The 72089-nt window shown below is 39.7% G+C and overlaps 2 pseudogenes; both read left to right on the plus strand.

The window, feature by feature from the left end:
• Positions 1-1091, plus strand: part of LOC138824611 (coenzyme Q-binding protein COQ10 homolog B, mitochondrial-like) — a 4643-nt pseudogene extending 3552 nt beyond the window's left edge.
• Positions 1092-11424: 10333 nt separating this feature from the next.
• LOC138824655 (S-methyl-5'-thioadenosine phosphorylase-like) lies at positions 11425-37668 on the plus strand (annotated as a pseudogene).
• Positions 37669-72089: the final 34421 nt, after the last annotated feature.

Genomic DNA, 72089 nt, shown 5'->3' on the forward strand with positions numbered 1-72089 from the left:
GGGGGTTTGGGGGGGGGGAGTTGCTGGTGGTGGCAGAGGGAGAGAGAGCAGGCTATTCCTAGAGGGGGCATCCTACTTCAGAGAGATGAACTAGTTAGAGTGTCCTGACAAGGGTAGTCTCAAAATGTTCTCCAAAGCACAGAACATCAGGTATCTCACTTCCTGTGGGTATACTGAGGAACAGAACTCTTCCAGTATGTACTTCCATTTTGCCCAAAGAACCATCTTCAAAAGCATGTGTCATTAGTAAACAAAAGAATTCTCAGGAAGTGGTGCTATGGTTCAAGTGGTAGAGCGCTAGCCTTGAGCTGAAGAGCTGAGGGACAGCGCCCAGGCCCAGAGTTCAGGCCCCACGACGGATAAAAAAAAAAAAAGAATTCTCAGAAAGAATTATAGGGTACTCACTGCAGGAAATATATGATGTAGTATCAGAAATTGAAGATTAGAATCAAAGAGATCTGGACATGGTAAAACAATTAGAAACTGGTTTCCCAACTAGGTTGGAAATACACACACACACACACACACACACACACACACACACACACACACACACACACACATACACATACACACACCCTACTAAAACCACACTTGGTAAAGTCATGCTGTTATGATGGGAAACTTTTCAATCATTTAGAGATTATTTGGTGTTTTAGCCTAGGGTTTCCTGGCTACCCAAAAACTTGTATCTTGAATTTTTCAATTTTTTTTTTGGTTGGTCATGGGGCCTGAACTGTGGGCCTGGGCACTGTCCCTCTGCTCTTCAGCTCAAGGCAAGCCCTCTACCACTTAAGCCACAGTGCCACTTCTGGCTTTTTCTGTTTATGTGGTGCTAAGGAATCGAACCCAGGGCCTCATGCATGCAAGGCAAGCGCTCTACCACTGAGCCACCTTCCCAGCCCCTTCAATTTATTTTTAATTCTACTTATTTCTACATTTTCAGCTTGCCATGTTGTTTATTGTTTTGTTTGTTTGATGAAGTTGTCAAACAGATGGAAACTGCCTTTGAAAGAAGAGCATGTAAACTGGATGGTTCAGAAACAATTGTACCTTGGGAATTAATGCTCTATAAAGCACATCATTCATAAAAGAGAACCAATATCGCCTACTTCTTACTGACTTTGTGCACTTTTAGGAAGTGTTTTCATCATTTGTTTTCAGAAGTCAGAACACATTTGTTATGCCAACTGTGATAATAAGCCTGCTCCATTGAAAATATGCACATAGAATTATTTCTTCTAAGTGTAAGTGAAATTGATGTGTACATTAGCAGGTTCTACATTTATAATAATAGGATTTCCTCATTATTGCTAGAATACTGACATCGTTCTTCAAAGCAGAAGTTGAAACTGTCAATTTAAAACTTATCTTACCTGAAAGAGATAAAAGTACATGATATATGTTGTATTAACCATATTATGTTTAAGCTATTAAGTTCAGAATCTTTGTAAGTTGCTGTTGTAGGGCTGCTATGTGGCTTAGGCTATTTCCAAAATCTCCATGTGCTTAAAATTGAAACTTTGATTTAACTCAATAAAGTTCTCTTAGTATTTTTTATTGTGAAAATACTGTACAGAGGGGTTACAATTACATGAGCAAGGAAATGAGTGCATTTCTTATCAAACATTGTTGCCTCCTCCTTTGTTTCCCCTTCCCATCCCTTCCCATCTCCATCCCCCCACCCGCTCCACACACACACACCCCTGGTATTTTGGGGGATTTTACATTGTTCTTATGGGCAGTAGTAGATACTGCAATGCTATAGTGAAGTTAGTTTCTAGACACAGAGTGAGTTTTGATGTTGGGGGTCATTTTTTTTTATTGTTTTGGTTTTTCTTTGGTTTGGGGTTGGTAAATGGTCCAGAGCTTTAAGTTGCTTTTCTAGGAGTTCACAAGATTCTCCCAGGTACATGGGCTTCTCTTCAATAATGCTAATCCTATGTCAAGTTTTGTCTAACCTAGTAGACAACAGATGAATGTCTCCAGCATTATGCCTCTGTATTTTCAACTCTCAATAATAAATTCCAAGATGATATTTTTAAACAAATCAATATAAAGCCTGAAGTACTAGCTTAATAAAATTAATTTTTTAAAAAAACACATCAATTATCTCCTATAAACTTTGACACTTAGTATACCAAACTGGGATCTTCATATTTTAAGGTATATATAATTCATTCAAATTAATATCTATACAGAATCCTTGATCTGTCCACTGAGAAGGTCAAGGAACAATGATACCACAACAGTAATAAGCACATCTAACATGAAAATCTAGATTTTTTTTAAACACCATCATCCATACCTAGGAAGCAGGTTTTCTTGTGTAAAATGGCTGATTTCAGGGCAGGGAAGGTGGCTCAGTGGTAGAGTGCTTGCCTTGCATGCATGAGGCCCTGGGTTCGATTCCTCAGTACCACATAAGCAAAAAGAAAAAAGCCGGAAGTGGTGCTGTGGCTCAAGTGGTAGAGCACTAGTCTTGAGCTGAAGAGCTGAGGGACAGCGTCCAGGCCCAGAGTTCAGGCCCCATGACTGGACCCCCCCCCCAAAAAAAAGGTATGGGACAGAGAAGTCATAAAGCAAACCATCTCCTTATGCCAGAAAAATAGAAAATGCCTCAAAAATGGCATAGGCACCTGCCCAAAGAACATAGGGACTGGTTTGAGGGCATTTGCTCTGGCCAAATCTAGAAAATTTGAACATCAAAACTATATATACAAAGTTATCTCTCATGAAGTAAAATAGAACTCTCTCAGATCATATTGATACAAATAAAAGATAAACAAGGGAAAGCATTTCCAGACAGTAGAAAAAATGTAGGTAAATGATGTGAATAGGATAATCACCACTTGGCAATCACCGGAATGGTAGTTGGTTACAGATAGGGGGTCAGACACCAATGGAGGCCCAGTCTAAGTTTTCTTAGGGACAGTATACATTTTGCAATATGGACTAACTGCACAAAATCTTTACCCAAACAGGGAAAATACTAACTTGTCCAGGTGGGCACAACAGTGTTTCTGTGGCCCTCCCATCAAGAAAGCATAATCTGAGTCTGGCTGTATGGACATGCGGAAGGAACTCAGATTGAGGTATGGGGTCATACAAGGTCTATCCTCATCAAGACAGGAACCATTCCAGATGAGACATGAACACCAAATCCAGTATGTGGTCCTGGATAAAATCTAAATAGAAAATAATAAAAAGATGAGAGAGACAGGTGGTTAGGATTGTTTGCAATTCTGCATGGTCCTTAATTTGGATGCAAATTTCGGGTTGTTGCCTCTAAAGAAGAGAACCGCTGGCATGAAGTGAGGCTGGCCTTGTGTTTTGCCTCTTATACTCTGCCCCCATGTGACCTTCCATGTTAGAATGAAGCACCAGATCCTTACCAGTTGCAGCCACTTAATCCTGACCTTCCCCGCCTCCGGAGCTAGAAGCCAAAAGGAATGTCTTTACAAGTTAGCAAGCCTCATGTGTCTTGTTACAGCAAAAGGAGACAAAGGCAGATGGGGTCTGAGGACAGGATAGCTACATTGAACCAATGTCAGCTTCCTAGTTATGAGAATTGTATGGTACTGAGAAGAAGAGGATCCATATGTCGGGCAGGCTTAAGAGTTACAGGCCACCATGTCAGAACAAAAAAATAAATAGGTTAAATCAAAAGAGAATATTCAATGACACATTAGTATTTGAGAAATCTGGGTGAAGAGGATCCAAATGTTCTTTGTATTATTCTTGCAGCTTCTCAATAGGTTTGAAATGGTTTCAAAAGTTTGAAACACGAAAACTTTTAAAATATAAGATCTGCATTGTAGTAATTTAAAACCAAAGGGTTAAAGGCATTTGCACTAAAGTTCAAAGGAGAGTCCCAAATTATCTTTGCATCAAGTAACTGCGTTTTTATTGGCAGAATTGGGTACAAGCGGCTCTATAGATGGTAATAACCAACTTATATTCAAAGGAAGATTCCAACAGAAACAGATAGAAAATGTTTTGAGAAGATACATCAAGGAATATGTTACTTTTCATACATGCTGGTCACCGGACACAATCCTGCAGAAGGACACCCGACTCTATTTCTTACAGTGTGAAACTTGTCATTCTTGATGCTCTGTTGCCAGTATCAAAACCGACTTCCAGGCTGTCACAGGCAAGTGAGCACAGCTCTGTGTCAAAACTAACTAATTTGCTAATCACCACTGATTTTGCAAAGTGTTTTGTAGAGATTTGGCTGGACAGGTTTATCATCAGAGTGGATATACCATTGTATTAAAAACAAGATAGAAAAGCTGCCAAGTTCTTCGGTAGGTGATTGATCTGAAATCCTTGCAAGATGCCGATGCTCAAGCTGGTGACATACTCATTACCTACTTAACAACGGTCAGAGAAACATGATGGGGTAAGGAAGTGCTTTTTAAAAATCATTCATAGACTTCTGTAAAAAGCAAGATAAATTAAAGTTATTATTACAGTGATTCTTTCAAAAAAAAGAAATGCAAAACTGAGATAACTTCTTCAAAGACAAGCAGGCAATTATGCTTTTTGTTTTATCCTAAGGAATAGTGTTGCAGTGAAATGAGGTCTAGCACTATACAGGGAAATTGCTGAGTTTCTAGATCTCCAAAGGAAAGGTATGTTGATAAACAGTATATTAGTTTTCTACTGCTGCATAGCACATTATTACAAGCTTCTTGACTGAAACACCCATTTATTGTCTCATTGCTTCTGTGAGTGAGGGGTCCTGGGACATAGCATTATGGGTTTTCTGCTTAGGTTTCTACAATGCTATTTTCAAAGCATAACTGGGTTTCCATTCTCTCCCAAGCCAGTCTAGGTGGTTGGCTTTGAAATTCCTGTTTCCTTGCTTGCTATTAGCCAGGGTTCTCTTAGTCTTTTAGAAGACCCTCCAAGTGGTTCTCCAAAAGCAATTCATCACATTCTCCTTCATGGGCCATCATGGAAAGTTCTCTGATGTTTTTTTGTTTAGAAAATGGTCAAACTGACACAAAACAAGAAATGGGCTTTCTCTTGCAAAGGCCTTGCCTTTTCCCTTCCTTTCTTTCTGCTGGAATTTGTCTAAAGTGACAGGTCTGCTAGGCAATAGTACCAAAGTTTAAGACAAAGTAATTTCAAGGTGAATTTCAACATTGACTATGATAATAATGATAATCATATTCATTACTATCATAATGAATTTCAACATAGAATATGATAACAATATTCAAGTATACACATCAGACAGTTTCTCTTACATTCTAAGCTACAACCTTTTGCTATGTCACTGACGAGGTAGAATTCTCCAAGGCTTCATTTGACCCTACACTCCTAAATAATGGTGTTTTGTATGTCAGCTAGTATAACAGACAAATGATGACATCTTTTGATTAGCTCAGAGTCATCTGATGAGAAACCTAAACACAAGAGTAATCTCCCAACCAGGTGCTGGTGGCTTACGCCTGTAATCCTAGCTACTCACAAGGCTGAGATCTGAGGATCATGGTTCAAAGCCAGCCCATGCAGGAAAGTCCCTGAGACTCATCTCCAAAAAACCACTCAGAAAACCAGAAGTGGTAGATTGCAAGCACCATGACTGACAAAAAAAAAAAAAAAGAGTGATATCCCATCCTAGTCACAAGCCACGTCCCTGTGCAAGGGGAGGGCATTGTGCAGGTGCACATCATTAGGGTTATCTTAGAATTTGTCTTCCCCACAAAACAAACTACCTCTACTTCTTGGCCTTCCCAAGCCAAGACATTAGTCTCCCTGTGCCTCAGTGTTACCTTCTAGAAAGGAGAAACCAAAATCACGTTACTTTCTTGTCATTGAACCATGACACACCATAACATCTCTATGCCTTCAACTTCTGGTTTGTTTTTCCAGGATCCCAGTAATAGTTTACCATCTTCCTGATCACTCCATAACGACTTTCCATAGTGTCTTTAAAAAGAGTTGGGAGTGGGGGGTGGGGCAGGTTTCTTTTTTCCCCATCGTTGTTCAGAATCCATTAATTTAAATCTGCCTTAGGATGGTGAATGAGAGAACTCAGTTTAAAATGAGTTTTCATCTACCCAAGCCCCTAAAGTTGCCGACTCTCAACTTCCAGCCCACTTAAACATTCTGGCTAAGACTGTGGTATAGAACTTGCAGCTGTCAAAATACACTTGTCTTTGGGTTGGATCAAATGATAGAGTTGACTTTTCTGACATCCACGCCTCAGTAGCCTTGAGTTGGGGCATGGCAGGCCCACTTCCGGACTGAGCAACCACGGCCGCTCTTGGGACATTCTGCCCCCCTTCTAACTAAATAAGCTTTGCCCCAGCGATGGGGGCCCAAACACGTGATTCCCATGGTATCATTTTACTATCAACTAGTTTTATAGCTTTACCATTAAGCCCAGCATCACACAAACCTAAAGAGAGAACAGAAATGTGGAGAGCATTTGGGAGAGGGGGAAGGGAAAGACCAGGAACAGGTCATAATGGGAGTCCGCCTTCCCTGGCAATCCTCCCCAACTATGCCACAGTTCCTTGGCACAGATTCAGGAATTCCCTGTCTTACCACTCACTCACCACATCCTTCCCAGCATTCTCCAAACGAAGGGGAACAACAGCACCCATTTCCACCTCCACAATGACTTCAGCTTGCTCTGAGACATAGACCAGACTCCCCAAGAAGAGAATAGGCCACTTGACTCTGATGTGGTTTGTACTCATGGCAGTTTCTTTTCTTTTTGTGTTATTTTGTTTTATTTTCTCAAAAAAAATAATAGCTGTTACCAACTAAGAGAGAAAAATTAACTCACTTTGAATGACTTGGATGCCCTAGCTACTGAGTCTTCCTTAAAAATGATCTGAACTGGCCAAGTCCTAGACATCAAACTTGTATATTCATAATTTTCAGACATCTCTGTTTTTAAGAGAACACAAATCCTTCACCAAACAGTGTACAACGGCCGGCAGCGCCTTTAAATCAACCAATAAAGAATCCAAAAATTCAAGCTTTCCTGGGTATGAGTCACCCACAAAAATTGGGCTTTCTCCCGCTGAGGCCATGACCTTCCCTTCATTCATCTCTTCTGGGATTTGTACATTCGGCTTGGCAAACATTCAGTCCAGTTTCCTACAAAGTACAAAGTTTTGTGACAAAACGCTGAATGAAATGTGTAATTTACAAGCATAAAGATCAGCCACAATTTGTCTTCTAGTCTGGGCCACCGATCCTTCTTTACCATCCCAGTGATCGACCAAACACACTTCTTTCTGGCTGATTCCTCTGGTGTTTATCTGAGCTCAGACATGACCAAGCTATGGCACTCTTGAGTGGATGATCCTAAGCCTTTGCTGTTAAGCTAACATTAGCTTTTGTCTCAGATACATTCTGAAACCTTTGGTCTACATGGTCACTCGAGAATCAAAGCCTCTGCCATCTTAACATAGGGTTGGTTACCCAGGTCATCCTGACCACTGCTCCACAGCTAGCAGATGGGCAAGAATGGAGGCTTGTGTCCCACAGACAAAGTGGTTATAGACTAGGTCTAGAAATGATGTACAAAACTTCTGGCTTCCTATTGGCCAGACTCTGTCAGATGGTCCCTTGAATGCAAAGGTGGTTAGAAATTATAATGTTCTGGCAGGAATTTCCTAGGAAATTATAATGTTCTGGCAGGAATTTCCTAGAATCAGTGCTTTCATCTGGCATAGTAATCCAGATCCAATTCAATGAAGATAGAGGTGCTGATGACTACAGAAGCTATCATTTAATATGTACCTGGCCCCTGCTGAGTACTTGACAGGTAGTTTTTCACCGAATATTCCAAATAGCCTCTGAAACCTATTCTCCTATCCTACTTTGGGAGAATTTTTTAAGTGAGTGTCAGAGATGCATAAGTTACTTGCCCCAAATCACATGATCAGCTAGTAAAATAAGAATTAAAATCCTGAACATCTGACCACCTAGTCCATGTGCTGAAGTGCTACCCGCTTTAGCTTTCCTAAAGTTTGCTAACAATTTCTTGATTCATTTTGTCCTATTTGGGTAGTCTGCCTTATTACTAGAGAAGCTCTTTCTCACCATAGGACTTGGAAGAGCATATGAGTTAGAGAATCATCTAAGATCTAAAAAATTCCCTTGTGCTCTGAGACTGATCTTCTTCATTTCATTTCATTTCTCCCACTAACCAAAATCTCTTTGTCCTAGTCTGATTCTCTTTCTCCGCCTTTACCTCTTTTCTTCTTCTCTCCCTCCCCTCTCCCTCTCCCTTTCCTGCATTCCCCCCCCCCCATACCCACAATTTCTCTCCGATTTCTGGAATGAACAACCCCAGGTCAGCTCCCTGGGGCTGTTCCTCACATTCAAGTTTTTTTTTTCTGATGAACTTGCCTCAAGTCATTGAATGTACTATTCTGTTGCGCTTGGAGCCTCTTTTATTTCTCCATCTGTCACTTTCATCTCCTCTCCCCAAATCTAAGATGTCATAAATATCTCTTTGCTTACTGTCTCCCTGGAACTCTGTTTTTAGGCTCTGTTTTGCAATCTCTTCCTTTGTTCCTCCCGTCAGAAATGACACCTTCAAAACTCTAACGCATTTAAAAATCACTCCTTCTAAATTAGATCTGCATAACCTTCATGTTGGAGAAGCTAGGGTGAAATAAGGAAAAAAAATAATAATGGAGGCGGGAAATGCCTTTTTTGATGCATTTGTTTTCATGATAGGATAGGGCACCTAACCCATGGCAACAAAAGTCAGCAAAAGGTTGAATGAATGTCGTGTGAATTCAAACAGAAGGGTCAGTCCTCACTTTGGGAAATTTTAAAAAAATTGTAATAATAAACAGCCCATTTCAGATCTGTGGTTGTTTCTTTTGATAGCAAAAGCCTGATTGGCTCCTTTCTTCTTGAATGCTAATGATGCTGTCAGGAGGTTCGTGGATCCCGTCTGAGCAGTAAGGTCATGGATGATCTCCATGCTCTCAGCTGGGGCTGTTGATGCAGAACACCCAACATCAGTTCTGGCACTCTAGTGACACAAATCCTCTCTGTCCTGGACTGATTCATTTGGACTGCCAATTTGACAGGATAGAGAGTGTCTAAGGGATTGATAAAGCACACTGTTAGAACATTTCCAGGGAAGATGGGCATCTGAGCGGGGAAAGGCCTGCCCTGAAAGTGGCCAGCATCTGCCTATAGGCGCTCTCCATTCTACCTCAGGAAAGGAGAAGCAAAGGAAGAAGCTAGCTCAGTCGCTCACACCCACCTTTCCCAACCAGACCCATCAGACTCCTGCTTTTGACAGTAATTTGTACTGCCTGCTCTCCACAGGATGTCCAGGTCTTCTGCTTTAGTCTAGGGCTGCATATGGCGCTTGCTTTCATTCTAAGACTTCTGACTTGTAGGACTGGGTAGTCTTTCTAGCTCTCAGCCTGGAGATGAGCACTACTGAACCCTCTGATTAAGTGAGCCTATAATATTATATTATATATCACATATCATATATATAAATGTATACATAGCATGATATATAATATATCACATATTTTATAATTATATATGCTATATTATATTATATAGGCACACATATATATAAAATACAATGATAGCATACAAATATATTCTACTTGTCTCAGACATATACTGGCAATTGCAAATAAGGGAAACCATGGGACCTATGTTTCTTTGGGCCTGGCTTACTTCAAGCAGAAACGATTAGATAAGTTGGTGTTAGGTGAAATGAACCCCAAGATAAGGATTCAAATGTTTTTTCTTTCTTGCAATTGTTTCAAACATATTTATAAGATGATTTCTTTGTTGCTTTGTATGTCCTTCCCCCACAGTATAACCCCTGTTTTCACTGTATTTGATGTTGGAGGGGAAGGGGTAAAACAAATTGTTTAAATAGGGATACAGGTGGACCCATTGCATCAATGAGATGTACAAGTCGTTATGTCAAAAAATGAACTTTATAACTTTGGCTGGGGGAGAGGGAGGGGGAAGAGGGAAGGGGGAGGGGAGGGGAGGGGGAGGGGAGGGAGAGATGGGAAGAGATGGGAAGGGGAAACAAAGGAGGAGGCAACAATGCTTGATAAGAAATGTACTCATTACCTTGCCCATGTAATTATAACCCCTCTGTATGGTATTTTTACAATTAAAAAACATATATATATATGTATATATATACATATATACATATATATATACTCTATTAATTCTGCTTTTTCCAGAAAAGCCTGATTATTCATCTTTCTCAGTCCCACACTCTCCTCTCTCTCTGTATCTCTGTATCTCTGTCTGTCTCGCATCTTCTCCACCACCAACCCCCCCCCCACACTCTCTCCATGGAGTCTCATTCTGCAGAGCCTCTTCTCTTGGCTCAGGGTTTCTCACACACAGTGGTTTTGGGGTGGAACTACTGCGGATTTCCAATTTCCAACAGAGGTAACTAGATTGGTTAAGAGGACTGGTACAGCATTGCTTCTACTCTCTTCTATTGGTCAAAGAATTCCCAAGGCTCACCAGAGCTAGGGGAGCAAAGATATAGATCCAAACCTGTCGATAAGAGAGCCAGGTCACATTGGAAGAAAAACACACAGAACAGGAAGTGCTGTTGTAGCCATCTTTGAGAAATGTGATGTATGTATATATGTCTGCGTGTATGTGTGTGTGTGTGTGTATGTGTATATATTCTATTTGTTGTATGCTATATTGTATTATACATATTGTATCAGTGTCTGGGGTCTCACTCAAGGAGTTAATCAAAGGTTCTGCGTTCAAACCCCACTATCATAAAAAAAGTTCATTTTCTTCAAAGTTATAACGTTTTTAAGTTTAAGAACTATACCTATGGATTGGATAACAAATTTTTCCGCAGCAAACCTTTCCAGGTCTTTTATTATCTACTTTTCATTGTAGCTACCTTGATATTCCTAACTAATCTCTGTAAGCTGATATTTCTGATAGGTCCATTTTAAGTATCCTCTATTAAGTCTTTATATAAAAATAGAGAACTCGGCTGCCTGTGTGAGGTGAGGCATTACATTGGCTTTGGAGAAGCAGTGTACTCAGATAGCTTGTAGTAAACTGTAAGAATCCAATAGTAGGCCTCGGCCATACAACTCAAAGCACAGATGCTTCTGGGGAAGTTTCACTTTGTATCCAAGAATTGATGACAAATAGATGCCTTTCAAAAGAGAAAAAGAAGAGAAAACCCAATCTGAAGGTTTAAGTTCTTAAACTCTTTGGGGGACCACGGTACCCCCTTATTGAAGCTAGATGGCAGTAAAGGCTATCAAGCTTCCTGAATAATGATTTTCAATGAGAGGAAAAGATTCAAGCAGATTCAACAAAGACAAAGGATGCTCCACCTCGCTGGAAGGGAGCACCATTTCATCCTGAGTCTGGCCTTCCTCCTTTGGCTGCTGATACATGGCTATGCTCTCTGAACTTCACATAAATTCAAGAACTGAACAACAGCCGATTATACTGGGAGCAGGTGAGAAAAGCTAGGGCAGGTTGACACTAGCCTGAGGCATGGGAAGAGAAGGAAATATAGAAGGGCAACTGCTAATGAAGAGGGATACTATCTCAGAGAAAGGATCCGACTGCTTTCCAGGGACTTTGCATTACTAGCTATGTGATTCCCAAAAAGAGTTCTTCTAGTCCTGAGCTTCAGGTCAAACAATCCTTCCAAAGACTCTGAGGGTAGAAGGCTAAGGAACTGTTGATATCTTTTGACTGTGAAACTCATGAAGGGAGTAATGTAAGAAAAAGTCCAAAATCAGCACAAAGATCCAATTCTTTGTCTCTACCCAATGGTAAGAACTGAGCAGGCCTGAGGATGCTAATAAAATAAGAATGCTCCCAACATTATAATTAGTTACAGCATATCCACATTGACTATTAAGAATGAAATGCATAATTCATTCACTCAAGGTGCTTTTTCAACAAACTGGAACTTTCCCCAGCCCCACTTAGAAGAATCTTCCCAAATGATACTAAAATGGAAGTCTGAATGGACCACGTGGTACCATTTTTCTCGTTGAAATCAGTGGACACAATCTCATAGTCCTTAAGAACACCCGTTATGCAAATATCAAAAGCATGAGTGGCTTGCAGAAGGGAGCCTAGAATATTGACAAACATACGCTGAAGATGTTTTGTTAAAAGCAATGGGAACCAACTGTGGGTAATGTAAGGCAAAAAGGAATGTGTGGGGAGGATGTGGGAGAGCTCACAGACTTTTATAAACAGATGACAGCCAGGCCTCAGGAAGAGCTTGTGAATCTCCTCACTAGGCCACTCACACAGATGGCGGCTTCATTCACAGTGGGGTGGGGGAGGGAATCACTTTGGCATTGGGAGCCATGTGGCCAGAAACAGGTGGGAGGGGGGAGGGGGAGATGGGAGCGTTATTAGTAGAAAAGGGGAGAAGAGGTATTGAATATAACCCATGGACGATCCAGCCCAAGTCTGCTCAAATATTTCCTGTCTTGATTTTCCTCCCCATCCCCCTCCCCACCAGGGAGCTTGAGCTATGGGCTGGCTATTTCTGTGATTAATTAGAGATAAGAGTCTCACAGACTTCCCTGCCTGGCCTTTAGTACTCAGATCTCAATCTCCTGAGTAGCTATGAGTACGGGCATGAGCCACCTGTGCCTGGCCCTCCCTTTACTTCTTCAGATTGTAGATCTAGTCCCCATGTACAGTGAATAACTATGAAATAAATAATATCTAGGGTTTGCCTCTGGTGTTAGCCAACCTGGATTCCAATCCTAGTCTCATCCTAACTATAGGTCTCTGCGTGTTTGCTACAGGATCAGTGTAGCTTCACATTCTCGCCCGTCTGAGCTTTGGTTTTGTCAGCAACATGGATGTAGAGTTTCTGTACGTCAGTGGGTACACCTTTGGTAATAGGTCATGAAGGCCTAAGGAAAATGCAAGTCTTATGTCATGCTAGGCTTTAGTGGCTGCGGTGGAAGACTCCCCTGGCTTTCAGTGATGGCTCCAGTGGCAACTCAGCCATCCACTACATGTAAGCTTCCTTCCATGGTCTGCTCTGCCCTGTGAACCGTCTATCCATTCTCAGGCTGCTGTAATGCAATGGCAAGATGGCTGCAAGAAGCTTGCAGGATGTCATGTGTACTCATTTATATTCAAGACACGAAGGTGTCTAAAAAAATTATCCAAATGCCCCTGGCCCCTTTTGGACCATCTTTGTTTGCAGACCTTCAGACACTTCAACATGTAGGATAGCATCTCCACATGAGAGCAGAACATGATGGGAAATGAAAGGAATGGATACTGGAAGTCAACCACAATCCCCAAGTCCCTCCCATGGAAAAGACTCCGCAGGTATCTGGCCGATGGCACAAGTACATGGGAGAAGAGGGAAGAGGGTCAGAGATCGAGAGATAGATGAGGAGCTTGAGATAGCCATAGCGTCCCCACACTAAGATTTCATAGAAGCCCTAAACATAAATAGTTTACACCTGGCATTGAAGCACACGCCCAAAATCTGAGCACCCACACACTCAAAACCAGCCTGGCTTACATGTTGAATTCCAGGGCTACGTAGTGAGACCCAGTCTCAATAAAAATGAAATGAATGAAAACCATGTGACTATTATTTCCAATATATGCTCTGAAATAAGTACAAGAGCATCTAATGATGCCAATTTTTTCCTCAGGATGATCGTTTTGATAAGGCTTTTTAAAATGTGTTCATTGCCATATCTTTCGAAAACAATTTTTGCACCACCACTCAAGCAGAGCCTAATCTGCCGATTGATAACCCAGAATTGCATGCATGAGCAGATAGATGATATTTAAATGTACAAACAAGATCAATTTTTGTTAGCATGCAGTCCACAGGTAGAAAGGAACTCTACAACTACTCTTCTTCCAAAGATAGATGAGAGAATTCTGAGACTGGAAGGGACTACAAAAATCATTATACCAGCCACTTCTCAGGTGAGGTTAAAGAGACCACATGCTAGTGAGTGAAAAATGCAGCAGATAGAAGGCACCAACAACCTTCAGGGCAGCTCAGCCAGGCCTTTCCTGATCACATTAAGTTACTTAGCAAATGGCATCGTCAGAAATGGTGCAATGATCACTTCTTCCTAATCTCTCCTAAGAACATTGGCACAATTTGGGGCTTATTAAAGCCCAGATAGCATAGACATTTTCACTTGTTTGGATCACCCACAGTGAGACAGTCAAGTTAGGAGAAAATTTTACTTAGCCCAAGTTTCCCAGAGAAAGGCAGGAAGACGGAGGAGATTTTACTGCTGATGGTGTTGCTTGTCAATAAAAGCAAGAAACAGAATGTTAACAAGCTAAGGACAACTGTGACTTGTCATTTCTTTTTCTCTTAAAAGGGCCTGGGCTGTAAATCATGCCCAGAAGAACTGATTCTTTTCACAGTCTAGCCAGAAGTGTGTTCCCCCAGGGAGGACCCAGCTTTAAAATCGCTCTGGAATGAAAAGCTACCTTAGGTATGAAATCTTCCATGAAGCAAACCCTATAACCCACTTTTCTTGAGTGCACTATTATTCTCACATCTGATATGACCACAAATAGCTTTTTAAACTGGACCAGGTACAGAAACCAGTCAAAGCAAACAAGAGGATAAAATGTGGGAAAGCCTGCCATCAATATAATTTAGCCGCCAAGCATAGCACCCAAACTTTAATATTCAACAACTTGGGCAGAATTTCTCCCTCACTCGAGTTGCCTTCAGTGAATTCTGTGTCAACTGACTTCCCACAAAAACAGTAGACCAAGAAGGGACCCCACAGAGCAATGCCTGTCCTAGATAATCATACCCAAGCAGCTTAGGTCTGATGTCAAAAAGCCCAGAGACAAGAGAAAAGAATTCACATACTTCTGGAGCCATTTTTCAGTGGAAGGTATTTTGCTCCTAGACAAGCCAAGTAGCAAAATCTGCTGATGGGTCCCTTGTCCCTTCACTGTCATCAGCCTGCCCTTCCAGGGGACATTGAATGTCGTTTTTCTGCTGTAAGGCAGACACTGAATTGCCACATTGTACTCTCTGACCTCCCAGAACCCTGGTACAATATCAGAATGCCAAACTGGATCTGAAAAGGGCTTTGTGTGGGATGAGACAAGACTCTAAAGATAGTAGAGCTGCTGAATCACGGGGGAAATGACCATGAATAGTACCACGCGAAGCATCCTGGGTAGAAGCCCCCTGTACATCTCTGGGCTAATTATGGAGGGTAGAAGGGTGACAGTTAGAAGCACACATCACACTTAACACCAAGAGCAGGAAGCTAAAGGGAAGCAAACCCAAGCAGTAAGCCCTAATAAATAAAATTAAAATATATTAATTTACTAAAAGTATATTATCATATGACAAGGTAGTTTGCCCAAGGAACAGGTGCATTGCAATTTAAAAACAAACAAACAGAATTTCACAATACATGGCAGTCTGGAAATACAATGATGTACCCTGGCAGAATGTCAGATATAATGATTTTTTCTCTCTCTCTCTCTCTGTAAACCTTCAATCAGTGGGAAGGAAAGCTCTGCCAAAGCTGAGGAACCCAAGCTGGAGGCGGCGAAGCTCCCACACAGACCACGGCCACCTGCCAAGACTTTCAAGGCCAAATCGGAAACAACCACATTGAGTTCATTAAAAGGACCGAATGATCAAAGGCATGCAAGCCGTCACAAAGGCAAAATTAATCTGTTTAATACTTGGCTAAATTTTCAACTGTTGAAGTAAATTTGAAATGAAATTCATCAAACTCTCCCGCTTCCTGTGGAAAAATCCTGTGAGTTCCTCCAAGTGACCAGCAGGTGGCGGAAGAGTTCTTTGTGTCAGACCACAGCTGCTGCTGAGTCTCCCAAATGGATAGAAAATATATACATATAATTAACAAAGTGAACAATAAAAAATGTATTTCCAGGATATAGGGAACTACATTCAAATATGTCTAGGCCTCACTGCCATAAATCTCAAAATGACTCCAGGAAATGGTGACTCAAACCTGTAATCCTAGCTACTCGGGAAGCTGAGACCTGACAATCATAGTTCAAGGCCCACCTGAGCAGGAAAGCCCATGAGATTCCATCTCCAATTAACCACCAAGAAATCCAGAGTGGAACTGTGTTCTAGTGATAAGAGTACCAGTGTTGAGTGAAAAAAAGTGAGAGACAGCATCTAAGCCCCGAGTTCAAGCCCCATGACTAGCAACAATCAATCAACACAAATCTGTAAAAGATTCATCTTAGCTATCAATGAAGACCTCTAGGAAAATGATGTCTCCAGATGCTGTTTTCATAAACCTGTCTTTACCTCAGTGACCCTCACCATATCCACGATACCTTGCCTTCATTCCCCTTCTTTCTTATTCCTTAAAGTTGTCGATACTTCCCCGAGTCATCTGAAATCTATGGCCTGACCACTAAGGTGAAGAAGCTGGTGATAGGCCAGCAAATCCTCTCTACGTCAGTGGCTCACTGAGCCTCAGTTTCTGCCCAGGTGAGCCTCAGTAAGCAGCGCAGCTACAGATTTGATTCCATGCCCTGAAAAAATTGTTTCAGATCTTAGATTCCTCTATTTCCTGGGAAGACATGTAAGATGTTTATACATTCCATCACTAGGAACGAAACTCACTAGAAACACTGAAATCGTGAAAAGTCTTCCACTGTTCCTTTCATGAGGTGAGAACGTGTATTCCCAGCACATCGAGGGAGGGGGAGAAATATATTCTATTCTATAACTCGGATTTCACACACCTTCATATGAAATGAATCAACAGTAACTAGAAGGAGCTCAAAGATTTCCTTTTCAACAGTAATCAAATTGTCAAAACCTATTGGGCATGGTGCTGGATGTAGCTTGTAAAATCTGAAGTTGGTAAATTATGTATTTCCATAGTAATCCTTTACAAAACTAATAGGAAGTACTAAATTAGGACAAATGGCTTCCAATGGAATCCAGATGCTACACCCCACCCACACTAGGTAGAAAGTGTGAGGAATTAGGAATGGTACTGACTCTCTCCCTGAGTCTCCAGAGGGAGCCCGAGCGCTTTGGGCCTGGGAGGTAAACACCTGGGAAGGTGTGTTCAGAGGAGCAGTGCCAGCCTCCTGAGTCCCAGCTGTGTTAACACCAGGATCCCAAATTCCGGAGCCTGCAAGGGAAGCTAGGCCTGTGAGGCAGGACCAGGAGCCTCGTGAGGCAGGCTGACTCCAAGGAGAACAGGGAGATGCTGGTTCCAGGCCAGTGGACCAGTTCTGGGGTGAGGTGCAGTGGATATAACAAAGCAGGGCACTGTCACTCAGATCGTCTGCTTGCTTCGTTCTCAGTCACATCTGAGTTCCAGAGGCAATGGAGAGAATCTTGAAGCAAGTCCACATGAATGACCTCCTTCCCAGTGGTGGCTGAGTCAGGAGTGGAGGCAACAATATAGATGGGTGGGGACTATCTGCAGGGACACAGTGCCTTTGGGGACATCTGTGACCCTGTTGTTTCTTTTGCCATTGCTAGGCAAGAGGCATTGGCAGCAAGTGAAGCCAGAAATGTGGTGACCCAGAGGCAGAAGAAGAAAATAACAGCTGGCCAGGTGCCCATGGCTCACGCCTGTAATCCTAGCTACTCAGGAGGCTGAGATCTGAGGATCACGGTTCAAAGCCAGATTGGGCAGGAAAGGTTGTGAGACTCTTCAATAAGCTACTCGGGGGAAAAAAAAAGCCAGAAGTAGTGCTTTGGCTCAAGTGGTAGAGCACTAGCCTTCAGCACAAAGAGGCTCAGGGACAGTGCCCAGGCTCTGAGTTCAAGCCCCAGGACCAGCAAAAAAAGGGGGGCTGGAAAGGTGGTTCAGTGGTAGAGTGCTTGCCTTGCATACATGAGGCCATGGGTTCGATTCTTCAGCACCACATAAGCATAAAAAGCCCGAAGTACAGCTGTGGCTCAAGTGGTAGAGTGCTAGCCTTGAGCTGAAGAGCTGAGGGACAGTGCACAGGCTGAGAGTTCAGGCCCCACGACCAACAAAAAAGAAGAAGAAGGAGGAGGAGGAGGAGGAGGAGGGGGAGGAGGGGGGGAGGAGGAGGAGGAGGAGGAGGAGGAGGAGGAGGAGGAGGAGGAGGAGGAGGAGGAGGAGGAGGAGGAGGAGGAGGAGGAGGAGGAGGAGGAGGGTGGTAAAGGCTCTGTTGAGGAGTTTGGCCCTGCGGCCTATTTTAACTTCTGATCTCCAGAGCTGTAAATAATAAACACGGGTGGTTTTAGGCATGTGTGGTCATTTGTTAGCGCAGCAATGGGAAATGCACTGGTGAAACACCCCTTTGAGAGCTTTCAGAAGGGATCTGGAGGAGAAGACAGTTCTGATTCTCAGAGAATGAAGGGAGACAGAGCCAGGATGTCTGGGAACCATTCTCAGTCACTGTTTCTGCAGTGCAGTTCGAGAGGAACCGATCAGACAGACCCACAGGCCTGCTTCTCACTCCATGTGTGCTAGTCAGAACACTGTGCTCGCTCCCACCTTGACACGACATTCCAATATCGGCTTCTGTTTCCTATGACACTGGCTCTCACAATTTGCCAGAATATTATGTCATCATTTGGTTTTCTCTCCTCTCTTCAGGAACATTTAAAAGGCAGACTGTGAGGGCTGGGGGGGAGGGGAGGCGCGGTTACAGCTCTATCCTTACCTTGTGGATATGGATTATTTAGCATTTCTCAGTCACGTGATCTAGATTTTCGTTCAATCTGTAAAATCATTCTGCTGGGGAGATATGCTGTAAATGTCATCAGAGGTTTGTCCTGGGACAAGGAAACAAAATTCAACCTACCCACAGGAGGCTCCACATTCCCTCCGCTGCCAGGTCATCGGTGTAGGTGGAAGGCATTTTCCAGAGTGCAGAAAAGTAGTGAAGGTAGCTGAAACTCATCCAGAACCTCTTGACGAAATGGATCAGTTGTTTCCTGTCAAAAATCATTGTGGGGGCTGGGAAGGTGGCTCAGTGGTAGAGCGCTTGCCTTGCATGCCTGAGGCCCTGGGTTTGATTCCTCAGCACCACATATGCAGAAAAAAAAAAAAAGCCAGAAGTGGAGCTATGGCTCAAGTGGTAGCGCACTAGCCTTGAGCTGAAGAGCTGAGGGACAATGCCCAGGCCCAGAGTTCAGGCCCCACGAATGGACCAAAAAAAAAAAAAAAATCATTGTGGTACATGTTTAACTTGTACTCAACTCTATTATCTCTGTGACTTGAAGGGTCAGAGAACACTCAAGAAATTGCCATTATCAACTATACAATTTCCAATTTGCCATTAGCTCTGATATCATTTATTCTAATCCTCATAAAAGAGTCCTCCATTGAAAAGGGGGAGAGCTAATAATAATAAGCTTGTTCCAATTGCTTTTAATATTTTCTCTGACTACTTTTTGGCCTAGGAGCGAACAGGCAGTCAGATGCTATAAAGGAAATAACAGTAGAGCAAAAGCAAAGCAAACACTTGACCACGGCCAGGAAGCTAGGCCACGCTCTTTCCAGTTAGACTTGTCCTGTGGACAAGTTATACAGCTCTGGACAAGCCCCTACCCTTCTGATTTCTTCAGCTCTCTTCCATGAGACCCCTCAGGCAACGTGTTGCATGCTTTCTTCTATTTTCACTGAAGAAAATGCACCTTGTTTACACTGCAAGATTTAGGGTTCCTCCAGAGAGATGATGGCTTCCTCCAAAAAACACAGGGCCTGGGTTCCTCCCTGAATCCCCATGCTTCCTGTAGCCCACAGGCTGTGCATTCACCTCTTCACTGATTCACTCCACTTCATCTTCTTGTCTCCTATTTCCTTCACCATTTGGAAGCACCCTCTTCTTCTACCAACTTTTCCATACCCTAAGTCCAACCTGTTTCTCTCCTCCCCCATAAAGCTTTCCCTGACCACCGTCATACACAGACATCCCTGCTTGCAAATTCATGGCTCTCAGCCTCTGTGGTATTCAGATAGAATGCAATTGCCCCCTCTGTACATTACCTTGACTGTTGGTTAACTATTGTGTTATTTCAAAGTTGTATGTGTGCTTCTGATTTGCCAACCACATCACCAACATCATAGAGATCAGGGGCCATGTGAGCTATTATTTAATACTGCTCACAGTACCCAGGGCTGTGCCTGACACATAGGAAACCCTTGCTCAGTTATCCATGCAACATCTTTTTATGAAACTACATGGTAATTTATGATTATCAAGTAAATGAGATATAAACCACCAAAAAGTGGAGCTATGACTCAAGTGGTAGAGCATCAAGTGGTAGATCCTGCAAGTCAGACATTTTCCTGCCATTATCTTTGAAGGGCAATTTCTCCCTTGATAGATTTAAACTGCAAACATTCTAAGCAGGTTGCAAATACAAATTGTGACACAAAATACTATGCATTAATGAAGTGCTTAGATCAGATATTGTAGACTTTGAAACTGGCATAATTACCAGGGTCCACAGCAATATCGTTACCTCCACAAGCTCACATTGTTAATACATATTAAATGAAAGCATACTTCCTTTGATGTAATCAACGTATATCTATAAATCATAGTTGCATGTGTGTTTGATTTCTTTAGGGCACAATAAAATAGGCATCCTGACTTTGCTTTGTAGCAGAAATAACATCTATATCTACCATCAATCTCAATTCTTAAATATTTAAATACTTTCAAATACTTAACTAATTAAATCAGCTTACATTCTAGGTTACCAACTAAATTATCAAACCAGTTGCTGATTAGAATATATCCAAATGGATTATATTCATTAAATTGCCTGCCTAAGGATGTAAGTCCCAAAATAATCCAAAGTTATTCCCTATTTTTTCACATATACTGTTAGAAGCCAGGTCCCTTGCAAGAGTAAATGCACTCACTTTTGGGGATGTATTGCTGCCTTTTCCTAAATCATCCGCAAGGAAACTGGCGAATTGTTTCACTTCTTAATGAACCTTGGTGGAGCGCCACCTGGTGGTCACATAGATATTTTGCTGAATAGCCAGTCAAAAGTATCATTGATAATTACCAAAACTAAGTCACTATCACCAATCATACTTCACCCACAGTTAATCACGTGGAATATTGGACAACTAGGGGAAAATTCTGATCAGACTGATATGGGTCCAAACCTCAGCTCATTACCAGCTTTTTATCTTGAGTTAATCAACATATCATAAAACTGATTTAAAAAATAAGCAAAAGAAAGACATAAAGGTAATAAAATTATATCAGAAATATAATATGTATCAATAAATGATGCCCTTGATAAGCCAGGAAGCAATATATGGTAGCAATAATTGCTATTACTGTCATCTGCAGTATATGCTTGTGTATATTGAACACTTATTATATGCCAAAAGTATAGGCTTTAAACAAATTACCTCAGCTAACCTGTGACAGAACTCTATCAAGTTAGTATTCTTATCTACCAGTTTAACAATTAAGGAGTCAGTAGAAATTTAAATGATTGACTTGTAGATATGTTTATCTAATTTGGGGAAGGGCAAGAGAATTACAAAATGCTGAAACAAGGACACAGGATGACCCAAGGCAACAATGACACTCACAAGACACTGTTCAGAAATGAACTTTACAACTTGCGGGGAAAGGAATGGGGGAGGGAAGGGATAGTGGGAGAGAAACAAAGGAGCAGGTAGCAATGTTTGACAAGAAATGTAATCACCACCTCATTTGTGTGGCTGCAAGCCCTCTCTGGAGCATCTTCACAATAAAAAAAGACATTATGCAATAAATGACAGAGCCAGGTCTCCAACTTGGCTGTGACACACCACGGCCATGATGGTCATCGCTAGGGGACACTGCTGTGGTCATCGCAAATGATGATGACAATGATAGCAATGACAGCACAAGTATATCACAGATTCCCTTAATAATATAAAAGACATTTTCAAGCCATACACTGATGGCTCATATCTGTACTCCTAGATATTCAGGAGGCTGAGATCTAAGGATTGCTGTTCAAAGCCAATGTGGGAAGGAAAATCAATGACTCTTATCGCCAATTAATCACCAAAAAGTCAGAAGTAGAGCTGTGACTCAAGAGGTAGAGCACCAGCCTTGAGTATGAGCTAATCCTGGCGCACGCGCACGCACACACACACACACACACACACACACACACATATATTGCCCCCCCATTGGCACAAAGATCATTTGAGAGTCCATCAAAATATGTCTCTCCCTGTCTTCTTTTCTTCCAGTGTACGTAACATCTAACGAAAGCTACCATTATTCCTAGGATGTTAGTGCCTTGTCTCTTTGATAAATATTCTTACCTCCTGGTATGACCTCCCAGTGGAGGCCAGACTCATTTTTCTACTAGAATTCATTTAGGTATGTGTTCCCCAGTAGGTGGGCCTGATATATCCTTGAGTATTATCACCTGCATATCAAAGGCATGGTGTCTGGGCTGAGGTTGAGGAAATACCTTTCAGGTCTATGGAGCTAAGGCAGGAAACGCCTCCATATTTATGACATTTCCATCTCCTCAGGAAGCTGAAAAGCTTCCTGACAACCACAAGTGGGATTCTGAAATACACAGGGAAAACCAACAGAACCAAATCGAAAAATGTTCAAGGTTGAGCAAGGTGATATGTAGGATCCAGCAGGAATGGATACGGTGAGTATGAATACAAAGACTGTGAATCTAAACCCTCATCAGAAAGCTGCTATGTGTGTGGGCGGGGGGGGGGGGGGTTGTCTATAAGCCAGCCAAAGGTCTGGAAAGCATAAATATAATGAATATTTGTGTGCTGAATATGCCGTTTTCACCACATAAATAAAGCACAAACCCAGGGGCAGAAATGGGATCTTGACCTTTAGCTCATCAGAGAGCCATGAGTAATGTTTAAGTGGCCAAAATACTTCATCTATCTTATTTAGCTATGTATGTCATAAGAGATAGTGCCTACTCAATAAACACAGCATTGGAGATTGGTGTGAGAGTGGCAGAATCGCTCCTTCTCATCTCTCTCAACTTAATTTCATCTTGAGTAATTAGTATTCCATGGGCCCCTTATCTACTGGACAGACTTAGCAGTGGCACACACCTGTAATCCCAGCACTCAGAAGATTGAGGTGGAAGAATCATGTGTTTAAGACCACTATGGACTACACAGCAAGACCCTGTCTCAAAAAGAAAAAAAAAAGTATTCAATTTCAAGGTCTCTGAAAGAAAAGCATCATATTGGAAGCCAGACTCCATTTCAAGGTTAAAACATGGAATCAAACACAGGATTTGAGATGCAGAAATGGCATGGTACTGCCACATGGACCTGCCCTAACCCAATTCCCATGGAGCAGGCAGGAGTATCTAGCAGTGTGGAAGTGCAGGACTGTTAGCAAACTATGCAGAGCCCAGGAACTATTCTGCCAGACCTATCTGACAGCACACAGCCCCCAGAGCAGGTGCCTTTACACATGCTGCAAAGTTAGAATCATCTCAGTTCTGCAGACCAGTAAAGATCTGCACCCCCACAAAGCACCAGTCCTAATGGCAGCAACTAGCTCAGAGTCACAACAAGAAAGATGGCGTAAGTTTAGCAAATTAAGAAATACTAGGTGAAGAACTGAAGATATACACCAGGTGAGCAGCTACTGCAGGCATGCAGTTAAAGGGTAATGAGCTTATTCACATATTGCACACTCAAATTGCTTTGAGCTAAATTTATCTATCGAATGAGCACTGTGGCCTGGGCGGTACCTTCGGTGCACTGGCAGGTGCATGCCTTACCCAACAGGGGCTACTTCTGATCCTCAGCCACTGGTGCCCAAGGTTGTACCCACCCAGGAAAAACACTGGCCAGGTCAGCAAAAGTCAGCATAGCAAGAACTTGGGGCCAGGTTGAAATGAGAGAGGCATTTGCCTTGAAGCAGTATAACCAGGCCCTCACTCTATGATGAGCTGAAGCCATAGCTGCAGAAAACGGGTGGCATCCTTATTTTCAACACAGAGGTGAGAAATAGCAAATCAGCACTGGTATTTATGTCATCTGTTAGTCGGTATTTCTTCTCACCTCATCATTACCTTGTGACCACTGCCTTCATGAGTCACAGACCGTGAAACCTTCACATGCTCAAGGAAAGCAGAACTAAGGTTAAAGAAATCCAACTCCTGGCTTTTTGGTTCAGAAAGACAAACCCATTAGTGAACCACAAAGGAAGGGACAGGTGGATCGCACCAGCACAGTTTGATCCCAGACTCACTAGTGAAAGAGCAGGTGGGCTTAGGCAGGGTGTGAGCAACATTTGACACTTATGTCCCTTGAGGGTGAAGTTAGGGAACAACCAAACACTCACACTCAAACTGTCTTGCCAAGAAGTACTATATGGGGCCTGACGTCACTACTTCCCATCTTAAGTTTGGTATCTCTAAAAACGTCAGTGGGTAATGGGATGCAGACTTCAGTTTCCACCAAGAGCTCAGCAAAATGTGCTTCCCAATGACTCAGGAGTTGCTTATCAAGGTTCTGGGGCAAGGGATAAGTGATGAATGGGAGACAGAGGGAGCTCAGCATAGGCCATGACTATAGACCAGAAAGGCAGCTTGCCTTAAGGTGTGGTGTCCATCTTCAAGGTCGGCTGGCTATGCTGAAGGGCAACTGATCCTCATGTTTCACTCTCACATGCAGCTGAGACTATAGCAAGGTGTTATTAGGCCTAGCTAACAATCGCCATCCTTTTGATATTGGCATGCTTGCATTTAGGGGAAGGGGAGGGAAAAATATTCTAAGCTTCATATTTAAAAAAAAGCATTATAGGGGCTGGGAATGTGACTTGGTGGTAGAATGCTTGACTAGCATGCAGGAAGCCCTGGATTCGATTCCTCAGTACCACATACCCAGAAAAAACCAAAAGTGGTGCTGTGGCTCAAGTGGTAGAGTGCTAGCCTTGAGCAAAAGAAGTTCAGGCACAGTGCCCAGACCCTGAATTCAAGCCCAAGACTGGCAAGCAATATATATATATATATATATATATATATATAGAGAGAGAGAGAGAGAGAGAGAGAGAGAGAGAGAGAGAGAGAGAGAGAGCGCTCATTATAATGTGGTACAAAGCAAAAAGGCAAATCATAGGGAGGACTTTCTAATTCAAACTGGAGGAGCTCTGCCTAACTCAGCACATGCATAAATGGCTAGTGCTGTCATAAATTGTCCAAACTCTCCTAGAAATCAGTTTACCAAATCATAAGTACCTGGCTGAGTGCTCACCTGAGCAGCCTTGATACATTCATGTAATAGACAGCAGCAAAGCAGCCTAGAGGCTGTCGGGCAGAGATCATCTGCATGTCATTACTCTTCCTCTATGTCTCCGTGTTCTATTTTTCTACTATTTATTTGGCTTTGTCCTCTGATGGATGCTAGCAAAATATTGTTTTCCAGAGGAATAAGAGATGGCTATTTCCATGGTTAAAATGTACACTGAACATATTGTAGCTGAAAGAGTATAAAATACAGATGGACATGGGGTTGTGCAGCACAGCTCTCTGCATTGACCATTGGAATAATCATTGAAAATTCCCCCAAAGTGATGACATTAGGCAAATAAAACTCTAATGAACATCAAGCACAGGCAGTAAGTTGATGGATCAGGGATCTATCTCCAGAGACGCTGAGCTATGCTGATTTCAGGTGCCTCATTCATTCAGTACTCTTGTTTCTATCTATGCTTCTATATTAACCAGGATCAGAAAATGGTAGGAAGAACAACCCAGCACCCCAATCATTTCCCTATAAGGAACTTCTCTTGAGAAAATAACCCAGGTAAAAGAAAACATATGCAAATGTGTCCAATAATAGATGATTGAGTAAATAAATTATAACATTTCTGCTCAAATAATCACTATGAAGATTAGGTAGTCTGAAAAATGTTCATTATACAATCTTTAAAAGAAAGCTAAGTTCCACACATTTCAACATTGAAAAAATAAGAAACATACAAAAATGAGTTCTATTATGGCATATTTTCACATTTTTAAGAGATGCCCATACATATATTACTATTAAAATTAGTTAATAATCTTTGTTGTACATACTTCTTGTTTTTAAAAGAAATTTTACATAAGGAAATCTTCCTATGTTTTAATATTAAGGGCTAGAACTATGAAGGCAAATGCTAACACATAATTTGTGCATTTTATTTCAATCAATAATACTACCATAATTTTCAAATAATTACCTATTCAGAACTCTGAAAGTAAAATAGCCCTAGATCTTAAAGTCTTCAAAAAAAAGCTCTTAGTGCTCAGTGACTCCTCTCCCGACTCTTGGAGTATTGAAAAATTTGAATGTTCACACTGAAGGAAATAAGCAGTCAAATAAGTTGTACCAAATAAGTTGTACTTCAATAAAATCCAGTGCTTCTGTTTTGAAGAAAGAAGGCTTAGTCCCCAAGAGGAAGTGTTTTATATGCCAATGTTGTTGTTGTTTTTACATTGATCTGGAATTTGTTGAAGATCCAAGAATGGTGAATGCTTTCTTATCTCTCTTATACTTTTTTTGGAAGCAAAGTAAAGGAAAAAATTGCCACTTTCAGGCTATAATTGAAGTAGCAACCAAGTCCTGACTCAAAATTGTGTATTTTGAAAAAGCATGTATCCTGCCTTTTCTGAAGAGAAATATTCTACAATCAGGTAAATTAAAGCTTTCTATTTTTAAATAGTTCTGCTTTTCTTTTCCCCTAATGTATCCCACTTAAAACTAATAGATTGAGGGCTGGGAAGGTAGCTCAGTGGTAGAGTGCTTGCCTAGCATGCATGAGGCCCTGGGTTCGATTCCTCAGCACCACATAAGCAGAAAAAGCTGGAAGGGCGCTGTAGCTCAAGTGATAGAATGCTAGCCTTGAGCTGAAGAGCTGAGGGACAGCACCCAGGCCCAGAATTCAGGCCCCATGACTGGCAAAACAAAAAACAAAAAACCAATAGATTCATCTTGAACCATGATAAACCTACATGCCTATGAAGAGTATATGACTGTTCAATTACACACCAGCACTATTAAAAGGAATTGCTTTATCCCTCTCTCTCTCTCTCTCTCTCTCTCTCTCTCTCTCTCTCTCTCTCTCTCTCTCTCTCTCTCTCTCTCTCTCTCACACACACACACACACACACACACACACACACACATTTATGAGTTTGATAGTTTAGCTTAATTCTATAGTTGCCTTTTTGATTAGTAATCCTTCATACTTCTAGCAGTGAATCTGAAAAATTTTTTAAAGAATGTATTCTCCAGATTGTTTAGGCCAGAACTTCTGGCTACATTTATTGTTTTCTCCTATTTATATTTCTTAAGATGAAAGGAGAGACAAGAAAAGGATGACCATACCATCCTAGGCCCAAGTTGATCAATGTCTAAGGATTTTGAATCACAATATAGTGATTTTTATCAAAAATAACTCCTGGTTTTTCATTGGTGCTACCTAAGCAACATTTTTAGACCTCTAGCTTTTCCTTTTGCACATTAAAAAATTTATGTAACAGAGAAATGCAATATGATAGAGTGGATGACAGCTTAGAAGCTCCATTGTGACAGTCTCTGGCTAAATTCTGTTTGTAACTGGAAATAATTTATGACACCAACCTCATAATTTTGTTATGAATAAGTGAAATAGTGCACCTAAAGCACTCTGTGTCATGTTTAGAAAAAGTATGAGTTAATAAGCATTAGTTTTTATGTTGTTGATAATGATTGGTGATAGAGAAGAGATCAAAATGTATAGATGGGGGCTGGGAAGGTGGCTCAGTGGTAGAGTGCTTGCCTTGCATGCATGAGGCTCTGGGTTCAATTCCTCAACACCACATAAGCAGAAAAAAAGCCGGAAGTGGCGCTGTGGCTCAAGTTGTAGGGCATTCATCTTGAGATTAAGAGCTGAGGGACAGCACCCAGGCCCAGAATTCAGCCCCCACAACTGACCAAAAAAATATATATATATAGGATGGGAACCAAGGAGGAAGAATTGTTTCCACAGGATGCAATGGCTCAGAGAAACACAGATTTAAAAAAAGAAAAAAACAGTTTCCAGGTGTACCTATGAGTGCTTTATTCCTACTGATGTAGACATCTGATAGCCCTAAAGAGATTATGGTCATCATGTCTAGAGATAAATGTCCCACCATGAAAGAGCTTCTGGAAGATTTTTGGTAATGTCTTTCAAATTAAAGAAAGCATAATCTTTGACAGAATAACTCCCCCTCATACCTTCCTTGTTTCACACCCTAATAATTTCTTGTATATTATACCAAAAATAAGTAATTTTTTGGCTCGGCACTGGTGGCTAGTGCCTGTAATCCTAACTACTCAGGAGACTGAGATCTGAGGGTCATAGTTCAAAACCAGCCTGGACAGGAAAGTCTGTTAGACTCTTATCTGAAGTGGTAGAATGCTAGCCTGTGGCTGAAGTGGTAGAATGCTAGCCTTCAGCAAAATACCCCATGGATGGTGCACAAGCCCTGAAAGCAAGTTCCAAGACTGGCAAAAATGTGTTTTTATTTATAAATTATATACATATAATTTTGGTATAAAGAATAGAATACTATATAATGGTGAAAGTACAGCTACTTTTACCAATGTGGACAAATATTAAAAATACAAATATGTAGGCAAATGATGAGAATAAGGGGGTAAAATGCAGTCAAAAATTCAATGCATATCCTATAAAATTAAGAAAAATTAGGGAAAGGGTGGATTGGAGAGATGTATTGTATTCATAAGCTGCTTTGCTGATGGCAACTCCCTTTTACAACTACTTAAAGATAATAAAAATATAAAAATACAAATTTGAAGGGTAAAAAACAAGTACAAATAAATACGAGCATCACATATAATTTAATACAAGGTTTAGGAGGCAATATGGAGGTGTGAACTCAGGACTTTGAACTGATTAGCCAAGTGCTCCGCAACTTCAGCCATGCCCTCAAGCTCTTTCTGTTTTAGTTAACTTTCAGATAAGGTCTCATGTTTTTACACCGGCTGCCATGGACCTCAGTTCTCCTACTTTGTGTTGTTTTTTAAACATGCAAGAATAATATTAAGTAATATGGCATAGTGCGACACTAATCAAGTAAAATAAAATTAAGGAATTAATCAAAAGGGTAAAAGAACTATTAAAGTAAGAACTATTAAAACATTAATGAGGGCTGGGAAGGTGGCTCAGTGGTAGAGCGCTTGCCTTGCATGCATGAGGCCCTGGGTTCGACTCCTCAGCACCACATAAGCAGAAAAAGCTGGAAGTGGTGCTGTGGCTCTAGTGATAGAGCGCTAGCTTTGAGCTGAAGAGCTGAGGGACAGCACCCAGGCCCAGAGTTTAAGCCCCACAACCAACAAAAGAAAAAGTAATAAAGGAAGTTAAATATGGTATAAATAAACATATCACATATTTGTGGAATTGAAGACAACACTATTACATGGCCAAGTGGTAGGCCAGGGATTGTAGCTTGAGAGCTTGTTAATCTTTCATGTTCAATCACCAGCACCAGAAAAGCAGTCAAATACTACATGTTCAATGGAATCACTACCAAAATCCCAATGACATTGTCGGAAAACTCATCCTTAAATTTACATGGACTTTCAAGGGAATGGGAATATCTAAAATAATTTAAAAAATAAAATTAGGAGACTCATACATTCTGAAATACAAACTTTTTATGACACCATAATAATCAAAAGCATACCGGCATAAAGACGGACGTATTATAGGTCAATGGAATAGAATATAACTACACAAACATATTTGATCAAGTGACTCTTACAAGAGTTCTGAGAACATTCAATTGGAGAAAAAAACAGTCTTCAACTAATGGGACTGAGAAAGCTGTATATTCATATGCAAGATAATGAATTTGACTCTTACCCATTACCATATACAAGAATTAATTCAAATGGGAAAAATGACTAACTATAAAGCCTAAAACCATGAAATTATTTTAGAAAGTATATTAATTGTAAAAATGGTTTTATTATATGTATTTAATGTATATATGAATATAATGTACTTTGATCAAATCACCTCTATTAATCTATTTTATTCTCTTATTCTCCTTGTTAACCAGTTTCAATGAATTGCAGTAATTCTGTTCATAGATGCACATAAAGTACTTCAATTATGCCCACGCCCATTACCCTCTTTTTTTGCCCACCCCATAGCTCCCATTGGTTCCTCTCCACAAAAAAAAAAATTTTCCTTGCTGTGACACATTATTCTTTTTTTTCTTAAGGTCTATACTCTGCATGAGAGAAAACATGCGATTTCATCTTTTTCAATCTGGCTAATTTCACTTACTATGATAATCTCCAGTTTCATCCATTTTTCTGCAGATAACATAATTTCATTACTCTTTTTGGCTGGGTAAAATTCCAACATAGATAGACAGATAGATAGATAGATAGATAGATAGATAGATAGATAGATAGATAGATAGATCACCATCTTTATCCATTCCTGGGTTAATGGGCTCTATACTGACTCCATAAATTGGCTATTGTGAGTAGTGTTACTTTCAACTGTGTGCAGAGATCTTTATTGTATGCTGACTGTATTTTCTTTCTATTTGCATTTATTTCTTTTTCTTGTCTTGGAATTTAAGCACTGTATTTAATAAGAGTGGAGAGAACGGATATGCTTGTCTTGCTCCTGACTTTAGAGTTTTTTCACTACTTATTATGATGTTGGCTGTAGGTTTATTATAGATAGTCTTTATTATGTGGAAGTATATTCCTTCAATTTCTGGTATCCTCATGAAGAGATGTTGGATTTTTGCCAAGGCTTTTTCTGCATCATGAGATGTTCACATTATTTTCACCCTTTACTCTGTTATATGTGCTGATATACAAATATTGAACCATCCTGCATCACTGAAATAAAGCCAGTTTGATCATGGTTTTGGCTGTTTTTAATGTAAAACTACAAAATTCTGGGAAGCCAACACCGGGCACAGTCTTGATAACACTGGTTTTGGCAGTGATTTTTTAGATATGATACCAAAGACACAGACAACAGAAGGAAGAATTAGATGAAGTAGATTTCATGAAAATTAATGCCCTTATGCTCTCTAAATACTACCAACAAGACAAAAAGACAAGAAACAGAAGTGAAAGAAAATATTTCTTAAATCATAGATGTGGTAAAGGATTAATATCCAGATTCCTTGGAGAGAATCTAAAAATTCAACAACAATGGAAATAAACAGACTACTCAATTCAATAATAGACAAAGGACTTGAATAGGCATTTCTCCAAGGAAGAAATATAAATGGGCAATAAGTTCGTTTAAAAATTGGCCCAAATTGCTAACCATTAGTGAAATGCAAAAACTACAATGGATTGCCACCTCCAACTCATTACCATGCCTACTATCAAAAATCTGAAAGTAACAAGTGTTGTAGACAATTTAAAATGACTTAAAACCTTGTGCACTGCTTAGAATGCAAAATGAGATAGCTTCTGAAAAAAAAGCAGAATGACAGTACCTCAAAATCTTAATGTAGAAATACCATATTATTCAGAAATGCTACTCCTTGGTGTGCTAGATCTGTACAAAGCTCAGTGGCCAGGATGGTATTATTGGGGGAGGAAAAGTGGAACTTCTGGGAGGTGAGGTCTCATGGGGGGAAGATCATTGAGAACATGACCTTGAAGGACATTGTGGGTGCTCATTCTCCTTTTGCTACCTGGCTCCCGAAATAAGATGTCTGCTTCATTATTTGCTCCCAATGTGATGTACTGCCCTATCAGAGGCCCTGACTGGAACCTCTAGACTAGAGCTCCAAAACAAGCCAAACCTTCTCTCTTTATAAGCCAGTTGCCTTGGATATTTTATTACAGAGATGTAAAACTGGCTTAATACTAGTGTGTGTCCCCCAAAAAAATTTTTTTTGAAGGAAATAAGGGACTCAAATAGAAGTTTGTACACTTGTATTGATCTCAACATTATTCACCATAACTAAAACATAGGAGCAACTTGAGTGTTAATTGATGGATGAATGAATAGGCAAAATGTGATAAATGCATACTACGAGTTATTATTCATCATCTATTATTCATCATTAAGAAGAAAGAAAAGCCAGGCGCCGGTGGCTCACACCTGTAATCCTAGTTACTCAGGAGGTTGAGATCTGAGGATCGAGGTTCAGAGCCAGCCCGGGGCAGGAAAGTCCGTGAGACTCTTATCTCCAATAAACCCCTTGAACACTGGAAGTGGCACTGTGGTTCAAGCGGTAGAGCGCTCGCCTTGAGCTGAAGAGCTGAGGGATAGCGCCTAAGCCCAGAGTTCAAGCCCCACAACCGACCAAAAATAAAAAGAAGAAGAAGAAGAAAGTTCTTACATAAGCTACAATATGGAGGAAACTAGAGGACATTGTGTAAGTTAAGTAAGCTAGTCACAAAAAGACAAATACTGAGCGATTCTACTTCAGCTGAAAAGAAATCAGTATTATACTTAATCTTAACCAGAGGCTCAGAAGCAGTAGATGATCACACTTATCTAGCATAGTCAGAATCACAGAGAGAATGGTGATCACAAGGGGTGATGGGAGTTATTACTTAATGAAGATAGCCCTTTAATGGTTCTATAAAATGAGAAGTTTTGGAGATGGGTAGAAGCTATGATTGCTCATTATGATGAATTTCAATACAATGACATGTACACTTAAAAATTGTTAAATGAAGATGGGCATAGTGGCTCACGTCTATAATCCTAGCTACTTGGCAGATGGATATTGAAGCTAGTCAGAGCAAAATGAAGTTCATGAGACTCCATGTCAATTAATGGCTGGGTATGATGGCAGCTGGGCATAGTGGTTGGTGTCTGTCATCCCAGAGAAGCACAAGTCAGAGACTACAGCTCAGTCCCACTGGGACAGAAAGCAAGACCTTATCTCAAAAATAACCAAGTCAAGCCAAGTACCAGCGACTCACGTGTGTAATCCAAGGTATTCAAGAGACTGAGATCTGAGGATCACGGTTCAAAGCCAGCCTAGGCATAAAAGTCTATAAGACTCTTCAATTAATAATCAAAAAGCTGTAAGTAGAACTGTAGTTCAGGTGGTAGAGTGATAGTTTTATTACAAAAAAGCTCAGAGACGGCACCCAGACCCTGAGTCATGCCCCAAACTCAGTACAAAAAATATAATAACCAATTCAAAAAGGAGTGGAGGTGTGGTTTAAATTTCAGAGCACATGTTGTGCAAACACAAGGTCTTGGGTTTAATATCCAGTACCATTAAAAATGTTACATTTTACGTTAAATGTATTTTAATACAATTTCAAACTTAAGGAAGTAAATTATACATGCATCTACCATATGGTATATCATTAAATTTCTGGACATTTGCCCAAAAGAACTGAAAAAATAATTATATGTTATTGTTGTCAATTGACAAGTCATTTGCTACATCTTTGAAATATGTCCTCATCTGTGGAGATTTTGCCAATTAATACCCAAAATTTTTTTTTTCTAGGTCTGGTCGTGGGGCCTGAACTCCGGGCCTGGGCACTGTCTCTCAGCTCTTCAGGCTAGCACTCTACCACTTGAGCCACAGCGCCACTTCCGGCTTTTTTCTTTTTGCTTATGTGGTGCTGAGTAATCGAACCCAGGGCCTCATGCATGCAAGGCAAGCGCTCTACCACTGAGCCACCTTCCCAACCCCAATACCAAATTTATTTATCAACAATAGTGCATCATGATATCCATAAAGATTATCTTGAAACTTCATTATCTCAAACTATCAAAGAAACATCTACCAAAAGAGAGAGAGAGAGCAGGAAAGGAGAGAAGTAGTAAGCAGGGAAAGAGAAAAAAAACGGAAAAGAGAGGAGAGAAGACAAGACAGGAGAAGATGAGGGGAGAGGAGAGACAAAAAGATAGGAGAGGACAAGGGAGAGGAGAGAGAAGACAGGGGGAGGGGAGGGGAAGGGAGGGGAGGAGACAAAAGGGGAAATAGGCAACATCAAGCCAGGTGCCAGTGGCTCACACCTGTAACCCTAACTACTCAAAAGGCTAAGATCTCACGATTGTTGTTCAAAGCCAGCAGGAGCAGGAAGTCCATGAGACTCTTATATCCAATTAACTAACAAAAAGCCTGAAGTCGAAATACAGCTCAAGGGCTGGGAAGGTGGCTCAGTGGTAGAGCGCTTGCCTTGCATGCCTGAGGCCCTGGGTTCGATTCCTCAGCACCACATAAGCAAAAAGAAAAAAGCCGGAAGTGGCACTGTGGCTCAAGTGGTAGAGCGCTAGCCTTGAGCTGAAGAGCTGAGGGACAGCGCCCAGACCCAGAGTTCAGACCCCATGACTGGATCCAAAATAAATTAAAAAAAAAAAAAAAAGAAAGAAAAGATATATAGCTCAAGTAGTACAGCACCAGCCTCAGAAAGCAAAGAAACAGTGCCTTGACCCTTATATCAAGCCCTAGTACCAGTACAAAAATAAAAAGAATCTATCAGTTTTGATATAGTCTACTAAATAAAAAGATATATTTCAGGAAATTCTTCAACAGTTATGGTGACGATAAGAGCATCTTCAGTTTACTTCTCAGTTAACTAGCACTATTTCAATGTCCACAAAGCTCTGATTATTCTAGCACATCAGAATGTTGTAATAATAATCATAGCGTAGCATTATGTATTGTACTAAAATTAGATCATAATGTCAACATCGATGAGAAAAAATGTAACAAGACTTTGGGAGAAAAGAAAGACCTTAAATAGTTTCATGGATTTAATGCTGCTGTGATCTGAGTGTGTTACCCAAAGTCACGTGTTCAAGTCTTAATGTTGGAAGGTTGATCATCTAAGACATCCCTGGGGCTCTCACTGGTAAATAGATCAATGCTGCCTTTTGACAGACAGTTCATCTCTTCTTGCTAGTCTACAAAGCACCATCTTGGAAGCAGAGGGAGGCTACCCAATGCACTGATTCTGCCAACTTTGTGTGTTTGTAGGTGTGTGCCAGTCCTAGGGCTTAAACTCAGGGCCTGGGTGCTGTCCCTCAGCTTCTTTTGCTCAAGGCTAGCACTCTACCACTTGAGTCACAACTCTATTTCTGGCTTTTTAGGTAGTTTACTGGAGATACGAGTCTCCCATACTTTCCTGCCCACATTGGCTTTGAACTCCTGGAGCCTGGCTTTCTACCAGCTATTTAAAATTCAGACTTCCCAGCCTTCAAAACTTTGAGAAAACAAACTCCTACTTTATAAATCACGTCCTTTCAAGTATTTTGTTATAGCTTCACAATGGACTAAGATAAATCCTATATTGGTATAATTCTGTGCTCACTCAAATTTGGAACAATAGGAATATCTGCAGAACTGGATGGCAAAAAGCAGCATGACATAAGCCATCAAGCCTTCTGCTAGGCATGACTGGAGAAAGCTGCAGCTACACTAACCTGAGTGAACATCATAGTCTTTAGAGAACTAAGAACCACATTCCTAGGTACCTGTCCATCTCAAAATGTGCTTTCCAAATAAGGTCTCAGGTGCTGCCACCCATCTGTGGGCTAATTCTTTTTGGGAGGAGGTTTAATTCCTATCTCTTTAGTCTGCACATTGCCTTTGGAATCTAATCCTGGCAGAGTATTCAGTTCTAAAGTGGTAGTATAAAACTAAATGCCCAGAATATGCCAGACCACCACTGAAACATTATCCTTCCTTAAGTAATAAAATTAAGTCATGTAGTATATAACAACATCCAAACAACTATTTTATTACCTCCAATACTTTATAGTTTCTCTAAGAGCTCTCAAGAGAGTTCTCTTGTCTTCTCAGGATGTATGAGAACTATAAAATTTTATTTGGTAAAGAAGGAATTTACAGAATCAATTGATTGCCATTTCAATAGTCAGTGACTCTTTTAGCATGAAAATAAACATCATGCTATTGATGAGCTAGCATACTGAAGTAGTTAGTTGAGGGAAAAACTGAATGGTGGCATTACAAATATGATGCAAATAATCATTACATTTGGTAAAATATACTTGAAAAGGTATTTTGCCATCAATATATCAGAATAATTGGTTCATGCCATTAAAATGTAAAAAGAAACTTAGAAAAGTAGAGACATTTTGATCTTGAAACACAAAGACTGTGTTTGGATACTATATAGTGAAAGTTGCAATTATAAAATTTTCTTGCCATATCAAGTACATTTCTCCAAAAACAAGCACTGTGATTATAAGCTTAGAGTTGCATATCGCATATTCCATTAATAATGATGTTCAAACTCATTTAGAAGGAAGAAAATATTATTTGGCAGCAAGAAGTAAAGCTCTTGAAATTTAGTTTAGGATTAATTCAGGAAATTAATTCATGTAAAATGCCAAGAGAACAGCAGAGAGAAATAGCAAATTGCTTCAAAGCATTTTCATCAAAATGGAACTTAACTTTTAAACTGTGCTAAATGTAAAATTATCTCCCTAAATATAAGGACAGCATTTCCTAAAACTCCAAGATCCTGAATCTTAGCTGGACATGGTAGCAAACGTCTATAAATCCCAGCATTTAGGAGTCTGAGGTAGAAGGATTAAGAGTTTGAGGCCAACTTTGGAAATAACTAGAGCATGTTAAAAAAAAATACAAAATAAAAATCTTGGCCGTGCCCCCTCCCGGTCTCTGCTTCCTGGCCTATTTGGTGACCCACACCGCCTCCCCCTCCCACCCTGCAACCTCCACCCTGTCAGACACGGCCTCGGCACCACTGCCCTCCCCACCCCCCAGGCCCCTTACCCCCCCCACCCCACCTCCATGAAGTAATGAGTTTGGCACTGAGATGAACTGAGAACTTCATACTTCTAGGCAGGTGCTCGACCACTTTAGCCACACCTCCAGCCTCATTTTTGCATTTGTTATTTTTGATATTGGAATCACTGGTGGCACAGGCCTGGATGCCCTGATTTGACTAAAAATGTTGATTTGTGTCCTCCTTGCAAAATACGGACGGCAGCACACCATCATACCTTCAAAAGTCAACCAGCAGCAAACACCTGGGCTTTGAAGGAAGTGGGCTGCACACATGTAAGGGCCACAGCTTGAGGCTTCTTGATGGAGAGTCAGCCTGGTGATATCACCATTATTGGTCAGTTCATCAACAAGACCTGGAGAAGGCCTCCTGCCTTCTATGATGGAAGTCATTCCTGGGCAAGAGGAGCGTGTCATATTCCAGTGACTCAGGCATTTCTCCCCCAAACAGGAGAGGTCCTTATAGAGACTGCTAAGAAGCTAGGACTTCAGTGCCACTCAAAGGGACAATGGTCACAAGCGAGGAGCCACATTTTAGCCCTCGAGAAGGAAGCTTCATGTTCTCCCACCTGGGGGGCAGATGTCATCAATATGACCACAGTTCCAGAGGTGACTCTTGTTCAGGAGGCTGGAATTGGTTAAGCAAGCATCCCCATGGCAACCGATTACGATTGCTGGAAGGAGCATGCAGAAGCAGTTTCAGTGGACCCAGTTATAACGAAGGAAAATGCCAATAAAACTAAAAGTTTACTGCATACTATGTCATACCTCAGATAGAGTCCACGGAACAGTCAGAAATCCTCCATAACCTGGAGAACATGACCCAGTTTTCTGTTTTATTAACAAGACATGAAAAGAAAGCAAGACTGCCTTTAGGAAAGAAGACTTTCTACTGCTCATCTTTGTGACAATTTTATTTAACTTGCAGAACAGAAAAGAACAAGAAGGATGTGGTAAGAAAGACAAGACATTGAACGTATTACAATACTCCACCTAAAAGACTGACACTGCTCCAGGACACAGAAGAGAAGCAAATGGCCAATAAACTGGGAAAAGCTTACATTTGGGGGGGAGGGGGAGACGGACAAAAGAAGATCCTGTTTTTACCTCCTTCCATTAAATTTGCAACACTGAAGTTGGAGACAGTATCCTGTGTTCTTTGTTGACCAGGAATATAAGAAAGAAAGTGAGGTTTGGGCTGTGTTTTGATATGATTAAAAATTGAGGGCTGGGAAGGTGGCTCAGTGGTAGAGTGCTTGCCTTGCATACATGAGGCCCTGGGTTCGATTCCTCAGCACCACATAAGCAGAAAAAGCCAGAAGTGGCGCTGTGTAGAGCCAAGTGGTAGAGCGCTAGCCTTGAGCTAAAGAGTTGAGGGACAGTGCCCAGGCCCAGAGTTCAGGCCCCACAACTGACCATAAAAAAACCACCAAAAAAAAACACCTTATAATATGGTATTTGACAAAAAAAATTGATACAATCTTTCTAGAGGTCAGTATGTTAAAATATATCTGGTGCTTGACAGTCATTATGCACTTTGTTGAGAACTTCTAGAAACTTCTCTTTAAAATTTATCAGACATATCACCAGGTGCTGGTGACTCACACCTGTAATCCTAGCTACTCAGGAGGCTGAGATCTGAGGATTACAGGTCAAAGCCAGCCCAGGCAGGAAAGTCCTTGAGACTCTTATCTCCAATAAACTACTCAAAAAAGCTGGAAATGGAGCTGTGACTCAATCGCTCACTTGAGCAAAAGAAGCTCAGAGACAGCGCCTAGGCCCAGAGTTCAAGTCTCAGGACCAGCAAAAAGAAGAAAAGAAAAGAAAAAATTAATCAAACACATACAAAAAACTCTGTATAAAGAAGGATGTTAAGTAGTGTTGCTTCTAATAACTGACACTCAAATAAATATGAATATCCAATGATTGTAGCTAAGTTGAATTAGTTATAATTAGATTGTGAAACAATCAACTGAAGATGGCATTTTTATAATATTTACATACCTCATCATTATATTTACAAAATATTTAATGTCCTAAGGAAATGGTTAAAGTATGCAATTTGAAAAAATAAGTGTTTTGCAATACTAGCTTTATCAGTGTACAAAAAATCAAAGGAAAAATACATAATCTTTCATTATTATATCTAAAGGCCATGTACTGGATATTTTTTTCTTTTCTTTTTTATATTATTGTCCTATGGTGAGTACAATCAAGTAATGAAGTTGTAAAAATTAAAATGGAAACTTGGCACTGGTGGCTCATACTTGTAAGACTAGCTACTCAGGAGGCTGAGATCTGAGGATTGTAGTTGAAAGCCAGCCTAGGTGGGAAAGACCATGAGACTCTGTTAATCAGCAAAAAGCCAGGAACAGTGTCCAGGTCCTGAGTTGAAGCCCCAGTACTGACATAAGAAAAAAAATTAGATGGATTTACAAAAATTAAGGGTTGTTTTTTCGCTTTGGGTGTTTTATTTTGTCAGTCATGGGGCCTGAACTCTGAGCCTAGACGCTGTCCCTTAACTCTTCAGCTCAAGGCGCATGTTCTACCACTTGAGCCAAAGCGCCACTTCTGGCTTTCTGCTTATGTGGTGCTGAGGAATCGAGCCCAAGGCCTCATGCATGCAAGACAAGCACTCTACCACTGAGCCACCTTCCCAGCCCTGAAAATTAAGTTTTATGCAAACAGTTTTTGTTAATGAAGCAAGAATCTGATGGTAAAAGAAAAGTGTGCTATTTATGGAATTCCCAATGTTACTCACTCAATCACCGGTGAGCATACAGTCAGATCAAGTTTTCAGAGAAAAGCTATGTGTTTAATACTGAGGTAGTTGAAAGTCAAACTACTTAAAAAACAATACATGCACTTCAGATTTTTTTTTATTGTGAAAATACTGTACAGAGGGGTTACAATTACATGGGCAAGATAATGAGTACATTTCTTATCAAACATTGTTGCCTCCTCCTTTGTTTCCCCTTCCCATCCTATCCTTCCCCCACCCTTCCACCCAACCCGCCCCCCCCCAAAGTTGTAAAGTTCGTTTTCGACATAACGACTTGTACGTCTCATTGTTGCAATGGGTCCACCTGTATCCCTATTTAAATGATTCTCTTTTTCCCTTCCCCTCCACAAATTATACCAACATCAAATACAGTGAAAGCAGGGGTTATACCTTGGGGGAGGGACATACAAAGCAACAAAGAAATAATCTTATATATGTGTTAGAAACAATCGCATGAAAGAAAAAAACATTTGAATACATATCTTAGGGTTCATTTCCCTGACATCAACTTATCTGACCTTTTCTGCTTGACTCAGTCATATACTAGTTATTGCAAATGAGGGAAACCATGGGACCTACGTTTCTTTGGGCCTGGCTTACTTCACTTAATATAATTTTTTCCAAGTCTCCATTTCCTAACAAATGAGGCAATGTCATTCTTTCTGATGGAGGCATAGAATTCCATTGGGTATATATACTACATTTTCTTGATCCATTCATCTACTGAGGGGCATCTGCTTTGGTTCCATATCTTAGCTATGATAAATAAGGTTGCAATAAACATAGTCGTGCTGGTAGCTTTAGTGTGGTCTTGTTTGTGAACATTTGGGTAAATGCCCAAAAGTGGGATTGCTGGGTTATAGGGGAGCTCCATGTGGAGTCTTTTGAGGAACCTCCATACTACTTTCCAAAGAGGCTGAACAAGTTTACACTCCCACCAACAATGCAGTAAGCTTCCCTTCTGTCCATGTCCCCTCCAGCATCTGTTGTTATTAGCGTTCTTCATTATAGCCTTTCTAACTGGGGTGAGGTGGTATCTCAATGTTGTTTTGATTTGCATTTCTTTTATGGCTAGAGAGGTTGAGCATTTCTTCATGTGTCTATTGGCCATCCTTCTTTCCTCTTCAGAGAAGTTTCTCAGATTTTTTTTTTAAACTAATACCTGTTTCTGCTCCATTTATGAGTTGACAAGTTATTTTGAATGAATTTGTGGTGGGTTTTGTTTTCTAATAAAAGAAAAAGCTTTTTCCCTTAATTTTTTACCATCAATTTTCTAAAAATGCCTATTTTCTTAAATTTACCTTATAGGAATATCTTTGTTTTTCCCTTCAGTTACCTACTTAACATAGTCTGTCATAGAATATTTAAGGATCCGAATTCATGATTTTTTGTTTAAGGAGTCTGTAAAATCAATGTGCTTGATTGTGTCCAGGAGATTGGATTCAAGATAATAAGTGGCTAATTATAAGCAAACTAATTACTCTCAAAAATTATTAAAATAAATAAAAATCCTGAATCTTTATGTCCAAAGATATTTTTCTATTTAATTCTTATAACTGTAATATAATAACAAACTAGATATTAAAAAATATCAATTCTCAACCGGCGCTGGTGGCTCACACATGTCATCCTAGCTACTCAGGAGGCTGAGATCTGAGGATAGCAGTTCAAAGCCAGCCCAGGCAGGAAAGTCTGTTGAGATTCTTATCTCTAATAAGCTACTCAAAGAAGTCAAAAGTAGCAGCTGTGGCTCAAGTGGTAGAGCACTCTCCTTGGGCAAAATTTTGAAGCTCAGAGACAGTGCCCAGGCCCAAAGTACAAGCCCTAAGACCGGCAAAAAGGAAAAAGAAAAAGAAAGAAATACCAATTCTTTTATATTGAATGGAAAGTTTCCATAAATTGTGTTATGTTAATACTTTCATAAATAAATCTAGGCAACTTTACAAATAACCATTACAGTCTGTTTACTGGAAATTCAAACACTAATCTGCCCCTATGTTTGTGGACATATTTTTTCAACAAATGTTCACAAACTATGTGTTACATGTAAGTGGAGGCTATTTTGGGGACCTAATCCATACCCTAAAGAGAAAAAAAGCAAATTGCTTTCTATAGTTGGAATCTAGCAATATGAACTATTTTAAACACAGCATATTCTTCCCATAGGTACCAATGCTTCTAGAACATCGTCTCCTAAAGTATTTGGAAAACTCCATGGTCAAATTACTTTCGGAAACATGGACTCTTGTTTATAGAATTGTAAGTACTTCTGGAATGTGATCAAAGATGCCAGAGACCATAAAAACCACAAAACAGACCTTACATAGTGGCACATGCTTGTACATTCTAGCTGCTCAGCAGGCAGAGATAGGAAGATCAAACTTCAAGGTCAGCCTAGGCAAAAAAAAAAAAAATTAAAAAAAATCATTTCTAAGCCAGGCACCAGTGGCTCACAACTGTAATCCTAGCTACTCAGGAGGCTGATATCTGAAGATCACAGTTCAAAGCCAGCCAGGACAGGAATATTCATGAGACTCTTATTTCTAGTTAACCATCAAAACTCTGGAAGTGGAGCTGTGGCTCAATTGGTAGAGAGATAGCCTTGAGCAAAACAGCTCAAGGAGAGTGCCCAGGCCTGAGTCCAAGCTCCAGGACCCTCACAAAAAGAAAAAGAAAAAAAGAAAAAAGAACTGACATCATATGATGTTAACTAGAAATAATGGATATTTAGAAGTAACATACTTCTAAGTAAGTAACCCATGAGAATTTCAAATGATATTGAAAACATTGCATCTTTAAAACTTTCAGATTATAGAAAGAGCAGTGCTTAGAATCTAGCTCTGGACACATAAGAAAAGATGACAGGTTGAAAAACTGTGATGTAACTCCATAATCAAGTTAAAGAACACCAAATTCAACTTAAAGTAGAAAGGAAATAATAAATCACAAAACAGAAATAGTCAAAAAGGAAAAAAAGATGGTTCTTTAAAAAATAAATATAAATATAAATAAAGTTAATTGAATTGATAATTATACTAGCAAGACTGACCAATTAAAGAGGAAAGCAATAAGCCCCCCAAAAGCCTTAAATGAAACAGCACCATTAAATCTACAAATATTTAAAAGATAACAAGAGGCTACTGTGAATAACTTAATGCCATTTTTTAATTTTTATTTAGTGTGTGTGTGTGTGTGTGTGTGTGTGTGTGTGGTCATGGGACTTGAACTCTAGGTCTGGGCACTGTCCCTAAACTCTTCAGCTCACATGAGCCACAGCATCACTTCTGGGTTTTTTTGTTGTTTTTTTTTAATTTTTTTATTGTAAAGATACTATACAGAGGGTTACAGTTACATGAGTGAGGTAATGAGTACACTTCCTCTTGAACATTGTTACCCCCTCCATTGTTTTCCCCTTACCATCCCCTCCCTTCCCCGAGGTTCTTTTTTTTTTTTTTGATTGTGATTAAGTGATTACATAATTTCCGGAAATTCACAGTATTGTGGAATAATGATGCTCATTTAAAGTCACAAGTTCATTCCAACTTTCCTGGAGCAAATTGTCTATCACAGTCTGTAATATATAACGGTGCTCACATGTTATATACCATATATGTGATCAGCAGCATGGGGATATTTGGTAGTGGTTCAACCAGATGAGTGGGAGTTCTTTGTTTCTTAAGTCCTGTTAGTTTTGTCATATCACCTAACATTTTGGATTTAGCATCCACTTATCAGGGAGACCATGTACTGTTTGTCTCTTCGTTCTTGGCTTACCTCGCTCAACATGATTCCTTCTAGCTCCATCCATTTCCCTGCAAATGCCATTATTTTGTCATTTCTAATGGCTGCATAATATTCCATTGTGTATAGATACCACAATTTTTGGATCCATTCATCTGTGGTGGGGCATCTAGGTTGTTTCCATATCCTAGCTATTGTGAACAGTGCTGCAATAAACATGGAGGTGCACGTGTCCTTGTATATTGGTTCCTGTTGTTCAGGGTAGATGCCTAGAAGTGGTATGACTGGGTCGTAAGGGAGGTCAATCTTTAGCTTTCTAAGGACCCTCCAGACTGCTTTCCAAAGTGGTTGTATAAGTGTACATTCCCACTAGCAGTGTAATAGGGTTCCTCATTCTCCACATCCCCTCCAGCATTTGTCGTTGGCTGATTTGTGGATGTGGGACATTCTGACTGGGGTAAGGTGGTATCTGGTATCTCAGGGTTGTCTTTATTTGCATTTCCTTCACCACCAGGGATGATGAACATTTCCTCATGTGTTTCTTTGCCATTTTTATTTCTTCATTTGAGAAGTCCCTCTTTAGTTCCCTTGTCCATTTAGTAATTGGTTTGTTAGGTTTGGGAGGGATTAGTTTCTTGAGTTCCCTGTATATACAGGATGTTAACCCCTTGTCTGATATATTGCTGGTAAATATTTTTTCCCAATTAGTTGGTTGTCTTTCTAGCTTGGTTGCAATAGCTTTATCTGTGCAGAAGCTTTTTATTTTAAGGTAGTCCCATTTGTCGAGTCTCTCTCCAACTTGTTGTGACCCTGGGACTCTGTTCAGGAAGTTCTTTCCTGTGCCTATTAGTTCAAGTGTCTCTCCTACTCTGTCCTGCAGTAGTTTCAGAGATTCAGGTTTAATGTTAAGGTCTTTAATCCATTTTGAGTTGATGTTGGTGCATGGTGATAGGCTGGGGTCCACTTTTAGTTTTCTGCATGTGGCTGCCCAGTTTTCCCAGCACCAGCGGTTGAAGAGGCTGTGTTTCTTCCATTGTATGTCTTTGGCTCCTTTGTCGAATATCAGCTGGCTGTAGGCCTGTGGATTTATTTCTGGATCTTCTATTCTGTTCCATTGGTCTTCGGGTCTGTTTTTGTGCCAGTACCATGCTGTCTTTGTTATTATAGCTCTGTAGTAGAGTTTGAAGTTCGGCATGGATAGCCCTCCCATATTGTCTTTATCCCCTAGAATTGTTTTGGCTATTCTAGGTCTTTTGTTGTTCCATATGAATTTTTGGACTGTTTTCTGTATTTCAGTGATGTACATCATTGGGATTTTAATAGGAATTGCATTGAATTTGTATATTAGTTTTGGAAGTATTACCATCTTTACTATATTAAGTCGGCCTATCCAGGAGCATGGGAGGTCTTTCCATTTCCTAGTGTCTTCTGCAATTTCTTTCTTTAACTTTTTATAGTTCTCATTAAATAGTTCTTTTACATCTTTGGTTAGGTTAATTCCTAAATATTTTATTTTTTGGGAGGTTATTGTGAATGGGGTTGCTCCCTTTATTTCCCTCTCTTCCTGTACATTATCAGTGTATAGGAAGGAACTGATTTTTGTGGGTTTATTTTGTATCCTGCTATTTTGCCAAAGTGATTTATGATTTCTAAGAGTTTGGGGATGGAGTTTTTGGGATCGTGGAGGTATAGTATCATGTCTTCTGCAAAAAGGGATAGTTTAACTTCTTCTTTCCCTATGCGGATCCCTTTAATGTCTTTTTCTTGCCTTATTGCCCTGGCTAAGGGTTCTAGGACTATATTGAAGAGGAGTGGAGACAGTGGCATCCTTGCCTTGTTCCTGATTTTAGGAGAATTGGTTGTAGCTTTTCCCCATTAAGTATAATATTGGCTATTGGTCTGTCATAAATGGCTTTTATTGTTTTTAGAAATGTTCCTTCTATTCCTATTTTCTCCAGAGCTTTTAGCATGAATGAATGTTGAATTTTGTCAAAGGCCTTTTCTGCATCTGTGGCGATAATCATGTGATTCTTGACCTTGGCTCTGTTGATATGTTGGATTACATTTATTGACTTACGTATGTTAAACCATCCCTGTCTGGTTTTCTTTTTTAAATTTTTTTAAATATATATTTTTTATTGTAAGGATACTGTACAGGGGAGTTACAATTACATGAGCAAGGTAATAAGTCCATTTCCTACTGAGCATTGTTACCCCTTCCTTTGTTTTTCCCCTACCACCCTTCCCTCCCCACCTCCCAAGTTCCTCCCCCCTCCCCCACTCACCTCTTCCCACCTCCCCTACCCTCACTCCAGCAAAGTTGTAAAGTTCGTTTTCAACATAGTGTCTTATACATCTCATTGTTACAATGAGATACAACCTGTATCCCTTCCCCTCCTCAAATTAGAAAAATGTATATACAAGATGCAGGACACCGGAATCAACTACAGTAACAACAGGGGTTGTACTATGGGGGAAGAACATACAAAGAAAATAAAATCACATAGTACATTATAAGTACATTAAAAAGAACATCAAGAAAGATAAAATAGCCACCAGCACAACTATGTTTATTGCAGCATTAGCTAAGATATGGAACCAACCCAGATGCCCCTCAGTAGATGAATGGGTCAAGAAAATGTGGTACACATATAAAATTATGTTAAACGAAATGAACCCCAAGATAGGGACACAATGGTTTTTTCCTTCTTGCTATTGTTTTTAATGTACTTATAATGTACTATGTGATTTTTTTGTTTCTCTTGTATGTTCTTCCCTCACAGTTATAACCCTTACTTTCACTGTATTTGATTCCAGTGCCCTGCATCTTGTATATACATGTTTATAATTTGGGGAGGGGAAGGGAAATAACAAAATTCTTAAATAAGGTTACAGGTTGATTATTATAACAATGAGATGTACAAGAACTATGCTGAAAACGAACTTTATAGCTTCTGGGGGGGAGGGAGGAGTTCGGGAGGTGGGGAAGGAAGGGATGGTAGGGGGAAAAAAGAGGAGGTAACAAGGTTCGATAGCAAATGTACTCATTACCTTACTCATGTACCTGTAACCCCTCTGTACAGTATCTTTACAATAAAAAACATATACATATGAAAATGTGGTATGTATATATATGTATATTGGAATTCTATGCCTCCATCAGAAAGAATGACACCACCCCATTTGTTAGGCAATGGAAAGACTTTTTGCCCGGGCTGGCTTTGAACCGTGATCCTCAGATCTCAGCCTCCTGAGTAGCTAGGATCACAGATGTGAGCCACCAGCGCCCAGCTTAAGCCAAATTTAAAAAATTGGCTAGTAAAATCTCCAACTATGACCAGAAGTCTACACAACCCTGTCACATCCTCTGTTCTCTTTCCAGCCAGTCACATGACATCCAGTGTCATCATTCTTAATGCCTTTGTTTGTGTCACTCACCATCTGGAGCTCAAGCTCTCCTTCCAACACCTTGAACGAACATGGCTCTGGAGTCCCTTTCATTTCCTTCCCATTCTCCCACTTTTAACTGCCTTCACCTGAGCCCTCTAGAACTCATTGAGTCCACTACCATCTGAACTGCCTAGAAACACAATCCCTTTCGTAAATAACCCTATTCCGCTGTTGCTCTAATGGGAAATTCTCTTTCTGGAGCACATAGCTCTCCTTTTGAGTCCTTTGGGTGATGACTGATGATTCCTCCAACACCTTGCCCTGTCTGCCTGCTCCTCACTGTCATTTCATTCACACTGCCACACCACTTCCTTCAAAGTTTTGTTTTGAAAATCAAGTCCTCAGACTCCTCTGTACTGTAGCTATCTAAAGACCTCTACATCATCCCTAACATCTCTTCAAGAATATCAGCACCAAGCCAGTGTCACCTGACATGTTATTCCTAACGTGTTACTTGACAGTTTTGTATATGTGATGATAATTCTTCCAGTCTCTGGCTTGTCAATTCAGGTCTTTAGCCATTGCTTCCCAATCTCCTTCTCCACTGGACCTCAGTCACTTGTAAGAATCCCCTCACTCTCTCTTGTGACCACCACAGGCAGGATTTGGTCCCCACCAACTGCTTTTTTTTTCTATGTCATTGTGATCTCAAATCTAATGGCCTCATTCAACCTCACAATGGCATTTGATACACTGAGCATGTCTTCCCTTTATAATTGCTGTCCAATTAGCTTCAAAGATACCTCTCCCCAGCCATAATATTAGGCTGTTACTTTACCCATTAATTCTATGCCTCCTTTGCCTATCCGTTTGACACAGTAGTTGCCTCAAGATCATTACTATTATTATCACTCCCTACCATACTCTCAACTCCTTGACCCCTCTCTCTCCCTCCTTCTTCCTTACAACTCTTTGTGAGGTAACTCCAACCTTGACCTACTCTGCACCTGTAGCTGCATGTGGGTGGAGAAGGAAAGCACACCACCTGCTGATACCTTCTCAAATAGGCCATTATTGCTTCACAACCCCACTGCATTTCCCCACTCCACTGACCACACCTCCTCCTTCGCCTCCAGCATCCTTCCTTCCCCAGCTCATGACCTATTTCAACAAGAAATGTCACTGTGAGAACTCCCATATGATTCCATCACCATAGTTGTCATTCTGGAAAGCATACAATCCATCCATGTGGATAGTTAGTGGGCAGCTAGCTCCTTTCTAAGCCCAGATTGTACATAGGATCACCTCCTCTTTCACCCACTAACCACACTGCCCTGGAAAGTGGCCTCTGCCTCTACCTCTCACTGCAGTATCATTCCATGAATATACACTAGTATACACTTAGTATACACTAAGGGTCTTATTCTTGCTACTAAAGTGCTTTACCACTTAAGCCATGCTCCCAGCCCTTTTTTTGCTGGTCGTGGGGCCTGAATTCTGGGCCTGGGTGCTGTCCCTCAGCTCTTCAGCTCAAGGCTAGCACTCTATCACTTGAGCCACAGCACCACTTCCAGCCTTTTCTGCTTATGTGGTGCTGAGGAATCAAACCCAGGGCCTCATGCCTGCAAGGCAAGCATTATACCAATGAGCCACCTTCCCAGCCCTCCCAGTCCTTTTTTGCTTTGCTATTTCTCAGATAGTGTCTTGAGGATTTGTCAGAGCCAGCCTTGAACGGTGATCTTCCTTTCTATGACCCCCATATCTTATATAAGAGCTGTGAGCCATTATTAAAAGCTCATTTGTTGGAGGTTTCAATAACCTATTTCTCAGCTGACCTCAAATTTGCAATCCTTCCAGTCTCTACCTCCTAAATAGTTGGAATTACAGGTGTGAGCCAATACACCCAGCCCTTCATTCTCTCTTGACACCACTTCAGGCAGTATTTGGTCCCTACCATCCTATTGCAACTGTTTTTTTTTTCTATATCATTGGTGATCTCAAGACTAATGGCCTCATTCAACCTCACATAGCATGTGATTCACTGATCAAATCTTCCCTCTATAATTGCTTTCTCCAATTAGTTTCAAAGACACCTCTCTATCTTGATGTTCTTCCAGCCTCATATATGATTTTCCTATCTTGAAACTTCCTCTCTTCATGCAATTCTCCAGACATGCAATTCTTCATGCAATTCTCAAAGACTCAGTTGATGGTCCTCTTCCTTCTCCATTTACTCAAATCTCTTTAAGGCCTCATACAGTCTCAAAATTTTAAACCACAGGTATATAGCAACAAGTCCCACCTTTTCCCTTCTTCCTTGCTATTTCCCTAGAATTTCTACTGTATACAGCCATCTCCTCTTTGGATTCCACATCCAAACCTGTTATTCTCATTGTCTTTCCTATCCTAGTAAATGGCCACTCTGTTCTTTCAATCTTCTTTAAAACCTCAAAGAAATCTCCCCCCTTCTCTGTTCTAACATCTACTACTACTTTCGGCATTTCCTAATGTTTTAAAGTAGCACGCTAGGTGTGCTATATATAGGAGTCATCATATATGAACTCCTGTGTCTTTGCCTGTCCCTGTAGTCTGGCATTGCAGCCAGAAAGACTTCATGTCTAAAGAAAAATCAGATTGTGATATTCCTTCACTCAAACCTAAGAAGTGCATATACCATATTCCTCATGGTGGCCTTGCCATGACCTCTAGCACTGTGTTGCCCGATATCTGGGCTCTCTCTACCTGTGATCATACCCTGTTACAGGAATACTGTCTCGGCTCTCACATGTGCTGCAGCCTTACAGGCTCTCACTTACTGTTTTCTGTGGCTAATACATTCTTCTTCCATATTCAAAAAGCTTTCTGCCTCCGTTCCTTATCAACAAAGCCCTTCCTACGAGCCCTGTATATACCAACCTGCCCCCAACCAAAGAGACTCTCTAACCCTTATCCCAATATTGATTTTCCCCCATAACATTATTATCACCTACCATTTGATATACATATCTTTAAATTATCATCCACCTTCCTGCCCTAGGGTGTGATCTCCTCATGGGAGCTGCTGTAGTGGTTCTGGTCACCCATACCAGAACTTAGGAGTTGGTGCTCAGAGAATAATTATATTCATAAATTAACTTCATTAGCAATTGATTTACAATTATTGGCAATTTCCCATTACATTTCATCTTTGGACATTTTATCTCTTACTTGATATTTCCTTAGAGATATGTTTTCATTGTAACTTATTCTTTATTCTGAATAAATTATGCTTTTTATTGCTTCCAAGACACTTTGCTTTCCTATTATGCTTTCAAGATCTGAATAGTTTTTAAGCATTTCAGCAGAATGCTCAAAGTAGTTAATGGTTTGTAATTTATTATTTCCTGTTCTTGCAACTTTCTCGGGTACATAGGTAGTAGGTCATTTGTAAGTAGGACACCTTTGTGATATGATCTTATTTGAAGTATATCATTAAGCCAAAGGAGTGTTTACAACCCAAACAAACCAGATCATTTTTGGACCTGAAATTCTCAGCCCCTCATGAAATGAGTTGAAATCAGAGACATGTACTACAGAAGATGTGAGACCTAAGAAATAAATGCTAGCTGTTACTATTTCTGTGCAAATAAGGATTGGAGGATGAGGTGAATTACTGAAAGATTGTATCTTCTTTTTAAGGGAATAATTATAATGTATGACTTTTTATTATCTTGAACAGTTGTACAGAGGGGTTCCAGTTCAACATATCAGTTTATAAGTACAATGCATCTTGATCAGTGTTACCCCTTTCATATTTCTCTTCCCAACCTGCCTATCCTCTTGATTTTCCTCTCTCTCTCTCTCTCTCTCTCTCTCTCTCTCTCTCTCTCTCTCTCTCTCTCTCTCTCTCTCTCTCTCTCTCTCACACACACACACACACACACACACACACACACACACACAGTTGTTGGGCTTGAACTCAGGGTGTGGGCTTTGTCCCTGAGCCTCTTTGTACTCAAGGCTAGTGCTCTATCACTTGAGCCACAGCACCACTTCCAGTTTCTGGGGGTAAATTAGAGATAAGAGTCTCATGGGAACTTCTCTGCCTGAGCTGGATTCAAACTGTGATCCACATAGCTCAGCCTCCTGAGTAGCTAGGATTACAGGCATAAACCATCAGCACCCAGCTCCTCCCCCCACCCACTCAACATACACATCCCAACTTCCAGCTTCCTCATATTCATTTTGTTAACCTATTAGTTGTTCAAAGGAGTTACACCATTACAATCCTCCCCTGAATATACCTACTTTAGATAACATAGTCGTGTTTATGTGCATATTATCCTGTATATGTTTACATGTACATTTATCATTTAGATTTAACTTCTACCTATGAGAGAAAACACGTGTCCTTTGTCTCTCTGAGTCTTACCTACTTCACTTACCATGATGTTTTCCAGGTCCACCCATTTCCCTGCAAATGACATAATATTCTTCCTGATAGATATATAACTTGTATGTGTGTTGTATGTGTGCTTGTATGTATGCTGTTCTTAGGGCTTGAACCCAGGGCCTAGACTCTGTATTTGAGCTATTTTGCTCAAGGCTAGTGCTCTACCACTTAAGCCACAGCTCCACTTCTGAGTTTTTGTTGATTAATTGGAGGTAAGAATCTCACTGAATTTCTTGCTCAGTCTGGCTTAGAACTGTGATCCTCAGATCTCAACCTCTTGAGTAGCTAGGTTACAGGTGTGAGCCTATAACTTTTTTTAACTTTTATTTTGTGTTTGTTTTTGAGACAGGGTCTCATTATGTAGCACAGGCTGCCCTCAAACTGCTGATCCTCCCCCTACTCTGCCTACCAGTGCTGGGATTATAGGCAAGCATCACTATAGCTGACATAGAACTATAACTTTGATATCTGAAATACTTTCTGTGATGTTTAGGGTAAAAAAAAATTGGCAGACTAGATACAGGTGGTAAAAGTTGCTGGAAATGTGGAAAAAGTCAGACCTACCTATTAACTTCATTGTTTTGTTTAGGCTCAAATAAAGTAGGTAAAGAAGTCTTCAGAGAGATTAAAATGCAATTGAGTTTCCCGAGTATCATTTTTAATAGCCAAAGGTAGGATTTCAAAGTATTTTTTTTCGGGCTGGGAAGGTGGCTTAGTGGTTGAGTGCTTGCCTTGCATGCACTTGCATGCATGAGGCCCTGGGTTCGATTCCTCAGCACCATATAAACAGAAAAAGTCAGAAGTGGCACTGTGGCTCAAGTGGTAGAGTGCTCACCTTGAGCTGAAATGCTGAGGGACAGCACCCAGGTCCAGAGTTCAGGCCCCACAACTGACCAAAAAAAAAAAAAAGTAGCAAAGTATTTTTTTCTTCAAAGACATCAGCTTCCAAGAAATGTTTTAGTAACAAATGACACCAAGTTATAAAATAGATCTTGTTAGCCCGTGCCAATAATCCCCACTACTCAGGAGGCTGATATTTGAGGGTTGCAGTTCAAAGCCAGTCCTGGCAGGACAGTCCTAAGACTCTACTCTCCAAATAACTAACAAAAAGCTGGAAGTGGAGCTGTGGCTCAAGTAGCACAGTACCATCCTTGAGTGAAAAAGCCAAGGAATGGTATCCAGGCCCTGAGTATAAGCCACAGTATCAGCATTCAAAAAATAGATCTTCTTATGATAAACAATGGCTAAAGCAATTTATTAATCATATGTACAAATATGTCCATGAGAACCAGTCCCCTGTTAAGAGGAAATCAGAAAATGTTATGTTTGGTCATAGGGGAGCTCTATGTGGAGTCTTTTGAGGAACCTCCACACTGCTTTCCAAAGTGGTTGAACAAGTTTACATTCGTACCACCAATGCTGTAGGGTTCCCTTTTGGCCACATCCCCTCCAGCATCTGCTGTTAATAGATTTCTTGATTCTAGCCATTCTAACTGGGGTGAGGTGGAATCTCAATGTTTTGATTTGCATTTCTTTTATGGCTAGAGAAGTTGGCCATTCTTATTTCCTCTTCAGAGAAGTTTCTCTATAAGTCTTTAGCCCACTTATTTATCAAGCAGTTGTTTCTTTGAGGATTTGCCACTTTTGGGCATTTACCCAAACGATCACAAACAAGGCTATACTAAAGCTGCCAGCACAACTATGTTTATCACAGCATTATTAGCCATAGCTAAGATATGGAACCAACCCAGATGCCCCTCAGTAGATGAGTGGATCAAGAAAATGTGAGAGATTTATATCTATATAGATATCTGTAGACATCTATATAGATATATAGATATAATGGAATTCTATGCCTCCATCAGAAAGAATGACATTGCCCCATTTGTTAGGAAATAGAAAGACATGGGGGGAAAATTATATTAAGTGAAGTAAGCCAGACCCAAAGAAACATAGGTCTCATTGTTTCCCTTATTTGCAATAACTAGTATATGTCTAGGACAAGCAGAAAAGGTCAAAAGCGATGTACATTTGACCATATAAGATGATGTTAAGCGAAATGAACCCCAAGATAGGGACACAAGAGGTTGTATCTTTGTTGCTGTTCTTCTTAATGTACTTATAATGTACTGTGTGATTTTTTTTGTTTCTTTTGTATATTCCTCCCCCACGCTATAACTCATTTCACTGTATTTGATTCCTGTGCCCTGCATCTTGTATATATATTTTTCTAATGTGGGAAGGGGAAGGGAAAAACCAAAATGCTTAAATAGGGATACAGGTTGACCCATTATAACAATGAGATGTACAAGACACTATGTTGAAAACAAACTTTGGCTGGGGTGGGAGTGGTAATTTGGAGAGGTGGGGAAGGAAGGGATGGCAGGGGAAAAACAAAGAGGAGGTAACAATGCTGGATAGCAAATGTACTCATTACCTTACTCATGTAACTGTAACCCCTCTGTACAGTATTTTTACAATAAAAAATATATATATATATATATATGAAAAGCAGAGTGCCTTTCCCCAGAGTTGAATGATCCTAAATAAACTATATATTCTTCATTTCAGAAAAGAAAAGAAGGGGGGCGGGGAGGGTTGGGTGGGGGGGCAGGGGGAGGATGGGAAGGGATGGGAAGGGGAAACAAAGGAGGAGGCCACAATGCTTGATAAGAAATGTACTCATTATCTTGCCGATGTAATTGTAACCCCTCTGTACAGTATTTTCACAATAAAAAAAAAAGAAAAAGAAAATGTTATGTTAAGGGAGTGTTTAAGCACACAGAACCTTGTGGTCACAGAGATCAACACTGGGATGTGAGGAAAGGAGAGGAGAGGTAAGAAGAGCAGAGGTTTCTGGTAGCAGATAGAGACAGGGTAACAACTCCCACACTGTATTGTCGGGCTGGCTTGGTCTACAGCAGCCCGTAAGAGACAAAGTGGTTTTATAAATCCTGTTCCTTTGTTTCAAAACCCTCCAGTGGGAGGTGCACCAGTGATTTTGTTCCTAAAGGAAACCAAGGATGTCTTTGTATGACCTCCATCTGACTGAGCCAGGGACTAACTCAGGTAGAAGTCAGACAACCCTTGCAAGCTGGTGAAGAGCTGACAACACCTGAGGCTGTCAAGACACTAGCAGACCCGGGACCCCTGACTGAAATTACCCTTCCCTGACCTTTCAACCCATACCTGAAAATGGTTCCCTTCTTGCAATGACAGAGGAGGCCCTTTCCAAACCCACCCTCCTACTGAGGACAATGAGAAAGGCTGTTGAAAGGCATTGGAAGGCTGTCTAGATGGAGGATTTACAAAACCTCAATCCACTCAAGCGCATAGGCTGATCTTTTCAAATTTTATGATTCAAAATTCAGCTACTGAGAAGCTGGATAAAGACTTTGTTTTGAGTTGTTATAATAAATATTGCTTTAAGCTGAACAGAGTTGAGACTGAATAGCTGTAGAAATGATTTCTTAGAGTTTCCCTAATCTGACTAATTACAGAAATCCCTGAGAAATGAACTTGGCCATAAATTCCCTTTTCAGACAGTCCATTTCCAAGAGAGATCCCAGGAGTAAACTTATCATCAACCTCTTTGGCAGAAATATAATAGCCATGAAACTTTTTTTCAAAAGACCATCCATACTTGTGGAAATAAATATCACAGACTGTGTCACACATTCTGCCTCCCCAAAATGCATTTGTGTTTCCTAAAGAAACCTATTTGTTCATGTAGGAGCCTTTATCTCTCCTGCCCTTTTCCCTGTGAGGTTGAATAGGTAAGCCCCAAATTCTAACTTCCCTTTTGAATAATCAGTGAGCAGATACAACCCCATGGGAAACAAAAATGATACCAGAGTCTCCAGCTAAGATATTAATGATATTGCCCAAACCACTTTCAAACAGATTCCCACCAAATTTGTCTACATAAGCATACTTTGGATTTTTCTCAGTTTCTGGTGACGTAGCATGAATTCCTCCTACTGCTTCCCTCCTCCCCCCACTTCCATTTTATTCCCACCTCTCCCTTAGAACAGGACATTAGATCAAGAGGGCACTGTTATGCTCACCTGAGAGAAAGAACACGGTGGTTTAAACCCGAAGTTTTGAACTAAACAGGTGCTTGGGAGATCCTTACAAGAATTGTGCTAATTTGAAAATCTGCCATCCTATCTCTCCTATTCTCTGTCCTGATTGATGACAGCCACAGGAAAGGTTAGTTCTCCAGACACATGACCCCCACCCCTGAGAAACACAAACAAGCCCCAGCCACCAGACAAATGCACTGCCAAAGGAGTTCTGTCTTTTCTCTGAATGCAGAGAGTTAACAGGCATCTCAAACTCATGTCTAAAGTTGTGAAGGAGAAAAACAATTTAAATTTCTACCTTATTTGAGAGTCAGTAAAACTCACTCATGCCAAATGAGATGGGAATGAGATTCTTAAAGATTTGACACTAAAACTGAGACCTAGTGGCTCACACCTGTAACCCTAGCTAGTCAGTAGACTGAGATCTGAGAATCATGCTTGGAAACCAGCCAGCCAGGAATGTCCATGAGATTCTTATCACCAATTACCCAACCTCCCAAAAAAGCCAAAACTGGAACTGTGATTCAAATAATAACCTTTAATTTAAAAAAAAAAAGCCAAACTTGAGTGAGAAACCCTGAATTCAAGTCCTAGGACCATTAAAAAATTTAAATTAAAGTACTTTAGGAAAAGTAAATGGGAAAAAAATAAAACTAAAAACAGTGAGGCTTTCTTCCTCCCCTATGACTAACAAACTGTCCTTGGGGAACTTACTTAACCTTTCCAGCTAGTTTCAGTTTTCTCATGTAAAATGAGGATGATGGTGATTGGTAGCACTCTACTCTGGTTACCATACCAGGTCCTCTTACATGCACTTTGATGCAGCAGCCTGTGAGGTGGTTAGACTAATATTATCCCCATCTTATAAATGTTGAACAGAGATATAGGAATTTTAAGTGCCTTTGTGAAGCTCATATAGCTGCTACATTGTAAGATGATATTCAAATATAATCTTAAAATCAATAGCTGTCCCTAAGCCCTACTGGGCTGGAGGATTTTCACTATGATTCAAAACCTACCACACTATGATTGAAATTCTAGCAAGGTAACAATGAATTATTGGTGAAATCACAAAAACTAAATCTTCAGGAGGTTCCTCAAAAAGGTAAACATAGATCTTCCCTGATGACCCAGTCATACCCTCCTGAGCGTCTACCCAGAACATCACAAGCCAGGAGATATTAAAAATACTTCACATCTATGTTCATTGCTGCACTATTCATAATAGATTCATTATGGCAACAGCTCAGACACCCTACACTAGATGAATGGATACAAAAATGGGTACCTTTAGACAATGGAATTTTACACAGCCATTAGAAAGAATAATATGTCATTTGCAGAGAAATCGATAGACCTAGAATAAATCATGTTGAGTGAGGTAAGCCAAACACTGAATGTTTTTTCACAGAAGCTAGATCTAAAATACACCAGGATTTGGTAAATTATATAGAACTCTAAGCATTCACTTACAGTGAGACCAAAGAAGAATGCTCTTAGAGGAGAAACACAAAGGCTCAATGCCTATGTACCTCTGATCATATAAAATAATGTTCACCAAAAGAACTCCAGGAAATGGAAACAAGGTTTTTTCTTTGTTGTTTTTGTTTCTTTTGTCTTGTTTGTTCACTTATCTGTCATTGGAAGGGTAAGGAGGAGACACAGAAATGGAGGGACAAAGGGTGAACAAATGCAGCAACTGATGAACTATACAACTTGTGGGTGGGAACAATAGGGGAAAACTGAGAGACAGTAAGGGAAAGGGTGTCCAAAAAGAAATGTATTCATTACCTGACTAATGTAACTATGACGCTCTCTGTATATCACTGCTATAATAACAATAAAAATTTAAAACAACTAAATCTTCAGTTTTTATTTTCTTATCTTTTCTATTTCATTCTTAGGGCAAAGCATAGAAGTGAAATGAGAATAAACTAGTCTGCAGAAATCAGAGGAAGGGCGTTGTAATTACATAGAAGTCAGAGGAGAGGAGAGATGGGGAGAAAACATACATTGAGGATACTGTGGTTCTTGTCAGATGCTGGATACAGAAGAATTACATGAGCCAAAAATTATGTAAGTGACACTAACCCATTCTCTTCTAAAGAAAGACGTCTTAAGTACTTTGATAAGAGGATATTTTTGTTTATTTTTCTCCACTCTCCATTCATTATTCCATCACAGACATTTCTGTCATTTCAATAGGAAATTCTTCAGTGACTGGAACTGTGAAACATAATCAGCCTCTCTAACTTTGCCTTCAGTTATAGTCCTCTGGGAATACACAATGGAAAGAAGATAAAATCAGTTGGTGAATTCTACCACATTCCTGTTCTATTTGTTCCAGAAAAGAACCAATATGTAAGATTCCTGAGAGTGGAGGGTAAGGGATTCAAGATCTCAGAGTGGGGGAAGTAAACCTTACATCTCCTCTGTGAATTTGTTTTAGCCACTCATTTATATATAAACTTGAATTTATAGATATATATGTGTGTGTGTTTATACATTTAAATGTATATAGTTAAATGTATTTATAAATGCATTTCTTTATATAAAGGCATATCTTCCTAAAAATAAATTTGAGGCAGCTCAGAGTAACAGATACAAATAAGCCACTAAAACTGAAATAAAGACAGTCTTTATTTTAAAACCCCAAAGCTCTTTCAGTAGTAACGTGCCTATAATCCCAGTATTCATGAGGCTAAGGCAGGAGGATCTCGAGGTGGAGTCCAACCTAGGCTACAACATAGTGAGACTCTTGCTAAATAAATAAATCCTCAGAATTTTATTACTAGTTTGACTAATTGCCTATTACATGAAGATGGCAATTTAGAGAGCAAATATTTTATTTCTCTGAAGCTATCATTGGTATCCAGTGTTAAATGTCTAATTGCAGAAATCAACATACTTAAGAATTATAGTTTTGTTAAGTTATATAGATCTGCTCTCCGTCACTATGGGCCTTCAGTATTACATGGAAGCAGAATAGGACTATGGGGCTTTCTTAGCCAGCAACAGAGTTAAGATTGGCCCTATAGGATGAGGACATAATTTTCATGGTCTTAAGATATCACAGATGGGCTATATTTCTGATTTCTTTAATAAGGGGAAAAGAATGTAGAATAGACAGTGTTTACCCAGTAGTGCTGGGTAAGGGAAGATTCAGAGATGGTGTTGGTCCTTAAAAGTTGCTTTTGCTGAGGAACACTGATGCTTTGTGTGGGCCCACTAATTAAGTGAAGGCAGGAGGTAGTGAGCTGATTTTGACACTCATGGAGAAAAGCAATTGACAATTGAGAATATATAACCAGGGCTACAAAAACAAAATCTGCCTGTAGCCCGCTTAGTCAAAGATTCAACCTGTCATTTTCCCCCTTTCTCCCCAATCTGAGTTCCCAAGAAGAACTATCTTTATTCTTCAAATAAACTAGACAACTACTTCCCTCTTATCTCTCTGTTATCACCTTAAGCTCTTGTCAAATAGGACATGCAACTTTAGGGATGTGGTATCAGTAAACCAGGAAATATGAAACCAAGATCACTTCCTGCTCTGGGATTGGTACCTCATCACATACTCCAAAACTACCCTCCTGGAATTCTCCTTTAAATACTGGGCATTTGTTCTCAAAAGTGGAACTACAGCCAGGCGCTGGTGGTTCACGCCTGTAATCCTAGCTACTCAGGAGGCTGAGATCTGAGGATCATGGTTCAAAGCCAGACCAGGCAAGAAAGTCCATGAGACTCTTATCTCCAATAATCTACTCAGAAAACTGGAAATGGCACTGTGGCTCAAATGGTAGAGTGCTAGCCTTGAGCTGAAGAGCTAAGAGACAGTGCCCAAGCCCAGAATTCAAGCCCCACAACTAACCAAAAAAAAAAAAAAAAAAAAGTGGGAACTACAGTTTTTTGAGGCATTAGCTCATTAAGTCCTCATTTTCCCAGAAAAATAAACCTTTATTTTTCTCAAAACTCCACACACTCATTATTTATAAAAAGATATTGAATTCTAGGCACCAAATTTCCAGCAATTAGTCTAACAGTGGGAGGCAGACAATATAATAGTCATTTATTTTTTGCTGGTAGAGAGAGAAGATGGGAAGCCAACATGGAAAATCTGCCCACCAGAGCCCAGCAATGAATCCCTCTTTTCAGTTCTTCCAGTTACACAATAGGATAGCCCTTTACATTTGCCCAAATAGTTAAAATCAAAAAGTCTTACAGCACCAAATATTGATGCAACACATTTTCAGTGGAGGTGGTTATTATTAGGAGGGGGTTGGAGTAACAAGAGAAATCAATATGGTTTAAGTAGATTGTTTGCATCTATGAAAAGAACAATAAAACTTGTTGAAATTGATTTGCAAAGAGGGGAAGGGAAAGTGATAGAGGGCAGGTGATGGGCTGGAATATATTGTAAAAGTGTTAAATGCAACCATGAAATACCCTCTCATATAACTTATATAAGCTAAGAATAATTTAAAATATTTGTGCATCTCATTACATATAAATTCTATATATAACTTGCATATAAATTCTTATAAATGTGCACCTAAATTTTATGCATAATTTGTACAAAAGCTTTACATGCAATGCAGTGAAAATAACAAAGATCTTCAGACAAATTTAGAATTGTGTAGGCTGTGCAGGAATTCATAATGATGGGCAGAATTATTTGGCACAAAAAAAACATTGTTGTCTTCAGCCTGCTTTGGAATGTAGCAAAATATGGATTTATGGAATAACAAGGGCAAGAGATGTAAACTAAGCCCCACAAAGGGCTAACTGTAGAATCACTGAAAAATTATTTTCCCTTTTTTTGTTTATTTAAAAGTTTTCATATTAGGCTGGACACCAGTGGCTCATGCCTGTAATCCTAGCTACTCAGGAGGCTGAGATCTGAGGATCTCAGTTCAAACCCAGCCTGGGCAGGAAAGTCTGTGAGACTCTGATCTCCAATAAGCCACTCAGAAAACTGGAAGTGGTGCTGTGGCTCAAGTGGTAGAGCACTAGCCTTGAGCTGAAGAGCTGACAGTGCCCAGGCCCAGAGTTCAGGCCCCATGAACCACCAAAAAAAAAAAAAAAAGGTTTTCATATTAAAATGCCAGAGGATGTAGAGAAGAGGGGTATGGTGGGAAGAGCAAGATGGGCGTTCCCACCAGCTCTAGAGGATAGTCAGGAGGCATCAGAGGCAATGGCATTGACAAAATGATTCTCGAGTTGTGCCAGATGGACAGGATTTCACCACACAGAAAATTTGGTGAATACGTATACTTGGGTAGCTTCAAGTAGACTAGTGTTACTGGAGTATGGTATGTGGGAGAGACCGGGAGTGGGGTTAATATGATAGGTTAAGGTCAGATCACAGAGAGTGCATGCACACTGCTGAAGTTTTACTGTATTGGTTTAATCAAATTAGAGAGCAATTTTTTTTTATTTTGTTGTTCATGGGACTTGAACTCTGGACCTGGGCACTGTCCCTCAGTTCTTCAGCTCAAGGCTAGCACTCTACCATTTGAGCCACAAGCGCAACTTTCAGTTTTCTGAGTGGTTTATTGGAGATAAGAGTCTCATGGACTTTTCTGCCTGGGCTGGCTTTGAACCACAATCCTCAGATCTCAGCCTCCTGAGTAAGTAGATTACAGGCATGAGCCACCAGCACCCAGCTTCAGAGAGCAATTTTAACTTCAACATAGATTGTGATGCCATTTGCTTTATACTTAAGGAAGAAGACTGAAAATAGAGAAATGCCAGTGGAAAGCTTAGAGGTAGAAATAGGTGGAAATCTGGTACAAGAAACAGATAAGAAGCTACAAATGTTTGCTTTGAATTAAGATAATGGAACTATAGGTAGTAAAGAGATTTGAAAACTAAAGCTGAGCACTAAGGGCTCAAGTCTATAATCCTAGCCACTAAGGGAGCTGAGATCTGAAAGTCACGGTTTGGAGCCAGTCTAGGCAAGAAAATCGAGGTGATTCTTATCTCCAATTAACCACCAAAAAGCTAGAAGTGGACTGTAGTGCAAGTGGTGAAAAAGTGAAAAAGCTGAGTGAGAGAGCAAAGCCCTGAGTTCAAGCCCCAGTACCAGCAAATTAAATAAACAGTATAAACAAAAACTCAGGAGGCAGGAGGCAGGAAGATTAAGAAGTGAATTCAAATCTAGTCTGGGCCAGATAGCTACATCTTATCTTTAAAAAAAAAAATTAGTAATGGCTGAATGCTGGTGGCTCATGCCTGTAATCCTAGTTACTAAGAGGCTGAGATCTGAGGATCATGGTTCAAAGCCAGTCTGGGCAGGAAAGTCCATGAGACCCTTATCCTCAATTAACTACCAAAAAACTGGAAATGGTGCTGTGGCTCAAAGTGGTAGAGCACTAGCCTTAAGCAAAAGAGCTCAAGGACAGCACCTTGGCCCTAAGATCAAGCCCCATGAGCAAAACAAAACAAATCACTAATGATTTTAGGCAAAACAATGGTAACATAATGTATGTTTTTCTTAGAAATGGGGCAATGTTACTCTCTAAGATACTTATATCACTATCAGTGCCAAATGTCAAAAGCCACAGAATCTGGCCCTTAAATACTGGAGCACAGAGTGCTCCATTGTTTTCACAGTCTTAAAGGAGCAGAGTCTGGCTTTCTAAGCATATGTATTTTATTTTCAGAATAGGACTCCATTTGCCTGACAAATAAGAGCAATAATTGACATACGTATTTAGGAAAAATTACCAAGTGAAAATCTATATTTAAACAGAAGATTCATATTAGAGGATTTTCTTTTACAATGCAACAGAAAGATCTTATATTTAACTATGGAGTCATCAGAGTTCTAAAATGTAACCCAATTGACAACTCCGTTTCTATCAATCTCTCACAAACACATCTGTTCAACAATGTCAGGAATTCTTAGGTGGCTGGTTTTGATCTTGATACTTTAAAAAGCAGCCCAGATAATGCTAAATCATCCAGGCCTGGGGTGATCTGTTTAGTCATTGTTCTAGAAAGAGATGACATAATTCATTCCAAGTTCCTGACTCCTGGGATCTAAACAGTAAACTCTGAAGTCTCTCCTTGCCAGAATATGAATTAAAATATCATATAGAGTGCAGGAAAGAGGGACTTGGCCAACACTGCGGACTCTAGTGTTGCTGCAGCGTTATTTTCAAAATGTTTAATTAAGCATTTAGTCAAACCAAGGCTGAGCACCGGGAATTAAGCCTTCCCCAGACCTTTTATTCTTTAAAATAAAAGACAGGAATGAAAAAAAATTCAGAAGATGAATAGTCGAAGCCTTTTATCAGGTAAACCTTTTATGTTTCTTTTCTTTTAACCTTACCTTTCTAGGTAGCTGTAATCAGCAAGAGCTATTGAAACAGCATGACTTGCATATAGGAAAGGATATGAATGGTGCCAAGTTCAATAAGTTATGCTATTATAAAATAACCATCTGACTGAAAGGAGAAGGGCCAGATGCAAGACAAAGGCTGAATACACACAAATTTCATAATGGACTGAGAGTCTTATTCTTATGGCTGAACTCAAAACATAATGATGCTTGGAACCTATTAAAGCAAAGCCTCTAAGTTCTGATCTTCATTCCCTTGAAGTCCTTGAAATCTATTTTTGAGTTTTGTCTCTTGTCTGAAATCTTTCCAAATCATTAATGATATCCCACAGAAAAGAACATATGTGCCAGAAAACTGAAAAATGCCTCTATTGTTTCCCTAATTTTCAAGGAAGAGGGAGTATAAATTAAATTAGTGTAGCCACGGTGGAAAGATCATGGAGATTCCTAAGAAAACTAGAAATAAAACTACTATATGATTCTGCTACACCACTCCCAAGCATGCATATCTGAGAATATAACTGCTTAGTTATATTCAATAGAGATATACAATATATATACAATAGAGATATCAGTGTACCATATTTTTTGCTGCACTGTTCACAATAGCCAAACTATGGAATCAGCCTATGCCCATCCTTTTACTAAATGGATATATATATGAATGTTAATTAGCCATAAATAAGAATAAAGTTACATCATTTACAGGCAAATTGATGAAACTGGGCATTATCATGTTAAATAAAAATGCACTGGTCTCAGAAAGATCAATATTGCATGTGGAATCTAAACCAAGAAAAGTGAGAATGACATAAATATAAAAAATCAACCCAAAAAGCTCAGTAGATAACTTATATACAAAAAGAATTGACTGAGAAAAAAAAATCAGGAAAAATATCATTTACAATAGCCTCAAAAAATAAATTAAATACCTAGGTATAACATCTGCAATGGAAACTGTAAATTCACTGAAGAAGACACAAGAAGATAAAAAGACTTCTCAGACTTACAGACTAGCAGAAATAATATCATGGGAATACTAATAATACTACTGAAAGCAATCTCTGGATTCAATGCAATCTCCATTGAAATCCCAATGCCATTCTTAACAGAAATGGAAAAATCAATCCTAAAATTCATATAAAAGCATGAGAGACCCCAAATAACAAAAGTAATTGTGAGTAAAAGGAATAATGCCAAAGGTATCATAAAACTGAATTTCAAATTATACTATAGAACCATAGTAAAAAAACAGCATGGCAGGCATACCAAGAGTAGACCTGAAGACCAACAGAACAGAATATAAGACCAAAAAATAAAACCACACAGTACAGTCATCTGATTTGTTGAAAAAGGAATTAAATGCCTACACTGGAGAAAAGATAACGCTGTTTACCAAATGGTGCTGGGAAAACTAGTTATCTACATAAAGAAGACTGAAACTAGACCACTGTTTCTCACCATGACAAAAATCAACTCTAAATCTATCGGAGATCTTATTGTAGACGTGCAACTACTGTGGAAAAACTCTAGATATTGCCCCAGGTAATTATTTTGGGGAAAAGATCCTAATTTCTTAGCAAAGAAGACCTATATTTGACAAATAGGAATTTCGGCATCTTAAAAAGTCCTCTGAACATAAAAAAAAAAATGCCAGAATCAAGTGACAACCCAGAAAATAGAAGCAAATCTTAGATAGCTATTCAACTGACAAAGGATTAATATCTATAATATATAGAATTCAAAAAACTGAACAGTAAAAGAATAGCCCAACTGATAGCTGGGAAAATAGCTTGAACAGTACTCAGAAAAAGAAATATAAACTGCTACTGGAAACATGAAGAAATATTCAACATCTTTTGCTTGAAGTCAAAACTAACATTAAGATTCTCACAGCAGTCAGAATGGCAATTATCAAGAAAACAAATATTGATCAGAATCGCAGAAGCTAGGATTCCTTATATACTCTTCATGGGAATGTAAAGTAGTGCAAACATTATGGAAACGAGTATGGAAACTCTTCAGAAAAGTAAAAATATACCTACCTATGAATCCACCATATCACTCTTAGGAATATAACCAAGGGCATCCAAATCAATATACAAAAAAGACACTTGCATATCCATATCTATTGTAGTTCTGCTCACAGTAGCCAAACTGGAATCAGCCAAATTATCAAGCAACCAATGACTTTATTAATTGTTTATATACTTATTATATATGTATATTAATATACAGAAATACATATATATCATATATGTTTATATATACATTATAATGATATATGTATATATACATTATGTATACATATGTCTATAATATATATACATAGATATATAATGCATAAGTATATATGTGTATATAATCCATGTATATAAATATATACACACATATATAATATGTATTATATAATTGTATGTGATATGTATATCTGTATATAGCACATATATACATGTATATAATACATGTATACTTATATGTATATATATTGTCTATACATATAAACATATATAGACATATAGACACATATGTATATGTGACCATATATGTATATAAACACACATATATACATGTATGTGTGTATACATATGTGTATATGTATATTGTGTGTATATGTATATGATTATATGTATGTGCATTCATACACTATATGTGTATATATGTGTAAATATATGCATATACATATATACATGTGTGTGGTTGTATGTATATTTGATATAAGCATATATTATATGTGTATATGCACATTTCACGGAATATTGCACAAGTATAAAGAAAAATAAGTTTACATTCCCACCAACAGTGTAGTAGAGTTCCCTTTTGCCACATCACCACCAGCACCTGTTATTAGTTTTCTTGATAATGGCCATGCTAACTAGGGTGATATAGAATCTCAATGTTGATTTGCATTTCTTTTATGAGCAGAGATGTTGGACGTTTCTTCATCCTTATGGTCATATAAACTGTATATTTATCAAAATGAACTCCAAGAAAGGGAAACAGGAGGTTTTGGTGATTTTTTTTTCCTTTGTTGCTGTCTTTGTTTTCTTTACATTTTGTATTGATTGTAGGTTTATCTGTTTTGGAGAGGATAAGGGGGAGCACAGAAATAGTAGGACAAAGGCTGAATAAGTGCAGTAGTGATACTGACTAGAAAATATGTTGAAAATGAACTATGCAACTTGTGGGTGGGATGGGAGGGAAAAACAGAGAAAGAGAGGGAAGGGGTAATACTGTTCAAAAAGAAATGTGCTCGGGGCTGGGAAGGTGGCTCAGTGGTAGAGTGCTTGCCTTGCATGCATGAGGCCCTGAGTTCGATTCCTCAGCACCACATAAGCAAAAAGAAAAAAGCCAGAAGTGGCGCTGTGGCTCAAGTGGTAGAGCGCTAGCCTTGAGCTGAAGAGCTGAGGGACAGCGCCCAGGCCAAGAGTTCAGGCCCCACGACCGGACCCAAAAACAAAAACAAAACAAGAAATGTGCTTGTTACTTGACTTATATAACTGTAACATCTCAGTACATCACCCTTACAATAACAACTTTTTAATTCTTTACATTAAATTTTTTGAAGTTCTTTTTTTTAAGAAAAAGACCATAGGAAGTGGCGCTGTAGCTCAAGTGGTAGAGTGCTTGCCTTGAGCTGAAGAGTTGAGGGACAACGCCCAGGCCCAGAGTTCAAGCCCCACGACCGACAAAAAAAAAAAAAAAAGAAAAGAAAAAGAACATAAAGAAGAGGAAAAATGAAATGATCCAGGTGCTGGCATCTCATGTCTATAATCCTAGCTACTCAGAAGACTGAGATTGAATTATCACAGTTTGGAGCCAGCCCAAGAAGGAAGATCCACTAGACTAAGTCTGATTAAGCAGCAAAATGCTGGGCTGAGATGTGGCTCAAGTGGTAGAGCACCAGCCATGAGCACAAAAGTAGAAGGAAAGTGCAAACAGAAAGAAAAATAAAAATAATAAAAAAAATAAAACCAGTAAAAAAAAAATGGATGAAACTAGAGATTCTCATATTGAGTTAACCCAAGTTCAAAAACCCAAATATCACATTGTTCTAAAAGATACACATATCCACTGGCATATATGTGTATGTATACACACACACACACACACACACACACACACACTTCAGGGGAGTATAAAAGAGAATAATGAGAACAACTAAGATTATCGTGGTTTGTATGCATATATGAAACCCATTCAAAATTGGTTAACAGGAGAGAGGAGGAACAAGACTAATAAGGGGATGAATTTGATTCAAGTACATTATATGCATTTATGAAACTATCACAATGAAACCCAAAATAAAATCATAAAAGTAGATGGCAGACAAACCTACCATTTATTATAGGGGAAAAAATCAACAATGGATGGCTAAAAATCAACAATGGATGGCTTAACCTATAGTAAACAGAGTAAACTGTTAACCATAAGGAATTACTGAATTCAAGAACACTGTGTGAATGTTTTCTTTAAGATTGGCAATGTAATAGTAGTCTCAGATTGCTATAGAGATTATAAATCTGCATTTTAGCCATCGCAATATCTGTGATGGAGATGGATAACTGTGAAATACTTACAAGTATAGGAAGACCTAACAACCACCGGGGCCGATAATCAGCGTGACCCTGAGGCCCCGCCTGCTGGAAGGGGCGGGGCATCAAGAGGTGAGGCTTGCTGCTCCACAGACCAGGCCACCCGAGGGGCGGGGCATCCAGGCTGACGTCATGACCCCACAGGGAGTGCCGCTGGAGGGGCGGGGCATGCTGCCGAAAGGGGTGGGGCTTGCTGCTGTAGGGGGTGGGGCGTCAAGCCCCACCAGCTGAGCTGCCTCTTGGGATTGGACAGGGGGCAGTTTGGAGAAGGGTGCACCCTTCATTCTGTATCTAGTATATCTCTAATGCAAGAATGAACAGCCTCTTGCCTGGCTTCATTATAAGAGAAGAGAGGACAAGTCCCAATCACGTTGATATGTTAATATCATATATGACATATCATATATATATCAAATATATCATTTACTACATATATCAATTCTATGTTGATATGTTAATAATCTTCCTCTCTAGACTGTCTTGAACAATCTACTTGTATAATGATTGTCTAGATATAATTTCTAAGCATATCTGAAAAAAACGTGTGATTTTAATAGTTACTATTTATTCAGTGTTTGTTGTGTGTCTAGTACAGAGCTAGTAATTATAGATAATCTCTAAACTTCACCTATACCTATCCAATATAGTAGATATTATACTTCCATTTTATGGACAGCCTCATGGGCACTTAATGTATCTAAAGATATGTGTGCTCAAAGAATCAGAGGCCAAGAATCTAGATAACCTATCTTCTCTATGTAGTTAATCATCCTCAAAATATTAGCCATCTTGGAATAAAAGCCCCCACTCTGAGCCCCACCAAGTTATCTGCAATTTTCTAATCTTAGTAGAATATTTTCACAGATGTCTTTCACACTTTATCATCTCAATGCAGAACAATCATAGCTTTGCCAAATCATTGAAAATCACCAGCCTCACAAGTTGATACATGTCACAGGCTTTCCTAGAAGACAAAGAGTATCAGAGGGACATCATTACCTGATAAAATTTGAGCAATTTGGAAGAAATACTAGCAAACCAATTCTATGAAGCCAGTACTACCCTAATAGCAAAACTGGGTAATAATGAAACAGAAAAAAAGAAAGTTATTAACCAATTTCCTTGATCAATACAGATACAAAGTTCTTAATAAAATAGTTTCAAATCAAATCCAACAATGCCTTAGAGCATTCATATACTATTATCAAGTTGGTTTCATTCCACAGATGTGAGGATGATTCAACATATACAAATAAATCAACATAATGCTTCACATAACCAAATTAAGGACATAAAACATATGATCATCTCAACTAATGCAGAAGAAGTCTGACAAAATTCAGCAACCTCTTATGATAAAAGCTTTGAAGAAATTAGGAATTGAAACAACATGCCTCAACATAATAGACTATATACAACAAGTCTATAACTAACATTGTACTGAATGGAAGAAAACTGAAACAATTTCCTCTAAAATCAGGAATGTGCCAAATGTCTATTCTCTCTACCCTTGGAATTCCTAGCCAGAGAAATAAGGCAATAAAAATAAAGAGCCAAGTGCCAGTAGCTTATGCCTGTCATCCTAACTACTAAGGAGACTGAGATCTGAAGATCTCAGTTCAAAGCCAGCCCAGGCAAGAAAGTCCTTAAGACTCTTATCTCCAATAAACCACCAGAAAACTAGAAGTGGTGCTGTGGCTCAAGTGCTAGCCTTGAGCTGAAGAACTGAGGGACAGCTCCCAGGCCAACCAAAAAACATTTTAATTAATTAATTAATTAAGGGGATTGGAATAGAGAAGAAAGAAGTAAAATTATCCCTTTATACAGCTGATATGATTCTATACATAAAAGACCCTGAAAATTCCATTCAAAACTCCTACAGCTGGTAAACATTTTTGTCAGTGCAGCAGGATATAAAGCCAATATATAAAATTCAGTAGTCATTCTATGCACCAACACTGAGCAGACTGGGAAAGAAATAAGCAAAACATTCACAATAGCCTAAAGTATAAAAACCTGGGAATTAACTACGGAAAAACCTCTACAAGAAAAATTACATCACTGAAGGAAGAAATTGAAGAAGCCACAAGATGATGGAAAAACCTCCCATGAGCATGGGTCAAGAGAGTCAATACTGTACAAATGGCCATACTAATGAAAGTAATCTATACATTCATTCCCCATCACAATTCGAAAAAGGACATTCTTCACAGAGACACAAAAATTAATCCTAAAGTTTGTATGGAAGTGCAAGACACCTCAAATAACAAAGCAATCCTGAGCAAAAGTGGCAATACTGCAGGTATCAGAATACTGGACTTCAAACTATATTACAGAACAATATTAACAAAAACAGCATGGTACTATAAGAGAAATCATGCACGTAGACCGATAGAACAGAATACAGGGCCCAGAAATAAAGCTCACACAATCCACGGCCACCTGCTTTTTGACAAAGGCACCAAAAACATACATTGGAAAAAAGATAGCCTCTTCACTAAGCCTCTGAAAACTTGGTATCCATGTATACAAGACTAAAACTAGATCCCTGCCTCATGTTGTGTGCTAATACCAATCCAAAGTGGATCAAAGACCTATGGAAGACTTGAAACTTTGAAACTCCTTTAAGAACTCATAAGGAAAACAATAGAACAGGTAGGCATAGGCAATAACTTCCCAAATGGAACTCCATTAGCTCAGCTAATAAAAGCAGGGATTGACAAATGGGATTGCATCAAATTAAAAAGCTTCTACACAGCAAGTGAACAGTTGCTAGATGGAAAGAAGCCTACAGAATGGGGCAAAAGATCTTTCTCAGCTACACATTTAAAAATAAAAAATAAGCTGTTTGATGAGTCAAGCTTGTGAGGTACTTGGGAGGTGGGAATTAGAGGATCGTGGTTCCAAGGTAGGCAAGGCATAAAAATTCATAAGATTCTAACTCAATAGCTTGTCACAGTGGCATGTGCCTTTTAATCCATTACTGGGGAAGTATGATGGTCTGGTACAGTGTTTACCAGCCTATCATTCCCAGAAACTTGAGGAAGCACAGGTAGATGGATCACAGCCCAGACCAGCCTGGGGGGGTTACATCTAGAAGACCTACCTGAAAAATAACCAAGGCATGCCAGGCAGTGGCAGGCCATGTGTATGATACTATCAACTCAGGAGACTTAGATCACAGGATCATAGTTCAAAACCAGCCTAGGCAGAAAAAAAGTCTGTAAGACTTCATCTCCAATTAACTAGCAAAAACACTGGTCTGGAGGTATGGCTCAAGAAGTAAAGCAACGAGAATGATGAAAAAAAGCCCAGGTACAACATGAGGCCAAGTTTGATACCAACTTGTAAACACACACACACACCAAGGCATAACAGGGAGAGAGGCATGGCTCAAGTGGTAGAGAGCCTAACTAACAAGTTCAAAGCTGTGAGTCAAACTCCAGTACCATCCAAAACAAATGTTTTTAAAACTTAAAAAAGAAACCCTAAAACCTAAACTCTCAAAGAATCAACAATGTAATTCCTAAAGGGGTAAATGAACTAAACAATTCTCAAAAGAAGATCAAATGGCCAATAAATATATGAAGAAATGCTCAACATCCCTAGCAATAAAGAAAGTGTAAATCTAAAGAAAGTGTAAATCAAAACAACATTGAGATTTCATCTCACTCCAGTCAGATGGCCACCATCGAGCACACAAACAACAACAAAGGCTGAGGAGGATGAGAGGGGAAAGGAATCCTAATACAGGGCTGATGCAGCCACTGTGGAAAACAGTGTGGAGGCCCCTCCCCCATGGAAAAAAATTAAAATAGAATTCCATATGACCCAGTGATACTACTCTTTAGATGTTTACATCGATAGTATACATACAAAACATGATTGTAACTGGGGGACTATGTGAAGGGAGGGGGGGAGAAGGAAGGGTGCAAGAATGTCAGAGATAAGAAATGTACTCATTATCTTGTCCATGTAATTGTAACCCCTCTGTATTTTCACAATTGAAAAACAAAAACGAAACAAAAAAGAATGTCAGAGAGTACATAATGAAATGAACTGTGTCTGTGTATGAAGATGACATAAAGAAACTCACAGAAAGCTATGGAATAATAGAGGGATATGGAGAGAGTAATAGAGATAGTAGACTACGAATCAGTGGTCATCTTGTAAAGTATAATAGATGCATGTGTGAAATACTACAGTGAACCCTCTGAAAGACAATGAATAAAAAATATATATTTCACAGGGTTTACTGAGGGATGGGTAACAGTGTCACCGGACAGAGGTGAGGTTTAGTGAAGCTCCCCCTTAAATATAGGAACTCTTCACTTAGGGTTCTTGACTTCGATCACAGAATAAGAATTTCTGGACAAGTCACAATCGTAAGAAAACTTGGCAGAGCTTTATTAAGTAAACAAGCAAGGAAACAGACAAAAAAAAGCAGACCAACAGAAGGGCAGGAGCACACTCTAGCAGAGTGTGGGTGCTCTCATAAGGACACAAACAGATACACACACACACACACACACGCACGCACGCACGCACGCACAAGGACATACAGCTCCTTGAGCTGTTGAGTATTTATAAAGTAAAGGCAGGGGGTCCGGCTTTAAGTTAGGTGTTTTGCCTTTGCTTTAACTACACCTGGTGTTATTCTCTGAGTTCCAGGTAAGAATGCATCCTGCCATAAAACAGATCCTTATCCTTGAAACAAGGAGACGCCCTGCTATCTGCATTTTGGGGCATTCTGTCAGGCAGTTGTGAATTCTTGGGCGAGAAATGCTTCCCTTAGGAAAGAATGCATTAAGTTGCCTCTCTTTGAAGCAAAGATAGCATTTCTAAGTTTCTAGATACCGTATTTCTGAGTTGCCTATACCAGGCCTCAGTTTTCATGTTATCCTACTTCACTTACAATCCTAGTTACTCAGGAAGCTGAGATCTGAGAATCACAGTTCAAAG

The sequence above is a fragment of the Dipodomys merriami genome, unplaced genomic scaffold (assembly GCF_024711535.1).
Source record: "Dipodomys merriami isolate MVZ:Mamm:240054 unplaced genomic scaffold, mDipMer1.0.p SCAF_1, whole genome shotgun sequence".
Classification (NCBI taxonomy): domain Eukaryota; kingdom Metazoa; phylum Chordata; class Mammalia; order Rodentia; family Heteromyidae; genus Dipodomys; species Dipodomys merriami.